Source organism: Gastrolobium bilobum, unplaced genomic scaffold, assembly GCF_033153095.1.
Source record: "Gastrolobium bilobum isolate Gb01-03AN ecotype WA unplaced genomic scaffold, APGP_CSIRO_Gbil_v1 utg7982, whole genome shotgun sequence".
Taxonomy (NCBI): domain Eukaryota; kingdom Viridiplantae; phylum Streptophyta; class Magnoliopsida; order Fabales; family Fabaceae; genus Gastrolobium; species Gastrolobium bilobum.
This window is the reverse complement of record NW_026897007.1, coordinates 205937-278025: the sequence shown is the minus strand read 5'-3', so window position 1 is coordinate 278025 and position 72089 is coordinate 205937. Positions and strand designations below refer to the sequence as shown.

General features: G+C 34.0%; 6 protein-coding genes and 1 long non-coding RNA gene across 8 annotated transcripts in view; 2 read left to right on the top strand and 5 right to left on the bottom strand.

Annotated features, from left to right (window-relative positions):
- The window catches only part of LOC133303339 (26S proteasome regulatory subunit 7-like), a 4721-nt gene extending 2193 nt beyond the window's left edge, over nucleotides 1-2528 (top strand). The window contains exons 6-10 of the mRNA XM_061503233.1: nucleotides 17-161; nucleotides 255-473; nucleotides 562-743; nucleotides 1756-1931; nucleotides 2199-2528. Coding sequence (XP_061359217.1) covers nucleotides 17-161; nucleotides 255-473; nucleotides 562-743; nucleotides 1756-1931; nucleotides 2199-2356 — 880 coding nt within the window. The 3' untranslated portion in view covers nucleotides 2357-2528. The remainder of the gene's footprint in view (nucleotides 1-16; nucleotides 162-254; nucleotides 474-561; nucleotides 744-1755; nucleotides 1932-2198) is intronic.
- Nucleotides 2529-3280: 752 nt separating this feature from the next.
- On the bottom strand, nucleotides 3281-10592 carry LOC133303338 (protein STRUBBELIG-RECEPTOR FAMILY 7-like). Of its 2 annotated transcripts, XM_061503232.1 has the most exons (17): nucleotides 10318-10592; nucleotides 8895-9024; nucleotides 8731-8802; nucleotides 8584-8649; nucleotides 8396-8467; nucleotides 8223-8294; nucleotides 7791-7862; nucleotides 7639-7704; nucleotides 7470-7532; nucleotides 7056-7372; nucleotides 5857-6140; nucleotides 5362-5479; nucleotides 5208-5277; nucleotides 4527-4659; nucleotides 4095-4231; nucleotides 3856-4012; nucleotides 3281-3656 (listed from the first exon to the last, which is right to left on the bottom strand). In XM_061503232.1, the coding sequence occupies exons 1-17, from the start codon at nucleotides 10412-10414 to the stop codon at nucleotides 3498-3500; spliced, it is 2085 nt and encodes a 694-aa protein (XP_061359216.1). In that variant the 5' UTR covers nucleotides 10415-10592; the 3' UTR covers nucleotides 3281-3497. The 2 variants fall into 2 exon arrangements, with proteins under 2 accessions (XP_061359216.1, XP_061359214.1); XM_061503230.1 differs by having other exon boundaries at nucleotides 5208-5479.
- An 11592-nt stretch (nucleotides 10593-22184) lies between these two features.
- LOC133303356 (triacylglycerol lipase OBL1) lies at nucleotides 22185-24811 on the top strand. The gene is made up of 5 exons (XM_061503261.1): nucleotides 22185-22275; nucleotides 22474-22712; nucleotides 22809-22842; nucleotides 23102-23853; nucleotides 24545-24811. Exons 1-5 carry the CDS (start codon nucleotides 22185-22187, stop codon nucleotides 24809-24811), a joined length of 1383 nt encoding a protein of 460 aa, XP_061359245.1.
- Nucleotides 24812-25241: 430 nt separating this feature from the next.
- Nucleotides 25242-38200, bottom strand: LOC133303336 (ATPase 10, plasma membrane-type). The gene is made up of 22 exons (XM_061503227.1): nucleotides 38099-38200; nucleotides 37685-37757; nucleotides 37441-37560; nucleotides 36719-36817; nucleotides 36452-36589; nucleotides 35960-36094; nucleotides 33572-33751; nucleotides 33147-33353; nucleotides 32578-32697; nucleotides 31860-31979; nucleotides 31627-31749; nucleotides 31226-31330; nucleotides 30891-31035; nucleotides 29999-30160; nucleotides 28564-28802; nucleotides 27934-27966; nucleotides 27731-27812; nucleotides 26827-26987; nucleotides 26556-26729; nucleotides 26238-26420; nucleotides 25976-26145; nucleotides 25242-25747 (listed from the first exon to the last, which is right to left on the bottom strand). The coding sequence occupies exons 2-22, from the start codon at nucleotides 37748-37750 to the stop codon at nucleotides 25651-25653; spliced, it is 2859 nt and encodes a 952-aa protein (XP_061359211.1). The 5' UTR covers nucleotides 37751-37757; nucleotides 38099-38200; the 3' UTR covers nucleotides 25242-25650.
- Nucleotides 38201-42529: 4329 nt separating this feature from the next.
- On the bottom strand, nucleotides 42530-44605 carry LOC133303354 (probable RNA-binding protein ARP1). Its single transcript, XM_061503260.1, has 6 exons — nucleotides 44402-44605; nucleotides 44070-44238; nucleotides 43850-43964; nucleotides 43174-43222; nucleotides 42823-43048; nucleotides 42530-42555 (listed from the first exon to the last, which is right to left on the bottom strand). The coding sequence occupies exons 1-6, from the start codon at nucleotides 44603-44605 to the stop codon at nucleotides 42530-42532; spliced, it is 789 nt and encodes a 262-aa protein (XP_061359244.1).
- Nucleotides 44606-53834: 9229 nt separating this feature from the next.
- Nucleotides 53835-55377, bottom strand: LOC133303329 (uncharacterized). Its single transcript, XR_009750454.1, has 3 exons — nucleotides 55103-55377; nucleotides 54745-54818; nucleotides 53835-54025 (listed from the first exon to the last, which is right to left on the bottom strand). It is a non-coding gene; the product is annotated as an uncharacterized LOC133303329 (long non-coding RNA).
- Nucleotides 55378-59397: 4020 nt separating this feature from the next.
- On the bottom strand, nucleotides 59398-63203 carry LOC133303349 (tyrosine-sulfated glycopeptide receptor 1-like). The gene has a single exon (XM_061503254.1). The coding sequence runs from the start codon at nucleotides 62998-63000 to the stop codon at nucleotides 59740-59742; it is 3261 nt and encodes a 1086-aa protein (XP_061359238.1). The 5' UTR covers nucleotides 63001-63203; the 3' UTR covers nucleotides 59398-59739.
- Between the last annotated feature and the right edge of the window lie 8886 nt (nucleotides 63204-72089).

Below are 72089 nucleotides of genomic sequence, written 5' to 3'. Positions count from 1 at the left end.
CATTCCATCATTGCAGGGTTGATAGAAACAAATATCAGATTCAGATTCCTTTGCCTCCAAAAATTGATCCAAGTGTTACCATGATGACTGTTGAAGAGAAGCCTGATGTGACATATAATGATGTTGGTGGTTGTAAGGAGCAGATTGAAAAGATGCGAGAAGTAAGTGATTGAAAATTTCCCTGATTTTCCATTGCAGATATAATTGAGGTCATAAGTCATGTGGCACTAAATCTTTTAATTTATTCCTGCTAGGTTGTTGAACTTCCCATGCTCCACCCAGAGAAATTTGTTAAGCTAGGAATTGATCCTCCAAAGGGTGTTCTTTGTTATGGTCCACCAGGGACTGGTAAAACACTTTTAGCTAGGGCTGTGGCTAATAGGACGGATGCTTGTTTTATAAGGGTTATTGGAAGTGAGTTGGTTCAGAAATATGTTGGTGAAGGTGCTCGGATGGTTCGTGAACTATTTCAGGTGAATGCCTAAGATGCATCTTCTGGTCTTTTTTTGTTACTGTTTCCATTGCATGATGTTATCTGACTAAAATTGTTCTCTCTTTTAGATGGCCCGTTCAAAGAAGGCATGCATTGTGTTTTTTGATGAAGTTGATGCAATTGGAGGTGCACGGTTTGATGATGGTGTTGGTGGTGATAATGAGGTTCAGCGCACAATGCTTGAAATTGTGAATCAGCTTGATGGGTTTGATGCTCGTGGAAACATCAAAGTCTTGATGGCAACTAACAGGTTTTCTGATTTGGCTTTTCTATGGTTTCTTACTTTTATCTCATGCTCTCAGTTTTACTATCGATGTTAAGACAAGAATGTGTCTCTAAGTATACACGGTGCCATTATGGCTGTAATTAAAATGCAGTCAAAATGTTGTAGTTGACACCATTTATGACATACACTAAGGTGCTAAAATTTGTTTACTTTGTGGTGTGATGCTTTGTATAACAAATTATAGCTTTGGAATTCTATGCAAAACATTCTTCTCACCCCTTATTTGCTACTTTGTCATCTTACCATGGGTTGCACTGGCTGTTCTTTTCACCTCTCAAAACAACTAACATGAGGGCATATTTTGAACCAGTAGGAAATGGCTTTTGTGGATTTGTCCTCCCCGTGATATTTGTGGTTAATTAAATTCTAAAAAGTATGTAGGAGTTGAAGCTGACTAAGTTGTACCGATTCTGTTTTTGAGTAATTCTTCTTTGACTTAAAAGGGTCCATTTGATTTGCTAAAACATAAGGGACAACACATCAAAATAAAAAAATTGTACTTTGTTTGATTTTTAAAATAATTTAAGTACTAGACAGAAAAGGAACTCGAGGAACAACACAAAACTCTAAAATTTTGTTACCTACTAAACTGGGTTACAAAATTTTATCTACAAGACAAGAGATAAAGAACAGTAACCCCTACTCTTTCATTTTCCAAGCTGTATTGCATGGGGAAGAAGTGCACAACATAAGGGGTATTTCAATAAATTTTGCATTATTATATGTTGTATTTATGCATATTAAACTGCAAATATAACAAAAATTTTAGTCTTATGTATTGGTCATGAAACAACTGACAACACAAAAAATTATCCTGTGACTCAACCACTTATGTTGTACCATTCTGTTTATGCTGTTGTGTAATGTGCATCAAATGCATCCATTTATTTTTAACGCCATGTTTATGATATTGTTGGACATCTTTGATGTTGGGCTGACTGGATGAATTCTGTTCCCTTTTGTTCACAATTTTTAGGCCTGACACTCTAGATCCAGCACTACTACGGCCTGGACGATTGGACCGAAAAGTTGAATTTGGCCTTCCTGATTTAGAGAGTAGGACGCAAATTTTCAAGATACACACAAGAACCATGAACTGTGAAAGGGATATCCGCTTTGAACTTTTAGCTCGGCTTTGCCCGAATTCCACTGGTAAGAACACCTTCAAAACTTGGTATTTTGCACCCTTTTTTTTTTCTGGTATAATGGCATTTTGTACTTTATTCTATACTTTTTGACCATCAAATTTTTAGTTTTTTTAGTATTTGGGTAGAATGCTTCGTTACTTAAACTTGTTCTTTTTGAAGGGATTTCTGTTACTTCCTTTCCTCCTTTTGTCCTACTATTAAAACTGTGTTTCAGGCTTGGGTACTTTTTAGAGATTGATTTTTTGACCAAGATATTTTTGGTTCTCTGCAGGAGCTGATATAAGGAGTGTTTGCACTGAAGCTGGTATGTATGCTATTCGAGCTCGAAGGAAGACTGTAACAGAGAAAGACTTCCTTGATGCAGTTAATAAAGTCATCAAAGGATACCAGAAGTTCAGTGCAACTCCCAAGTATATGGTCTACAACTGAGTTATTCTTTCCTTTACTTTTCCTGAAACTATATTGGCACTTGCAATATTTTCTCCACTGAAAAATTATTGAAGGGCCTAAGTTTATTTGTTTGTTTTTGAACGTTGACTATGTACCAAACGTTTTCATAATGTTATAGCCAAATCGTTTCGAGTGTCGTTGCTTTTACAAACCTTAAGGGTAATGATTGTCAACTTACCACGAGGTGTGAATAATCAGACATGTTTCTGAAGTTTTATGTTGGGTTGAGTTGATATTACTAGCCTACAAATAAATAAAGAATGAATAACATTACTCGTCCAACGTTACAAGATATAGCAATCGGTTCAATACATAGATGTGAAGTACGAGAGTACCGTTTTTGCAAATTTTTGGAGTGTTGCTTAAACCATCTGAATGTAAGATGAAACGAAACTTGTGAGATCATCTAACACGACCTTGTCCAGACACCAGATGATTTAAACAATCAAAAAAATGAAATTGAATGATGAGGGTAAGTTTCTTTTCCTTTGTTCTACGGTCCTCTCTTGTCATGTCACCAATCGTTTCAAGTGTTGAACAAACGATTGAATTATAAGCAATAAAAAGAATTTCATAAGAAAAAGGAGCGAAACGAAAGTAAGTGTTTTATGATCTGCAATATCACGATTTCAGTTAAGTATCTTCTGATTCTGTTACTATGTATGGCTGTAAACTTATTCATATTTCCATGTCATATATAACCTTTTGCTATGCAATGTACGAAAAATAAAGTAATGATGCCAAAGGCTGGTTAACATTGGTCATGCCAGTATCTATAAAACAGGTAGTTATTTCACCATTACCGTCATCGCACAAAAAAGCTGATTGGAACAAGTTTAGAAACTTGCCTTGCACAAACTAGGAAAAGCCTTCAAATATGGCAACCATATATCTAGACGGAGCTTCAACTTTGCAAGCAGTTAAGTAATTGAATTTATATTACAAACAAAAGCACTAGCTCAAACAAACATACATCGCCCATTGTCTAACTTGGTTAATGAAAAATGCAATCGTTCTAACAAAGACGTATTCAATATTGATTGAGGGGTTAAAAAGAAGTAACGAAAAAAATATAATTACATTTTCTTGGGAGAGTCATTCTAGTGAGTAATAGAGAAATTTAGATGTCTCGTATAGACGGGTCATCACTCCCTCGTTGGGATCCTCCTCCAAGATCATTTCCACTTCCAAATGTTCGCTTGCTCATGTTAGCTCGCTGCACTAATCGTACAAGTGCTTGAACCACCTCTGACATTGGTGGTCGGAACTCAGGCTCCGGCTGCCCCAAAATTCAAAATTCAAATTCAAAAATTAAAATGCATTAACACATGCAAATATTATGGTTAAGGACACCGATTGGGGTGGGCTATACTATATATATATGAGAGAGATAACTTTCCCTTGTTGAAAAACCTAAACAAATAATTTATTGATTTTCTTATTCTCAAAATCAATAAAATTTGTGTGACTGACAATACCTGAACGCAGAGAGCAATAACATCGGCAAAACGAGAAAGAGATTTAACAGGATATAACCCTTTCAGTGCAGGATCAACCATTTTAGCCAATGCATCAATATCATGGAGTTGAGGTGTTGCCCATCGAACCAAAGATTGCTCGGATCTTGGCCTTGAGCTGTTAGAGAATGTTTCAACAATCAGGACCAAAAAAGAGAGAGAGAGTATTAAATTAATGCAATGCATAATTTAAAATTCACCTATCAAATGGTTTCCGTCCACTGAGAAGCTCCAACATGACAACTCCAAAGCTGTAGACATCACTTTTCAGAGTATACTGACCAGACAAGGCAACTTCAGGTGCATCATATCCAGATCCAACATTATGGTTCAATATCTGAACATCACACACAAAGTTCAAACTTCAACAATTTTACAAATTTTAATGTCACTGGGTAAAAGGAAAATTTGAATTCTTTAAGAGCATGATCAATATTCTTAAAATGAAAAACAATTACAAAATTCATCCAATGGAATTTGCCGTACAAAATGCACATCACTGTCCATAGTGGGTTTGAACCCTTGGGCAGAGAGTTTACCTTGTAAGATTTAGAAAGTTGGCCCAACGCAATCAAATCCAATTATAAAAACATTAATTCACAACATAAAGTTCCAAAAACTTGTAAAATCACCTGGTCTGCATTTGGAATATTGCTTGCCAATCCACTGTCTGAAAGATGAGGGTTAAGCTCTGCATCAAGTAATATGTTGGCTGACTTAATATTCTTATGAACAACTGACGGCGAACAAACTTCATGTAGGTACCTAGAAAAAAAATGAGGATATAGTCAGGTCATTGAGTCTCGAGCCAAACATTCAGTTCAATGATAGATGTCCAACAATATATGTTGCCACATATTATAAATCAGTTAAAGACTTCTATTGCAAGTGAAATACCTTAATTACTTCAGTAAAGTGGCACTTTCCAATTTACTGATAGTGTATTCACTTCAAGGAGGTAGTGGATCAAATTTAAACACAAAATTCATATTTTATAGTCCCAAACTATTTCTTCTAGTTTTTACATTTCCAAATTCGAACATTAGATATAGTAATAATCCATACATTTTTTATCAGGAAAACAACAAGCAAGTTACAAAGAGAGATAAATCAGTCAAGCCATACAGGCCAGCATGGAAGCTAAGCAGAATATATACCATGGGAAAAAAAGGGAAAAGAAGGAGATGGACAGAATAAATCAATGGTAAAACTAGGTTCATAAGATTAAAATAATTTATCAAGCAATGATGCAAAAATTCCTCACAAACGCAATATTAGAATCTTCTAATCCCATTAGGCCACAACTAACTTACTCTAAAGAACGTGCAGTCCCCAAAGCAATCTTGACACGGGAATTCCATATCAATGGTTTACTATATTCATCTGATAGGTGAAGGAAGTCATGTAGTGATCCACTTTTATGAAACTCATATACCAAGAGATGTTGTCCATACTCTGAACAATAACCTACAAGCTCTGTCACATTTGGATGATGTAAATGGGAGATGTTTGAAACTATTTCTGTAAAATCTTCCGACAAATCATTGGGAATGACAGATGAATCTATCTTCTTCACTGCCAGAACCTAAAGCATTTTTATAAATAAGAAACAAAGTCAAAACCATTAATAACTTTTAAGCACATACATAGACTCAAGGCTTGGTCCACTTGAGAAAAACTCATGGTATTTAGTGGGATATTAGCTATACCTGCAGTATCTATATCCACATGGATTTTCAGTTTTTGTTTTTTTGGTTAGGAGAGGGGATGTTGGAGATGAAGAGACAGTAAACCTAACACAACCTTATGTGATATCATCAATATGATACATCCATGTTTCTGTGTATGAATACTACTAAGATTTGATCCAGTTCCAGGGAATTTTACATAGTAAAATGACACTATTCTGGAGATACTAATATCTGGCACCAGAATCAGACAGAGTGGACAGCTAAGAAATACCTTTCCATCATCAAATTGAGCACGGTACACACGCCCAAAAGACCCCTCACCAACAAGGTGATCCACACTGAAGCTGCCAGTGGCAATCTGCAGATCAGCTATAGAATATGATTTCACATTTGCAGGAGCTGTTACAGTCTTCTTGACAAGAGTGGGCTTCTTTGAGAATTCATTGTCATCAAATGATTTATGACGATCAATAGGTGGGGGTTTAAGATTTATTGTGGCAGAAGTATCAAACGTCTTCAAGTCAATTACAGAGGAAGTTTGCACAGACTTCACTTCTGCATTATTATGATACACATTAATATGTTAATTTGAATAACAAAGTCGAAAAGCTGAATAACTTAACTGCTAATGTTGAACTGCAAGCATTAATTTGGTTGGTAAGTAACGAGAAAAATACAGACCAGTTATTTGTAACAATGACAAATTCTACATAGTAAAGTTTGGCTTGACTAATTAGAGCAAAGATATTACAATAGACTTCTCTAGTCTAGTAGCCAAATAGATGTCTGCCATGTTGTCAAGCAAGCACCCCTTCCAGGAAAGTAGTGTTGAAGTAATTGCTACTATCTTGTCTAACAGAACAAATTAGGATGTGAAAATATAGATATATGAATTGGTCTGAAAATTACAGATAACTCAGAACAAGTACAAGAAAGAAAATAACCAGAAAAGCATAATCATGGGGTCCCAAAAACCAGGGCACACCCAAACCCACAACCACAAATGCACTCAATCCTTACCTAACCTCTCACCCCACGCCCCAAAAAAAAACAATCACCTTTATCACACACTCTGGTGCAGATCCCCACTCATTCCCTAACCCCTCCTGGACTGCCAACTGACTAACTGCCTCCCTTTTTTTCTTCTTTAGTATACGAGTGGCCCACCCTCATTACTAGGATTCGAATTCAAGCCATGCTTCCTCCTCTTATACACTCCGGCTAAGGGTGTATGATCCACCAAAATGATAGATGAATTGCAAAATTCATTTATGAAATGCGGAATCAAGTATGAGAACAACCAATTGAGTAGGAGGTTTCTGCAAATATAACTAACCTATGAAGTACAAAATTAATACAAGAATAATAAATGCTATGAACATAATAAATATAAGCAATATAATATAAGGATGACCTCATCATGAAAAGAAAAAAAAAATGATCTTTAATTAAATAGTATGCGATGCAGACCATGCACTTCATTTGAAGGAAGAGGGGGAAAGGACTGATTTTCCAGCTTTTCTGGATCTGAAGATGACTTCTTGGATTTTCTCTTCACCAGAAAGAATGCTACTACTGCCCCAACAACAATGACGGAGATCAAAATTCCAGCTATGCCACCACCTCCTATACCAGATTTTTTGCCATCACCAACTGTGCCACTGCCAGCATCTGAGGGGGTAGCACTTCCACCACCAGATTTGTGGTGTTGCTTGCTTTTAGGTGCTGGAGGTGTCCCAGGAGGAAGTGGGGGTGCAGGTCCTGAGCTCCATGCATTACCACCGGTCCTGTCATTAAATTTTTCTCTTTTTTTTAAGTTCTCCAGAAATTTATGATGAAAATCAGATTTCTAGTTACCAAATTGCTCATAATGGCAATGCTTACTGTAGGTTTATCTTTTTCAATTGTTCTGGTATCCAGCCTGTAAAATTATTGTTTTCCACATTCCTGAGAAGAATTTATGAAAATCAATACAATTAGGTTTTAAGTTCTTCGCTATGGAAATATAAGATAGGATATTCCAGCTATGTTATATGATACAACAGAGACGCACAGATTATCCAGAGGCAGATTAGCAAGGACATCGATAGTGCCTGTAAACTGGTTGTTTTGTAGATACCTGCACATATGTAAACAAGTAAACTTAGAATACAATCAATAACAAGTAAAGTATTAATAGAAAACATCAACAGTTCGGATATTTACATAGTGGTTATTCCTGAAAGTGAGCTCAAAGTCTGAGGGAGGTCACCAGTCAGAAAATTGAAAGAGAGATCCCTACAATTTTATTTATTTTTTTAAAAAAAGCCACATGGTCCTGAATTGTTAGCAAAACCCAAAAAAGCCTCAGTTGTGAAGAGTATGTAAATTATGAAATTACCAAAACAATATGACAGAGAGAGTGCAATAGCCTATGTATATGGACCATTTTTCACATGCAGAACATCTTAACATGAAACCTAAAGCAATATTGTAAAAATACTACACTGCGCATACAAAATGGTAATTAATCCAGAATAACATCATCAAATCATACAGAAGATGAAAAGGATCAATATTTTATAGTAAAGGTCACAATAACTTGACAGCCTACTAGACTACTTTTTTACCCAGTTGAAGGGTAGGAGGAAATCTCACAATATAGAGAGTGTAGAAAGATTTTGAAAGTCGACACCCAGTCCTTGCTGGAGCTGATTGTGACCAAGATTCCTACATTATAAAAAACAATTAAAAGAAAATTACTCAAATTGCTTGTGCAAGTGGTTCATACCGTACGACTATGATAAATGTACAAGAAGATAATTACATACAGGTCTGTAAGAGAGGTCAAATTAGAAATAGAGTAGGGGACTGTTCCAGTGAAGTTATTACTAGCAAGATTTCTGCATACAAAGAATTAAGAATGTTAAAAATCATAATATCATAAGTAAAATAAACTGCAGAGTAACAACCATATGTGTGTGAGAGTGTGTGTGTAGAGAGAGAGAGAGAAACATACAAAAGCTGCACATTAGGAGGAAGTTGGTATGGTATGGCTCCTACAAGATTGTTGTCACTCATGTCTCTACAAAAATTTACAAGGTCACAACAATAGTAACAATGTATAGAAAACTGGATATCTGATGAATGAGACTAATAATCTCACAGTTTGGTCACAGATGTCAAGGCTTGTAATCCGTAAGCCAATGTTCCAGTTAGTCCAAGATTAGATAACTCACTGATAAGTAACAAGACAATATTCATCAGAAATTAGCACTAAAAGTAATCATGATGGAGTGATATAAAATGAAGAGGAGAGTGACGCTATACATCTCTGTAACACGGTTGCCTGAGCAAGTAATGCCTTTCCAAGATTGTCCACACGGATCATCACCATTAGCAGGCCAACCTAGCTGAGATGGTGAGTTCATACTTTGAAACATAGCCCTTACAGCAGCAGCTGCATCAAACACTCCGTAAAAAGATAGTTAGCAAACCCAAGACATGCATAATGGAAATTTATTTTTCTAACAGGTTAAGGCCTGTCTGCACCATCATCCATTTTAGATATTTCAGGATAGATATTACTGTACAGAAAAAATGAACCCATTATGATAGTATCCCTAAATATATTATTTCTAAGCAGAACTGAACAAATTGATGCTTAGTCTTGAATAAGAATTCAAAAAATGTTCACTGACATTGATAATTTCATTATTGCTCATTCATGTTATTGACTATAACAGCTTCACATTTATAAACATCAAGGGGTCAAGAGAAAAGAAAAAAACCCAACTTTCACCAAGGATTCTCAAAGGGTACATTATAATGTCATGAATGGAAGTAGTATGGATAGGAGATTATGATTTGTTTTTGTATGCATAGAAGCTCGTAAAAAATAACATTGGTGACTAATAGGGAACATGAAGAAAAGCCATTCACAATCATATCACCTAGCCAGCACCAAAAAGAGTAAAATTTCAACGATTTTAAAGCACCACATACTTAAATTCATATAAGTTCATCTTCGGGGATGAGACTGGGAAATTTAATATCAGATGTTCCCCAAGCAAACATCTTATGATTTCGAAGTGTCATGAAGGCAGAGCAGGTTGCTGGTTGAGGATTTAAAGATATTGATAACACAACAAGAATAAGGATGTGTACAGGATTAAAGTAAATGCAGGATTAAAGATGTCATCAACAATTGAATAATGCGCGGTAAAGTAAAATCAGAAAAAAAGAAGATTTTATGAGAGAACTCTAGTATAAGAAGATTATAATATTTTAGCATTTAGCAGAAGATATACCATGAAAATGATGAAAGGGAAGGTAACTAATGCCCAAATAGTACGAACCTACAACTAAGTACACAGAACATATAGCTCAAACTGGAAAGAAAAAAAAAAATCATTTATTTGTTGAGACCATTGGCATGCAAAGCAATAGGGCACCTCACTGAGAAAGCCAGCAATCGAGCCACTAAATAGATCAGAAAGAAAACATCTCATTGTTTCAGAATGGAAAAGAAAAAAAGTTGGGAGGTCTATAATGTATCAAATTAAACCATACTGGAAACAAAAAGCCAGAACTGTTCAGAGCAGATGAATGGAAAACAAACAAAACCAAGTGAAGTGAAGTGGGGAAGAGAGCAAGTTAACAAGTGTGCTTTTTGAGTAAGACTAGCACAATGCAAAAATGAACAAAGACAGAGACTTGTGAAAAGGAGAGTGAAGTCAAAGAAGACACCAACCATCATTTGGATCTGTGGCAGTGACACCATCGGGCATCAAACGAAGAATGCAGGTGCTGATGAACAGCAGCAGTAGCAGCCTTCGATACTCAACCATCTCACAAAAGTTCTTCCAACCCAGAAAGCTAAAAGGGATTTGGAGTCAGCCCTTTATGCCAAGTTCTGATTTTTCTAAAGATTTTGTGGGTTTATGCAGCTCCCATGGCCAAGTAAAGCTGGCCAGCACGAAATGCCAGAAGAATCCAAAGCCACAGAAATTTCATTTACTTTATCATAGTCACAGACTCACTCACAGTCTCTCTCTCTCTCTCTCTCTCTCTCTATATATATATATATATATATATATATATATATATATTTAGCAAATTTATACTTTAATAATACGTAATTATGAATGATAATAATTTTGCTTTTCGAGTTCTCTTGAATTTTCAAAGAAAGGAAAAAATTGTAAAGCATGGTTGTTTGAGTTGAGGGGGGTGTGGTGTGCCCACCATATGTATCATTGTATGGTATCTGTTTTGGATTTTTGCTTTCTTAATTGAATAAGCCAATTTAAGTAGCTTTCATAAATGAATGACACGCTTTTAATTTTTTCGTATATAATATTGCTTCTTATTTATTTATTTTATTTGTATATATTGGTTAATAAGCGAGAACTGGTATATGTGGCTTTCATGCCAACGGATAGACGAAACCTAAAAGGAAGTCACAAAAAAATCAATTACTTCAACTGGCCGTCAAGAAAAAATAAAGTTAACCTACAAAGGAGAAGCCATACAAAACATTAACTGAATGATGGAATTAGTATTTTTTAATTATAGAAGAATAATGGAAAAAGACTTTTCAACTAATGTCACCTTTTTTAATGGCTTTTCTTGGAGTAATAATGAGGGGTCAATAATTTCAAAGTGTTGTTGGGCTTTAGATTCTGGGATGATAATAATGGAGAGAAGATGTACGTACGTATGCTATGCAATGAAATGGAGCCTACCTTTGCACTAGAAAATGTGGAATTCAGCATTGCAGGTAGTAATTAACTGGATACGGTCAAAAATATATATTCGGACGTTGGTTTCAGCCTTCACAAGTTACACTTTATTTCTTTTTAATCCTTTATTTATTTATTTATTTTTCTAAAATAAGATAACATAATTTTTTATAGAGTTCATGAGCGACATCATGGAACTCGGTAAGCAGCCCAGAGAAGAAGTAACAGCTGGTTATATAAGAATGACAAATTTCACTTCTGCTATTATATTTTTGTTGATACAAAATCCAAGGTCATTATTCCCCAACCCTTTATGCGTTATCATACCTGATCGAATTTTTTGTCGGTATATATATATATATATATATATATTGTGGTTTCAAATTTCCCTTAATGATAGGTGTATCTAATTTCATCATAATTTCTCGATGAAGTTGATGGTTTCCCTGACTTGCCATAAAAATATATGTTATTACTCAACTTCTTAAACATGAATCCTACTCCCTGAATTACAAAATCAAAATTCTTTGGGCAGCTATATACGAATGATGAGTTAATATATGATTTGGTAGTATATGACTTAATCAAATTTTTATATTATCTAGTGTTTAACGAGTCATTATATTACATTTGGTGATATCATGTATTAAGCATTAGATGTAAATTAACATTTTTTGCTCATATATTTCTTTACTTAATTTTCTTTGAACAGAAACGATTTTGAGAACAAGTACTTCACCCATTTTTGGATAAATTATTTAAACTCAGAAGTTAAATCAATTATGATTTTGAATTGATCATTACTCGCTGAAAGTTGATGACTCAACCAAAAATAAAAAATCCAAGACCAAATCAAGTTTCGTTTTTGTATTTACAGTTTTTCCTACCGTCAAACAGCTTTTGCACCTCTAAAAGGAAAACTTAGTAGCGTAGATAAAAAAATCCAACTCCAAATCAAATTTTCTTTATATTTTAACTATGGGATTAACATTTATCATGTTATATGACATAGAATTATCTTATAAATCTGATATTATTTTAAGATTATAGATTAAAATAAAAAATTTAATAAAATTCATAAAACAAAAAATATATAAATTTTTTAAAATATCATTTATTTTTAGTTCTAAACTTAAAAACTGCAGAAAATAACTTCTATCTTGCAGAAATAATTTTTCCTGCGGTTAAACAATGTCTTCATCTTAGAAAGAAGAACTTGTGATAAAGTAGATCAAAACCCAAGGTCCAAAAACACACTCTTCACCGACACCACCCTAACGAAATTACCATTTCTATAACAAATAAATAAATAAATAAAAATAAAAGATCAAACTACCCCTTGAAACTTCGGCTATCGTCTCCAACGATGTAAATCGGATAATGAAATTCAATTGACAGACCTAATGATAACTGCCATCGATCGGGTTTTGGAGATTGATTTCCAGTAGGCAGTGCTGGCCTCGCAAGAGTCTCCTTTGTTAGGGAGATTTTTTGGATTGTAAAAAGAAGCTTTTTGTAAAGCTTCAAGGATGGAGAATGGAAAATGTATGCTGATTTCAACTTATTCTTTAATTTTATTAAAAACAGTATTTTTTAATTTTAATACCTTAAGTTATTATATGAAGATAATAATAATAATAATTTTATATATTATATTTCTAATATAATTTCTTATATGAAAATTTTTTAGGTTTGAAAAATGGACAACATACAATGCCACTTATATGTATTGCGAAATTCTATAATTTAAATTATTTATTATTAGTATTGGGTAATAAAAATTAAACTTGTAACCAATATTATCAAAATGGAGTTTACACGTATAAATGAAATGAGATGATAGAAACGTAAATCATAGAAAAGACACGAAACGTAAAATTTTTACTACTTAAGGTCGGTCAAGATATAAAATTGTATATATATACATGTAAAAAAAAACACATAAATCATTACTCAAAATTCAATGAATAACATCATATTTAAAAAAATAAGTCACATAAAGAGCAAAATTGAGTTTCAAAAAAAAAAATGAGTTTAAGTAAATATTTAAAAACTTGCGTTTTTACCATGTTTTATATTTCTCCGTTGCATTTTTACCCATTTTTACTAAGAAGCATCTTTACTTGCATTTTACACTGCATTTTTTTTATCATTTCTACGTTTTTACACTAGTTTATGATACCATTTCAACCTAATAGTTTAAATTATTGAGATATTCAAGTGTGATGAGTATCACATTGATTGTTATGGGCTAAGTGAAGTATATATAAATAAAAGGATCCATGAATCCCAATGTCTTAAGGTTTTGAGTTGAGACATAGTATTGAACCTACTTGTGGTGGGCTAGCCTTGGCCTATTGGTGGTGGTCCTCCCGCCACATATTTTCCCTAGACTCGCCTGACAATGATATTAAAGTATGGTTGAGCTCAAGCTACCCTAGTGTTAGGCTAGAGATAGGTGGAATACTTCGGTCTTGGGTACTCGGTTAAGGGGGAGGAAATACATATAAGTAAGAGGATCATGAACCCAATGCCTTAAGGTTTTAGTTTGAGACATATTTTCTGACCCACTCGAATGGTCGTATAATCTTAGCTCATTAGTGATGGTTCCCCTCTATGCGCTTCCCCTCAATTCACATACATAAGTTACTAAATGAATGTCATATTAATTATTTGGGTTTTATAAGAGTTATGTTGTAAGAAAAGTGATTGTATAATGTTATAGAGATTCGTTTTGCGTGCCGTAGATTTTTTTTTTTGTTTCTAAAATTGTGGGCCCCACAAAATATTGTGTGTAAGAAACTTTTTTATGTCATGTTAAATGATAAATGCAAACCCCTAATTATTTTCTATATTTTCTATATTTATCTTTAAGACTTTTTACATGAGATTATATCTTAAATTTTAAATAAATATAATTTTACCGCTAAAACTTTATTAAGTTATTCATTATTTTGATATATAAAAATATTTAGTAAATAAACTCATATAATAAAATATTTATACTAAACAAATAACAAAATTATAAACATATTGTATTAACTTATTTTATTACCCACATATTTAATAAAGTTATATGAGATTAGTATTTGTATGAAATGATTTTATTTCTTACACAAACTTAAAAGTATGTAGGGCCTATGTAAAGTGAAAATAAAGAAAAAAAAACATAGATCCTCCACATTTTTATGTAAGTGTAGGAAATAAAATTATTTTATACCACATGAGAAACACTAATCCCAAGTTATATATGTATATGTTAAATTGTGAAATAATCGTCGGTCTAAGACAATTCCCATATTAGTAGAATTGTTCATTAACTTATCCAAATTGATTCAAACCGCCGTGACCGAACCGAAAAATCGATAACCAAAAATCGAAAAATCAGCATATTTTAATTGGATTGGATCGATTTTCTGTATAGTTGGTGAAAACTGATTAAATCCAAATCAATCTAATGTATTATGTATTTATTATTTTTGAAATATGGTGACTTTGAAATGTGTTGTTTTATAGACTTGAAATTTTGGATATTATTGATAACAAACTATATTATTTTAATTTTTTATGGTCTATTAATCTATTTTAACTCTTCATGAGTTTTAAAACTTGCTTTAGTTTGAAGACTTGAAATTTTCAGTTATTTGTAATTTTGAATGACTTCATTTGATATAGCTAGTAAGTTGTATGACTGAAATTTTAGATTTTTTTGAAAAATCAAAAATAAATCAAATTCAAACCAAATAAATTTAGATTGAATTGTATCGGATTTAAAAATAAATCAAACTGAAGAAATTAGATCAAAAGATTTTTATTTTAGAACTGATTCAATCTAGACTGCAAACACTCGTTCTTTCTAGGTATACATGATTTGATACGTGGCGTCGCTGATGATAAAATACAATTCCTTATAAAAAAATTCTTTCGACAAAGTAATCCAAATGACCTAGCAAGCACATAATTAAACAGTTTTTTGAAACGAATCTCTTGCTACCTAATCAAGCACATAGTTAAATGGTTTTTTAAACGAATCTTTTGCTTAAAAGCAAGTTTGTATGACATCTTATTCTTATGTTCTTGATTGGATTATGGACAAGGACAACAAAAGTTAAATAATTGTCTCGTGTACTCTTGATAGTCCACATGGCAGTTGGACCAGAATGGGTTTATTATCAAGAGATTATTAAATGATACTAGAGCGTTATGTCATATTATACTTATTCTATTTATATTATGATATTTCAATATTAATTAATAATAAAATATAGTATTTACTCATATATTTATTATCTTAATATTTTGAAAAGATATATAAATAAGTGATGAGTTTTATCATTAAATAAGACTGAATTATTAAAATATGAATATAATATAGGGAAGAGTATTTATTATTTTAAATGACAAACTTTATATCATTTTTAATGAAACTGTGTTATTTTGGTGTGTTTTTGCATTTTCTCTCATGCACTTTCTTTTTCTTCATAATCTTATAAAAAAGAAAAAATGTAAAAATATACAAAAAATACACACACAAATGACATAATTTCATTAAAAATGACACAAGTTGTATCATTTAAAATTACAAATATTTTTCTCATATAATAAACACAATATTAGGCAGTGGTCCAACATCTTGCAAATTTTTTTTACAGATAATCTATTTATTTATGTATAATATAAAAATTATTCTACAGCTATAATAATCCATTTAATTTCAGGTTCAGTACACTGAGTAAAATTCTAAAATACAAAATTTACACAAAACATCTAAATACTAGAGTTCGCGAATTATTTATTGCCAAAACTATAATAATATTATATTTTCACACTATCATGTAAATGTTGATAAACATTAAACAAAAACAAAAAAAAATTGGTGGATAAAGAAAAGGAATAATTTCACACATATGACATTAATTCTGCTGAAAAGTGAAAACGATCCTCCAATTCTACAAATCTCTGGGTTGTGTAATGTGTCCAACAAAACATGTAAATGGTACCGGATGAATCGCCACGAAGCTCAATTTCAAAGCTATAACAATATTAGGCATCTTTGAAGCACCTGATAAAAAAGATAGGATAGGATAACTTATCCTATCCAATACATGATTTCTTATCTTACGGGGGACTTGGGTTAGGATTTAATAGGATATGATACCAATATTGGATACCCAATATATTTCCACGCTACCCAATATATTCCCACGCTACCCAATATTTATATTTATTGTATTACATTTTGTTTTTTGTTTTTCCTTTCTTCTTTCTCCTTTCTCCTTCTACATAATCTTATCATATTGTTAATCAGGTTCTCATCAAACACATGACATGATATGGACTTATCAGCTCCATATTATATCCTACCCTTATCAGCTCTATATCATATCTTACCCTTATCAGCCTCGTATCATATCTTACCCTTTTTTCATCAAACGAGCCCTTAAGTCAAAAGGCCTAATATTAGCGGGTAACAAAAAGGCCAAAGTGGCGTCTGGGTTATAAGATAAAAGAGGATATATGGCCATCGACTTTGCCTCACAGACAATTTTGTAAATGGGATTTGATATAACCGTGCAGATTTATTGCCTAAATTTGACAAGGAAACAAAATTTATTGATGCATGGTTACCTGAATTCACAAACAGAATTACTTATATTGTCAAATTGTCATTACTGCCTTGCCCATTTTGTATGAAGTTTAAAGTAAGGGTAGCTCGGCCCACATCCAATCATGTGATTCTATTCATGTTCCTTCCGGACTGGGTTATAATCTTGTACCCTTTATTTGTCTCATCTAATTTAAGAATAAACATTATAACGAATCATCGATTTAGTTCATGACATTAATTTAATTTTATACTTACATAAAATAACATGAGTTTAATCCCTTGACAAAAATATTTAGTTCATCAATTAAAGATAGTATCAATAATTTAGTCTCTTTTTTTAAGATATTCTAATCGGTTCATCGCTTCGCGACTAGTCCGATTCAGGATGAATTTCGAAATTAAAGCTTTAAATTCCTTCCAAAGACGGTACTGGGGAGGATCGAATACATACTCTCACTTCACCTACTTAGTTCTCTGGCGCCAACTAAGCTACCATAATTTGGTTTTAGTCTTTAAATTATAAGTTTTTGTTAGGCGGAGCAGGGAAGCTCATGGTGGAGAATAATCATCAATGAGCTCAACTATACTAACCATACCAAGTGGGTTCGACGATATGTTTCAACCCCAAATCTTAAGATATTGAGTTCATGGCTCCTCTTACTTATATGGACTTCACTTAATCCATTATCAACTAATATGAAACTTTATCACACTTGAATATTCTAACAGTCTCCCCTTAAAGTGTGAAACTCACATTAGTGTGCTCCTCCATTCTGAGTACTTCAGGCCCAAGTACTCAGCCAACCTCTAACCGAACACTTGGTTAACTTGAGTCCAACCTGTTTCTAATACCATTGTCAGAAGGACGAGGGAAGCCCATGGCATCCAGAGGTGGCAAAGCAGGCAACTTGCTCCGTTTTTTAAAATGGGTTGAGAAACTCAATCCGACCTGCCAACCTGCCACAATAACAAATATGATAAGCCTTCCATAACTGTATAAAGCCTTATTCCTATAAAATACACTATAATTTAGTTTGGTAAACAATACCTTTCTTTCATCTTCTTCTTGGATTGTCTCCATGTGTGGGTTTGAAGCGGGAAGCACACATACTAATTCTTATCCAACCCAATCCAATTCCACGAAATAAAAAAGAAATCACTATATCATAAAAATTTATTAGTACTGTGAATATGAAAGACTGAATAAATACCATTATCATAACCTTTGGCCTAATTAAGGGTCACAATTTGTATCAAGGAATTTGGTCTTGCGTTAAGATCTGACACAAATACGTTTGACACGATCACAACACAAATTAAGGTTCACATCAAAATCTTAGACATGAAGACGACCCATTTATTTTGTGGATTGATACAACACAATATGAATAACTCATTAACCTTAAAGTTTATGAGTTATTACGCGGGTTAACATGACATGACCCTATACAAACAACCTGTGCACTGAATATTATTTTTACCAATGCTATATTGATATTACACGACACAAATAACTTGAAAGAAGATTAACGAGAATTGATACCATCTTTGCGAGTTGACACACAATACGACACATTTTTTGAGTTAATTTTTGCTAATACAATACAACACGAATTTGGAAGTAGGTTGACTTGAACAAGATATTTTCGTATCGTGTTTATATCATGTCAGTGGATCGTGTTGAAAATTGCTACCCTTAGTTAGGCCTAACACCTAATTAACATAAACCTAATTTGACTTTTACTTAGAGCTCTAAGAGCCTGTTTGATGGGCTTTTTTTCCTCTAAGAGTTGTTTTTTTCAGCAAAAAAAGTCATTCTCACTACAAACAAGTGTTTGTTTATCTTCTTTTAAAAAAATGAGAAGTCACAAAAAAGCCAAAATATGTTTTTTAAAAGCTAAAATTTTTAGCAGAAATCAAAAGCCATTTTTTTAAAAAAAAAAAAAATCAAATGTACTCCAATTCCAACCAATCTCACATCCCTCGTTGTTATCATTATTGCCACTGCCACCATCACCACCACACCACACCAAAACCACCTACACCATCGTCGCCACCACCACAACCACCTCAATCCCAACCAATCTCACATCCCATCGCCACCTCCTATACCATTTTCGTCGTTGCCACCGCTGAGAAACCCTTGGCTTAACATGTTTTTAGGCTAATTTATACAAGAATTACATAAAAAGATTGCATGGAAATTAAGGTTTTACATTATAAAATCATAAAGATTGGATTTTTAGCTAGCATGTTGTAATCTTGCTTATTTTGAAGGTATTTTAACATAAAAGAATGCTTAATGGAGCAAAGGAATGAAAGGAGATGTTTGAATACCAAAGAAAGTCTAAAGAAAGCAAGTTACAAGCAAGTCACAGGCTGATGAAGAGCATTTTAGCGCCCAACAGCGCGCTAAAGAAGCAAAATAGCAAAAATTCACTGGAGGAGCACGTTTTAACGCGCTACAGAGCGCCAAAACGCGCTGGTAACAACAAAAGTTCATCTCGAAGAGAACGTTTTAGCGCCGTGATGAGCGTTAAAACGCTCTAAAGCAGACAGAATTATCCCGTGAGAGCGTTTTAGCGCTCTAATGAGCGCTAAAACGCGTTGATACGTCCAACTTTAGGCCCATATTAGATTTTGTATCCTAATCAAGAGATGAACAAAGATTTCATGGAGATGTGAATATAAATTAAAAGATATGTTTCTCCTCTATAAATAAAGGGCCTTGGGATCAATTGGGGAAGGATTCAACGGAGAAAGTTTGATGAATCAAGAGGAGGAATCCTATTGCGGAGCAGTGGAACGCTGAAGATTCATGACGACATCACACCAATGGAGTCTTGGAGAATTATTTTCTTTCCAATTGTTTTTTATTTCAATATGCTAGGCTAAGTTTTTATGTAGTTAGGGGTAGATGAAACCCAATTGAATATTGTGTTATGAATTAAATTATTTCTGAATTCTTCTCTTTTTATATTTGAATGAATCTATCTGTCTTTAATGTTTTCTATGAGTTTTCTCCTTATAGATTGATTTAGGGGAATTGTATGACAATATGAATGTTGGTGCATGAACCCTGATTTGATAAATTCATCATAATTCTTGTGATCTAGGGATAGATATAGGGCAATTGTGCAATCTTTCAATTCTTGATCTTAATGCATGTTTTCTTAGGGAATAACCGTGGAACTAAAGTTCTTCCAAGATCACATAGATTTAGGGTAACAAGGAATTGAGCCTTAATTAACTTAAAAAGAATTGATTGACATTATATTAGGAGCAGATTCTTGATTATTTAATTCATAGCATAAACAATAAATTGAGGGAAGTCGAAACCCTAACTACGCTTGTTCTTGATCTTTAAACAAATTGTCTTTTCAATTATTTTTAATTCTGAAATTACATGTTATTGATTGTTTTTAATTTAAATTCTCTTCATTTCAATCTTGGTTGTCCAACTAAACTGCGATTAGTGAACTAGTGCTTGAAACCAATTCTTGTGGGAATGATCTCGTACTCCGGTACAGTTTATTACTTAACGACCGGTGCACTTGCCGAGTAGCAACAACCACCATCATCACACCCTATCATGACTACCACCAATCACCATCACCATCACCATCTCGACCACTAACACCACCATCGCGCCCATGATTTATTTTCTCATGTCCTTTTTAATAATTTTATACATGAAAATTACTTTTAATTTTAACATTAAAATAATATGTTTAGTTAAAAGCATTTTTCATATACAACATCTAAAATAAATGATATATAATTTTTTTTTTTTTTTAAAAAGACCATGTCCAAATATAAGAAACCTTCGAGATCATGCTTAAGAAAATCTTTGGAATTTATTAATATTCTTGTTCATGGATAAATATCTTTGGGATTTGATGTTAAGAAACTTTTTCGCTCCGTGACAGGTAGTTTCTGATAATTATTTTAAAATTCCACATTATTTTTTTAATGAATAAAATTCCACATTATATTTTGGTTGATGATAAAATGTTCTATTTTAATAAATTTTTATACAAAATTATTAGGAATATTTGGTAACTTATTATGATTAAAGGGAAAATAAATAAATTAGAAAAAGTAACGAATAAATAAGAAAAAGAAGAAGAAGTTTCTTTTGACTTTATTCTTTCGCAAGACACGGTAACCTTCCGGTAGGTGCTAAATGAATCAGGGGCCTTTGCTCGGCTCTTGAAGGCTTGAGCTTATATGTTCTAAAATATGTTGTCGGTTCAGACTCGAACTTGTATAAAAGCTCGTTTAATAAAAAGGTCGCAAGCTCCAATTCAAAAGCTCGGCCTTAGAGCATCCCAGGCTTGCCTAGTATATTATTATTTTTTTTATTTTATATTTTTTATACTACTTGTAATAGCCCTCTCTTTCTCCTCAATCCATTTCACCCTATTTTATTGGTTAAACAGACTTTTTAAATGATTTTTTTTTATATTATGCTATTTGGATATACATTGAATTTATGAAATTACTTGTGTCGTTGATTGTATATTACTTTTGGATGAATTTTTGTTTTGCTTATTTTTTTTAAACAGGCTAAATTAGACTTTTAGTTTTTGTAAATAAAACAGGCTGACACATTTAATCACAGACTTAACATTTTAAGATCAAAGTTCGGCTCTGCCCGTTAACACCCTACCTTCCTTCGAGTAGGAAGAAATGTGTTTTCATTTTCAACAAGCAAAGGCCAAAGGTTGTTGAAAATCAGACGATCCATATGGAAACTGAAAAGCAGTCGAGTTGAGAGTGGCTCTGTTCCTAAAGAAACGGTAATTAATTTCTTGATTGTGTTACGTAACTTACCAAGTTGCTTTTGCTTGCCACCTACCTGCATATGTTGCGTTGCTCCCTCCCATGAGACTGCCACATGTGAAGCATTGCATGGTTCTAATATATACTAGCACCATCGCCATAACCATGAATAATAGAAACAGCTTCTGATTCTGACTGAAACCATTCAATTCAACAAGCATTGCCATGGCCACAGCCACAGCCACAGACAAGGATTATTATGGTTTGAGGTACCTGATTGTGCGTCCAGAAAAAGCTGGCTTTTGGGACTTGATGCGATATGCCGTCCTGGGAGACCTTCAGAGCTTTTCCAGGTTTGTGGACACCAACACCTATCACTATCAGGAGACAGCCGCCGCGTTGGTGGGTCCCACTCCTGATCACAGATGGATCATCCTCATTTCCATTCTAGCTCGCAAAATCATTGCTTTCTTCGCTATACCTATGGAGTGGACTGGCTCCTTCTTGGATTTTCTGCTCAATCTTTTGTCCCAGAATGGTTACTTCTTTGGTCTACTTCACAACTTGATACATGGTATTATTCTTTTCATCGATTTATCAAACAATTTACTTACGTGCCATAAACATAACTTAATGAATTGGCTTATTTGAAGGGACAAGAGCCCCATTTGTTTTGAATTCAACACATTTCTCATGCTTAGTTGGGAAACTGATTTCCAAGAGCTCATACCCATTGCATGATTGATAGTGGCTAGAATTGCATTTTGAACAGGAAAAGTCGTGGTACCTCAGAGGGGTACAGAAACTTTTATAAGTACAATTGGTCACTTGGACAGGAGGATTGACCTGTATAAGCCCCAAATATTAGCAGAATTTGTAAGGGAGGAGGAGGAGGGAGGCTTCAAACCAGAAATGGGGAACAGGGCTTTAATGGACCTCTGCATGATGGCTTCCAAGTTAGCATACGAGAATGCCCAAGTCATCAAAAATATCGTCAATCACCATTGGAAGGCAAGTTGCTCTAACACTCCTCAAATTTATAGGTTTTTTTAGTGTGTACGTTTAAGAGAAGAAAGTAACATAACATCTGTGTCTTTCGAATTACAGATGCACTTTGTGGGCTTCTACGACTGCTGGAATGGTAAGACCTGATAGGAGAAGTACTATATAGTATTGCATTATCTACATTGAAAACTGTTGAGATATATAAACTCCACGTTAGTTGTATTTAGTTGTATAAAGCCTATTAGGTCAAGTATTAAGTTTTTCATTCATATAAATAGAGACCTCTTTGTACAGATTATTCACACAATTCAATAATATTTCAAATACCCTTTTCTTTCGAGTAAAACTATTGACCTTCTCTACCTTTTCTTACTTCTGGACTCATAAATTTATAGATTTCCAGAAAGAGATGTCCACTCAAGTGTTTATTCTCTGTGACAAGGCCAAAGGTGCAAATTTGATATTGGTCAGCTTCAGGGGCACTGAACCTTTTGACGCTGATGATTGGAGTACTGATTTTGATTATTCCTGGTATGAGATCCCAAAAATAGGAAAAGTTCACATGGGATTCCTAGAAGCCCTTGGTTTGGGAAATAGAGTTGAACCTGCCACCTTCTACTTTCACCTTCGAGGGAAAAATAGAAAATCAGGCTCTCCTAATGATGTCAATAATGGAGCTTACTCTTCAAAACATAACTCTGAATCATTGTTCTCAGGCATTGATTCTGATACGGATGATCAATCTTCCATTTCTGAAACTCTACCGGAGAAAATGGAGATGACTGCGTATTACACTGTAAGGAGCAAACTCAAAAGTTTATTAAAGGAGCATAAGAATGCAAATTTCATCGTTACTGGGCATAGCTTGGGTGGAGCACTCGCCATATTGTTTCCAAGTGTGCTTGTGTTGCATGAGGAGATGGAGATAATGGAAAGGCTGCTTGGTGTATATACTTTTGGGCAACCCAGGATTGGGAATAGGCAGCTTGGAAGATTCATGGAAGCTCATTTGGAACGCCCTGTTCCAAAGTACTTCAGGGTGGTCTACTGTAACGATCTTGTCCCCAGGTTGCCTTACGATGACAAAACCTTCTTGTACAAACATTTTGGAGTGTGCCTTTACTACAACAGCTTTTATACAGAAAAGGTAGGTATTTTTCTGTCTTCACTTTCTTACTTTTTGTTGTTTTTATCATTTGTCATTGTGTATGTAAAAAATCAATTCAACTAAAAAGGTTAAGTTGTTAGGTGAGAGTCTATTTAATGGTCTATATTATATTATAACAGAATCTATTGGGCTAAGAAATTCCATAAGAAAAAGTGAAAGAAAATGAAGATCGAAATTATATTATAACAGAGCCTATTGGGCTAAGAAATTCCACAAAAGCTATTGGACTAAGAAATTCCACAAAAGAAAGTAAGGGGTGATGAGGGCCGAACTCGTGACTACTTGGTTACGGAGACTCTTGATATCATGTAAAAAATCAATTCGACACAAAAACTTAAGTTGTTAAGTGATAGTCTCTTTAATGATTTATATTATACTCTACCACTCCATTTCCATATACCTCTTATTTTACCTAAGAGGCTCATCAAATCATTCTTGCATATATTTATATTCTATGAAGTGGGGTAAAGGTGGAAATTATCTCTCACTGATTCTCTGTTGTGTTTGTACACTCCTTCATTTAATACTAAAAAGCTATGGGATTAATAAATTAAGTTCAGTTCATAAAGAAGTTACTATGTTATTTCATCTCACATTTATCAAATTCAATAATTTATATTCTTTAAAGTATTTACCTTTTTTTGTCTCTCTTTTTTATCCATCATCAAAGAAAGTGATGGAGGAGCCGAATAGAAATTTCTTTGGAATGAGATTCATATTATCAGAACATGTGAATGCTGTTTGGGAGCTAATTAGAGGCTTAACGATAGGGTACGTTGAAGGACCAGAGTATACGGAAGGCTGGTTTCGCATATTGGCAAGGGTAATAGGACTGGCGCTCCCTGGTATGTCGGCACATTGTCCCACAGATTATGTCAATTCTATAAGACTTGGAAAGGAAAGCTCCATTCAAATGTCTTCTATCCAAGAACTCTAAGAATTTTTCTATTCCCAAAGGTTGCTCGGTTTTGTTTTGTCAGGGTTCTAAAGTTCATACATGAACGTCTATGCTTAATGCTTGTGGTTCATTCTTTCATTTGCAAGATTTTTTTTTTTTCCGTGATGTCTTTTATGTTCCTGATGGAGAATCTATTATAATTACCAATAGGTGAAAACTTGAAATCAATGTATATATTGCAAGATTTTGTTTAAAGCAATCGTGGTAGATGAACTGCCCTTTTTCCTCATACTGAGTACAAACATGTATATTCGTGCTAACAAAAATAAATAATAGCTATTAGGAAATATTTCCATGGTCAACAATCAACATCTAAACTACAATTAAAATATAACCGATGATAAAGGTATGTGAAGCTAGTATGAAGTTTTGAATTATCATGTTTGTGACGTGTTATTTCAAGCGACATTATTGAAGTATCAATTTTTACATGCACAGGTGACGATTCAGCAGTCTTCCTGGGCACTTAAATACATATTTCCCGAAGAAAAAATATAGCACGCTTTCAGGGGTGCTTTATTAGTCCGTAACGCAAGACTCTCAACAACAAGAATTTCTGATTCTAAATCTCAAATGGTAATCCTCTTACAAAAAATTCAAAATAAAAAATGTTGTGCAAAGAAAGAGCAAAAGCATGAGAAGGAATCCCGTCCATAGTAGCGTTCAGTGCCCAGTTAACAGTAAAAAGTCCACTACTACCAATGGTCTAAAAACTTATTTAACAGCTCTGTGTCGTGAGATCACTTTCTATTGGCATGACATAATGACCAATTACTGGGTTCGCTGAAATTGGTCTATATTAGGTTTATGCAGTGGCATTAGACTGTATGAGCTGATTGGATTAGATTCAGGTCTAAATTTTTAAGCCTAACAACAGACTCTACATGTCCTCTGAGAGTGTGTATCTCCCCCAGCCTGCAAAGTTTCATGCATTTTGAAAATTTAAATTAGAAAAATGCTTTCCATACCAATGCCTAAGTTTAATATGAATGAATAACACAGCATTGTTTAAGTGGGGGGATCAAGGGTGTTATGGAGAAGGCCTTCCAGAAGCAATAAATGTGAGCCAAATTATAGAGATCCTGAAAGAGAGACTGTTAAGAAGAAAATAAGTAATGAGCAGAAATTAAAACTAAAAAGTACCTGGCTATTTCAGCACGTCGCCTGGCCTGTTCGGCTATCAAAGAAGGCCTCCTTCCACTGACCTCCAAGTCTGTGTCCATCAGATTGAGTCCTTGCAGACTCCTCTGGGAAAGAACCCATTTTGCAGTCCTATCTTCCTTCCCATAGTCTTTCTTAGATGTAAAAGCAGTCTGTTAAAACACACAAGTTACATTTCATCAGTAGACAATAAGCAAAGGCATATCTTAATGGGACAAAACTAAAAAGGCCAAAATGGAAGCACCTTTCTGTCAAACAGGAGATTCCAGGCTTCTCCACTCAAAGCATAGCGCACTGTGAACTTAATGATGTCCAAGGGTACATAGAAGATTAAACTGTATAACCATATAATACCAGCCCATCCCCATCCAATTCCTGTAATTTTAGCAAAACTGATGCTTGCATAAACAGCAATTAAGGTGGCCACCTGACCAATTGATGCATAAAAACAACCCGTTATTCAAAAGCAACAAAATTTTTCTGGATTTCCCTATCAGATTTATGCAATGAACTTGTTAAAGGCTTAAAGCTACTGCTTCTGCATCTATTTGAGCAACCTTACCAGTTGAGCTATTACAAAGGCGCACATCAGTAGAATTCCAGGTCTCTCTAGAAATGACCAACCACGACTACGAGTAACAAAAATTAGAGCCTGGCTAATGATGCTAACTTGCAGATATATAGCAGATGAAACTTTCTCACTGTCGCTGGATAAGGAGCTTACATGGAAGTGAGTCTGCAGCAACACATTATTTAGCTTAAAGATGTTTATTGAACGAAATCAAATTTTCATTGGAGGCTTGAAAAAAAAAGAGAAACATAAAGTTTTGTACCTCGAAGAAAGTTGTCTCGACTATTGCCCAGTAGAACAGGACTGTAACCAAAGCAAGATAAGTGCCAATGACTACTCCTGTTGCAAATATCTCAGGCAGCTTCCAACTGTCAGGTGTCGGGGATGGCTTTACTCTGTCTTTTGATATGGTCATGATAGTACCTAATTAAAAACAGTTATAAGTAATTCACAAAAAAAAAAAAAAAACAGTTATAAGTACAAACCTTACATATCAGTATATCACTTATTTGTCCAAATTGCCTAATTACTGTTATGTCTATGATTTGTTATATCCCAGTCTGCAAAGAGTTTTGTTATTCTTTAGTTGTATAGGGAACAAAGCAAAACTGTTTCTGTTAAAAACTTCTGCTATTTACTCAAATGAAGAAAAGTATAGATAAACAAAATATTGAAATATGGATAATCGTTTATGATCACTAGGAATTTTCTGTTTTTGGCTATACCATAAGCGAATCCCCATGTTAGTATTCGTGCAAACTGAGATTAAGTAGTTAAGATACAGAATACACCTTCTTAATCACTAGGTCAACCCTCTTGGGGTGTATTATCTAAGATTTTATATCCACTCTTTTTTTGAAATACATTTTATATCCACTCTGAAGCTAGAATTGTATATCTTTGCAAAATTTGCTCTGTGAAGGAACAAACAATACAGAGGGGATGCTCTAAAACCAAGGGGAAAATATAGTGTTTTGATTTTCCTCATAACTTTATAATGAATATAATATTCACTTTTATATTCTCAAATAGTCACCCAAAATCGGTGACTATAGTTTTCATCGATCATTTAAGTATGTACTTTCAGAAGAAAAGGAAAACAGAAGCTAGTTTTATTGTTCAAGTTCATATTCCTGGAATGGAAAAATTTATCTATGACGTATTACCATCATTCAATATTGCAATGATCAGGACCATGAAAGGCGGAAAATCATACTCCCAAATCAATGCTAGGAGCGCAAAACCAAGCTGCAAGAGGGTTTAGTTTGACAAGTTATATTGTAGTCCAAAGGCACTTTAAATACAAGTCCAAGATAAGGAAAAACGAAAGCTCTAAAAAATGACATTGAAATAGGAGATAGAAACTTACCACTATCCTTATGGTGATGGAAACTGCATATATCTGCATTTAAGAGAGCTATCAAATTACATCAAATAAATATGAAATCACGAAAGACATTATTTGAGTTATTACTGGTTATTTCACTTACAACCGATGCTGCTTGTTGAGATATATAGTCCCACATTGGTTGAAGAGCAACTAATGTGGAGTTTATAAGGCCTTGGCACTCCCACCCTTTGAGCTAGCTTTTGGGGTGGTGTATCCCAAGGTTCTTTACATGGTATCAGAGCTTGAGGTTCGATTCTCACCGCCCCTCACTTTAAAGTGGAAGCACAAAAGGTAAACCAAAGATTGGGCCTGTTGCATAATCCACGCTTCAAGCCAAGAGGGCTCTTGCGTGAGGGGGCGTGTTGAGATATATAGTCCCACATTGGTTGAAGAGCAACTAATGTGGAGTTTATAAGGCCTTGGCACTCCCACCCTTTGAGCTAGCTTTTGGGGTGGTGTATCCCAAGGTTCTTTACACTGCTTTTCGGTTTGACACTATGACTACGTTCTAGAAGTTACTTTCATATTGAGTAATATAATATATAAAAGCAGAAAGGTGAAGTTCTTCTATGATAATATAGAGGTTAAAAGGAAGATTGCACACTCAACTGTATAATTTTTCATTCTTTGGAATATAGCTCGGCTAGTTAACACAGCACTAATAATCACACTTAAACCGGGCTCCGTTAAGACCAGATCAGCAGCACCTCTTGCGGCATCTGTAGCATCTGACACAGCTATTCCAATATCGGCTTTCTTCAATGCTGGAGCATCATTTACTCCATCTCCAGTCATTCCAACAACATGCTCCTTTTCTTGTAAAATTTTTACTATCTCATATTTATGTTCTGAAAGTATGCATTGATAAAATAATCAGTAAATGGATTTGGTGAAGAGCATCGAAAATGATAGATAACCACATACACAAGAAATTCGTCCAAAAGTTTTGAACTGGACAACATAACTGGTGTTAAGCACTCCAAACTGGGAATTCTTTTCAAACATAGATCACTTCTTATTTTGATGGAAAATATGAATAGTGCAGACTATGGGTTACTTTACATAACTTATATTCGATCAACAAATTATCCATATTATTTGTGTTGGAAATTCAAGTGTGAGTGATAAAAAGTCCCACATTGGAAAGGAATGGGCTAAGCATAGTATATGTAAAGAGCCAATTCAACCAAAAAGCTTAAGTTGTTGGGTGAAGCTACATTAATGGTTTTTTACAGTATATTTAAGTGAAACGACCCATATACCCAATGCCTTAAGGTTTTGGGTTGAGATATGGTGGCAGACCCCGTGTTGTGGATTTGTCACTTAGGCTTATTTGATGTGTGGATGGTAGTCTCCCCTAATTGGGCTCCCCCTGGTCGCTGCCCAACTCTGGTATCAGAGCCAATAGTTGATTGGCCTGGGTGTACCGAGTATTTGGAGATGATGGTTGGTATTCAGGTTTGTAGGCTGCGCAAACCCATATTGTGGACCAAAAGACTCTTGAAGAAGCTTCCGTTTGAGGGAGAGTTGACAATTGTAAGACTTACACTTGAGGGAGAGAATGTGAAGAATTCAAATATGAGTGATAAAAAGTCCCCTGCTGGGAAGGAATGGGCTAAGCATGGTACATATAAGTGAAAAGACACATAAACCCAATGCCTTGAGGTTTTGGGTTGAAATGTGGTGTCGGACCCCCTTGTGTGTTTGTCGCTTAGGCCCATTTGATGTGTGGATGGTAGTCTCCCCAAATTGGGCTCCTCTTGGCTGCTGCCCGACAATCTGGTGTATAGTTTTTGGAAGCTGTAAGGTTGGATAAACATTGGTCAATTGCATAAGATTTTGTACCGACAAGACATAATGTTGACCATCTATTACCCCAATGTTGTAACTTGTATGGTTCTCTTTACTTATTTGCTGAGATACTGTCATGTTGTCTGTAGTTCTTTATTATTCTGACAGAAAGGAAGTGTAAGGAAAGAAGAGAGCGAAATGTATGAATCTGAGAGAAAGAACTCATTTTCTTAAATATCAAATTCATATATACCAGGAAAAACACCAGCAAAGCCGTCTGCCTTTTCAATGAGCTCGTCTACTGGGAGAGCTTCATTCTCATCTTTTTCACGTCCCAACAAAGATGAAGAAGGGTACATGTTTGTCCCCATACCAAGTCTTCGGCCTGTCTCCTTTGCAATTGCCAACTGGTCCCCTGCATTGACATGTAAAGTGGCTCATCTGACCTCCATCATCAAGACTTCAACATTTCAAATGAGCATTCAAACAAAATTTGATGACAGATTTAACCACTTTTATTGGAAGATATTTAAATTTGAGACAAGCATATTTAATTAAATGACATAGTGCTATATTGGGCGTGTTGTAGAAAAGGTTCCAGAAGAGAGAAAATTTATTAGTTAAATTGAAACATGACATGACTTATTATATCAGGTGAAACACATATGGGACTCTCTTAAAGTCATATAGTAACTCTATGTACCGTGTCATTACTCTGCTTTTTCCACTTATATAAACAGTGCCACAGATCCTAGAACATGATTGATGCCCATGTTTGTCTATGTATTTTCAGATGACCCCTTAAGAGAATGAAAAGAGGATCAACTTAACAAGTCCTAATTCCAAATTTTCTTGCACGTAGATAGCTAATGGACCTGAAATTAATCTAAAGAAAAACTATAAAACATTAACTTTTAGGCTGTAAATAAAACACTTCATCCAAACCTTAAGAGAAGTACAAAAGGGTCACCCTAACTAGTCCTAATATCAATTTTATTTGCATATAGACAGCTATTCACTAAGAAATGAAACAAGGAAAAAAATTAAAACATTCTTTCAGTCCAGAAATAAAACATTTTATGCATAATAAGGAACAAACTACCAAACTACAGTCTTATTTTCTATCATTGGAATTTCATATATACCTGTAATCATCTTAACACAGACTCCAAGGTTAAGTGCTCTTCGGATGGTCTCAGCACTATCATGTCTTGGCGGATCAAACAAAGGCAACAAACCACAAAAAGTCCAAGGACCTCCAGGGCTATCCTTGGATTTTTCAGGAACTTCCTGAAAGAGTTATAACTTACCTATGTAAGACAAATTAATAATGGAGATTCTAAATTTGCTCAAGTCATGATCATGTCTTCTAGTTTTGAATTTTTTTATCAGTTAGCAATAAATTGACATATTTTTTCTCCATTAACTGCTCCTTTTAGCAGGAAAGGAAGAGACAGAGAAGGATAACAGGCTGCTATACCTGATAAGCAACTGCAAGAGATCGCAATCCCCTTTCAGCAAATTTGTCTATGATTGCGTGCACTTTTCTGGCAATCTCATCTTTCTCTTGGCACATGTTTAGAATCTGGTATTCAGGAAACAAAAGTGTAAACAACAGCGTGAAGTTCTGATACAAAAATAAAGGACACCTCAAACGTCCTACACCATGATTAAAAATTGTTATATTATATAAAAGAAGATTGCAACTTTAAAATCCATTAACATAGATGTTTCTTTTCTTGACTGCAAAGAATTTTTCACTCTTTTGCTACAGGTCAGGGTCCTTTGAGAAAAACTTTGCATTAGATTTGAAATAAAACGAGGAAACATTGGGCAAAAACAAAATGCTAGACATTTAGCATCTTTCATGAATTTCCATACCTGTTCCGGAGCTCCTTTGCTGGCCCTATAATATTTGCCATCAGAATCAATGTATGTTATTGCTGTACGTTTATCTACAGGATTGAATGGTAGAAAATGAACTTCAGTGATGTTTGCACGTGCCTGCAGAGAAAAAGGAGAAATTGTTTTTCTTTTATTAGAGTGCTTCTATATCATAAAGGAGAGTCAGAAAACTTCAGTATTAAAGTAACACGGGTATCTCTAAATTGTACCTCCTTTGGATCAGCTAACATATTAACTATGGCAGCATCAATGGCATCCTGGTTTTCCAGTCTAGCTGCCCTGGCTGCTAGTAGAACAACCATATCTTTGTCCATATTTCTGTCAAATACCTGTTCAACATGTAAATTAGACAGGTGAAACTCAAAGTAAGGACAATACCTCCCGACTATCCTCTGGGAAGAATTCACAACTAATAGGACACAAGAAATGACAAATTATCAGTTGAACATTGATAGACTTATAAAAGTATAAAAGTGTTCATATGCCTTCAATTCTCTTTTTATTTTTAATCTACATGAAAAGACATTGCTTTTTGAATAGATTATTGAGGGCGGGGAAGAATTTCTTGTTCTCCATAATATGTCGAAGTGTGGCCAAATAGTGTGTTCAAGTGAGCAATGCCAAATGGTAATTAAGATAGAGATTTTTGTATGGTAACCACTAACCACCACAGAAATGCTTGAAATGCTATAAAATGGTTCAATAGTTATGTGATGATGATCAAGTTACTAATTTATTTATTTTAAACGACTCATGCGGACTGCTATGCAGCTGTCCTCATTACGAACTCGTTGAGTCCTATCTTTTCAGCCAATTATTTATGGATTCCATTTTGACATTAAATGCTCATAAATCATATGAAATACAGTGTTTTTCTTGACAATGTGGATAATATACTCTTGTTATATGTTGTATTTAAATACCTACCTCTATAAGGTTTTGATCAACAGTCAGGCGATTCAGGGTAAGAGTTCCAGTCTTGTCACTGCATAGGACATCCATGCCTGCCATTTCTTCAATAGCTGTCATTCTTTTTGTGATAGCTCCCTTGGAAATGAAGTAAGTCAAAATAGAGAAAAAGGATAGTCAGCAGCACAAAGATCTACTAGAATGCTGGAAACTTTAAAAGTGGTAACTATGTTTATAAAGATGTTATTTCCCGTATTCGAATCATGAGAGGAGAATTGATCCCTACATAATAAATTATAGTCTATTTTGTGGAGAGTAACTTAATCTTTCAGTCTACTCTTTCCTGAGAAATATTATGTGTCATTTTTAAAACTTTTTTTAAATTTTAAATACGAATTCTTTTGAATTAATTACACATATATTTATTATAACTTGTTTTAATTTATACCTTTTATTTTTACTTAAATTTTAAAAATATACACGCAATGCTTTAACTTCATCCCATTCTGTTTGAATCCAAGTGCCAAACAAAAGTATTAGGGGAGTGAACTTAGCCTAATTCTAATATATTGTATGGTGAAAGGTACCTGCTGAGAAAGACGGTGAGAGCCAATTGCAAGTGTTACAGATAGTACTGTTGGCATGGCTATGGGTATTCCTCCAATTAGGAGAACAAGAAGGTTATTGATTCCATCCCTGTATGATCGATGCTCCACTGGGAACATTATAATTATTTCAAGAATCATCCCTATTGCTATAGAGCAAATGCAGAAGTTACCAATTGCGGTAAGCACCTGCAGAAACGTAAGCAATAACACTGAGATCACGGTTTGAAATTCTAGTGGGTTTCCGTATACAATAAGTGCTTTAAGCAATTATCCTTAATTAAAGATACTAACTACCCTTTTATGTAATCATTCAAACTTGTTGGCATGCTTATATTTCTAATTAATAAAACCAAACATATTATTGTTACAAAAAAAAAAAAACATATTAAAAGACGTTTGTTTACCTTCTGAAAATGTCCAACAACTATGGTACTGTCAACTAAGTGTGCTGCCTTTCCAAAAAAGGAGTGAACTCCTGTTGCTATCACTATAGCTTCAATCTCTCCAAGCTTACATGTTGAACCTGAGAATACCTCGTCACCAGTTTTCTTTGTCACAGGTAGAGATTCTCCTGTAAGGGAAGACTGTACAAAACAAAACCAACACATCATATGAACTCCGTTTCATGATTGATCAATTATGAACAGTTTATTTCATGAAAATATAAAAAAAAACTTATAAAAAAAAAAAAAAAAAAAAAACCCGCTTTCCGTCTCCTTCGAATTTTGAATCATTTATATTCTTAATTTAAATTTTTTTATCACTTAGGGAAATAAATGATAAAAAAATTTAAATAAAAATATAAATAATTTAAAATTTTGAGGAGAAAGTAAGTGATTCTAGAAAAAACTTATGAACATTGTCAAAAACTAATCTAAAAACGGAGACACAATAGAAATATAGTGTAAAAACATGTTAAAATACAAGTATAAATGGGTAGAAACGTCACGTAAAAACATAAATACGGTAGAAACGTAAGGTTTTGCATTTTTACTTAAAATTAATTTTTTTTTTTTAAAAACGCTATTTTTCATTCTTTTTAAACTCAATTTTCTCTTTTTATGTTTTTAGACTTATGTTTTTTTAGTTACATGACTTATTTCTTTTAAATATGAAGTTATTCATTAAATTTTGAATTGTGACTTATATGATTTATATATATATATATATATATATATATAGTTGTATCTTAATTTTAAGTAATAGAAATTTTACATTTCATATCATTTCTATCGCCCCTTCCCTTTTTACATAAAAACTCGATTTTAATAATATTGCTTATGATTTTTTTTTTTAAGTTTCCCAAATATAAATAATGAAACCATTAAAGAGAAAATAAATTGTCGCACGGTATTACAAGGTGTTTTTTTTTTTTTTTTTTTTTTTTCCGGTTAACAAAGTTTACATAGCAAGAGCCCAAGGTAATGACAGAGATGCTCATTTGTAATCAAAAAGTCATAGACTTGAATTCGAAAAATAGTTTTTTTACAAAATATACAAGGATAAGATTACCTTCACCCCCTGCCTCTCACTAATTGGGATATAAGATTACTGGCAAAAAAAAATTAATATATTATTATTTAAATAAAAAATTATAAAAATATAATAGTTTCAAACCAATTTACGATTTACAGCAGTCAGTCGTGCCTTAGGTAGGTGCGACTCAAGTGCAAGAACGTGTCTCACACAAGCACAATCTATGCAAAGTTATGCCCCTTCAGGCACGACCGGTCGCGTCCCATCCAGGCGCGACTTTGCATCATTCACATGCTGACACATGGCACGGAAGTCAATATTTTGACCATAAAACTTCGAAAGCTGTAACTTTTGACTAGGGTGTCGGAATCAGGTGATTTTTTTTTTTTTGATTCCACATAACTTTTCGAGACTACGCAATGACATCTCATTGAAGGGAATTCGGACAAAACAATTTAAGATATTTTATCAAAAAAATTCGGAAGGCCATAACTTTTAACTCGGGTGTCCAAATCAGGTGCTCTTTTTTTTAATTCCATATAATCAAAAAAATTAGGTGGGAAGATTGAGCTCATGTAATCACTTACATGGATCATTACTCGGGTGTCTGAAATATGTAGTTTTTTAAGAAAACTTCTTGAAAAAATGATAATATAATATAATGTGGTCCCATTTTTTGGAAAATTTATTTGACCAAATCCCCCTTCTCGAATTTGCCATGCGCAGCTCTCGAAAAGTTATGTGTAATAAAAAAAAGTACCTGATTCGCATATCCGAGTCAAACGTTATGGTATTTTGAAGTTTTATGGTAAAATATCTTAAATTCAAAAAAAAATTGGAATTTTTTTTGTCTGAATCCCCTTCAGTGAGATGTCATTGCATAGATCTCAAAGAATTATGCAGAATAAAATCACTTGATTCGGACACCTGAGTCAAAAGTTACGACATTTCGAAATGGTCAAAATATCAATTCTTGTGACAATGTCAGCATGTGAATGGTGTAAAGTCGCGCCCTGATGGGGCGCGATGAGTCACACCTGTGTGAGGTGCGACTTGTTGTGCCTGTGGGGCGCGATTTGTTGTGCCTACCAGGACATGACTTGATACAATAGATTTGTAAATTGGTTCAAAGTGAAAATAATTTTGTAATTTTTTAATAGAGAATGGTTAGTAAGATTGTTGCTTGTAACCCCAAACAAGTTCTTTGCAAAAATACAATTACTTAAGGCTGCATACAATGAATCAGGATTCCTACCCTAAAAAATCGGGATGCACAATTGTGCATAGTAATTTGCCCTAATTTAACGAAGACTTGCCTGATCAATTTTTAGAGGGTCCCCTTCGAGCAGGCGAGCATCAGCAGGAATGATATCTCCCAGCTTTATGCTGATTATATCTCCAGGTACTAATATTGCTGCATCTTGCTCTTGCCACTGCCCATCTCTGAGAACCTGCACAATTATATATGACACAACTTCAACTCATTAACGGTATATGCAAGGAATCTTTAACAAGTTCAGAAAGAATTAATATACACTTAAATATAGTTCTTATATTACCCAAGAACTCTGAAGTCTCAAGCTTTTAAATGGTTTAGAATTGAGGGAAACTTTATTTTAATATTCATTTAAGGAGGAAAAACAAAACAAAAAACACAAGGTATTGTAGCATAATAATTAACAAGCAATCTAGTAATATACTACTGAAACAATTTCAAATCTTTAAGGAGATTTGATCACTCTGAATGGCATAGGCATAGGCATAGGTGATGAATTCCTTAGATGGATGTCATGAACAAAGAGGCATACCTTCGTTTTAGGAGCTAAACGAGCCATTAGTGATGCTGCAGCATTACCAGCATTATTTTCTTCTATAAAACTAATAGTTGAGTTTATTACCAGCAGGCATATAATCCCAACAAAGTCTTGCCAATCAGGTCCCTCCCCCTGAAAAGATATCTCTCCAAATAAGGAATCAAGAAATGGAAGAACAAAATCAAAAGTAAATGCTGAATAATGAAAAGATTGAAGAGAAAATAAGATATATGAAGAACAATGATTATCTTCTTTACTCACTCCACCATTGGCAAGGGCAATCGCCATCAATGCTGCTGCTTCCATAACCCATGACAGAGGATTCCACATAAAGCTAAGAAATTTCAGTAATTTATTCTCCTGCATCAACATTTGAGGACGAAGTTATGTTTAGAATTTCTTCAGTTAGGGGCACAAAGCTAGCCATGGATGGAATACTGAACAGATAAAAACACTTCAAACCAAATTTCAACGGAGAACGAAAACAGCATCATATTTCTGATTATGTAAATCTTAAGTTATTAGATTTCTTGAATTGAAATAAACAAATTGTGAACTGTAATCCCTTGGTCAATGAGGGAAGCAAGGAAGCTAATATTTGAGATGTGTGGGGAGACATTATCTATCACTGGATTGGTATCACAAAGCTTTCCCTTCATATATTAAGCATTTTGAGCATTTGAGGTAAGTAAAGTTCTCAAAAAGGGCTCAAGGCATTATTGTCATAAATCATAATCAACCACAGAATATCTGTTATATTATCCTTGGCTCAGAAGTACTAGATAAATCACTGTCCATGGATAGCAATAAATATCCCAACCCCTTCTATCTTTCGACTGGTTAACTTATAATATTGTTGTAACTCAGAGAACAGGGTACTGCTTTAATATCTTATTGGATATATAGCCAATCTATCTTGCTTCATATAATTCTATGTGATGAACTTATGAAAATCAGATATTTACAAGAAGGCGGGTCCTTACTTTCCTCTCTTCGAGTTTGTTTGGGCCAAATATCTGCAGTCGAGCTTCAGCTTCTTCAGATGAAAGTCCTCTTCGTGATGTTCTCAACTGTTCAAATACTTCTTCTAATGGTATGCGCTCCTGACCAAAATAATAGTGTGTTATTCTACAGTACAGATTAAAATTGAAAATGCAATGACTAACATTTTATTTATTTATTTATTTATTTATTAATACTGGGAGCAGCATTTGTTGGAGAGCTTACCAAATCAACTCCCTCTCGTTTGAAATTCTCAGGATCAAGCAAAGGTTTATCCAGTTCCTCAGCCATGGTATATCTACAGATGATGCAGTTAATTTAGCGTTAATAAGGGGCGGTTGCAATAAGTGGTCTAAATAACATTTAAATCATTGAGAAAATATATACACCATTAAACTATGTGAAAAAAATATTCCAATAAATTTGATGATCGTTCTTTAACTACTTGTTATCATCCCAAAGTTTACAATGAATTTGTTATGTTCCCTACACCACCCATTCTGGTCGGAACAGTGACACATATAATAATTTCACAGACTAAAATCAAATGCCATGATCTAGTATGACTGAAGAAATCATCGCATTAAGTATTGGATAATCTCTGGAACTAAAATGAATTATTTAGCCTTCAATACTTACTTGGAGGGAAAGTGAAAGTACCCAGATGACCAGAAAAGTTGGAAATTAAGAAGATGAGAAGGTTCACTTCCCTTTCCAACAACAAGCAGCAGTAGGCACAGTGGTAGTGAGAAGAAGCATAGAGTTAGTAAGACAATAGCACATTAATAGAAAGGAACAATGTTAGTTCTATACTGGACGGTGATGACTGTTTGTTACAGTCTTGAGTGTTGGGAGCTGCCACCTTCCAACATTTTTTAATTTTTGACAAATAGAACTAAAAAACTGAACTAAGAAAGAAAGACCGTTGGCCTCAACTACCTTTCAAAACTTGCCTCTTCAACCTAACGTTCTCCCCCATTAAACTTACTTGCTTTGAAAAACTATTATTTCTAGTATTGATAAATTCTTGGCGCCATCTACATAAATTCGTTAATTTGTGATCAAAACTTTTTCTTTTTTAGATATTCCAATGGATTCATCGTCTCGGGACTAATTCGATTCGAGATTGATTCGAAATTAAGATTTTAAATCCTTCTTAAAAATGATACTGACAAAAAATTGAATACATGTTCTCACTCTCACTTACTCAACAACATGCCGCCAATTGAGTTACCATTTTTGTGACCAAAACTTAGGAAAGATAACTGTTGAGGATTATGTCGAGTTTGCGAGTATTCACGCGCGAGAATTATAATTCCTTCACTTATCCTCGTTTATTAAATAGGTACCATTTATTCAACAAAAAAACAAAAAAAAAAAGGTACCATTTCACTCAATCTCGAATAATTTTTGTAAACTGTCGCAGGGAAATTCGCATCCTTAAATAAAAGTACAATCCACCTCAGCTTCAACTTCGTATTATCTTTTTATGGAATATTGTTAGGGCAATTGGGCAAATGGTTCCGTCAATAAAACTTTGATGAGTTATGGGTAAACATATATTGAAATATCAAATCAAATGTTTTGCTCTCAACTTATCCAGATAACAATAAATTTTATGTGTAATCTGCCAATCCATAAAAGGAACTAAAGAAGAGGAAACGAAGAAATTGTTAAACTATCACATCTCTCTCTCTCTCTCTCTCTCTCTCTCTCTCTCTATAGAGTTCGTAGGCTGTAATTACTTATTTTTATCATTTTTTCCTATAAACAATTCAGATAACAAGAAGATCAAATTTTTATTATATTCTTTGATTATTTAAGAGTATTTTCTTAAAGAAAGAGAGAAGAAAAAACGCAGTCACATAAGACACTTGATTAAAAAAGGGGTCAATTTTTTTTTCTATTGCTGCAAAAATAAATTTATAATTATATACTCCAAAAAATATACAGTTATAATATAAAAATTATTTTCTCTCTCTCTCCATATCAGTGATAACTTTTAAAGAGAGAGAAAAAAAATAATTTTAATATTATAACTATATACTTTACAAAATACATAATTATAATCAGAAAAAAAAAAAATTGGCAGCAACATAATAAATAGATTTCCCTTGAAAAGATGCCACAAAAACCACTAAGATAATTTGATCATGTTGTTAAAAGAAATTGCTGGCTGGCACCAGATGGGCTAGGCCAAGCTTACATTATTTTGCCCATTCAGTTCACTAAAAATCTACGATGCTTAACGCCTGCACTTGTCCACAAAGTCACAGCAAATGAAATCTGAAGCCAATTTTTTTTAGTGCACTAGATTTTAATAAGGGTGTTCAGATTAAATTGATTTTGGAAGTAAAAATCATTTGATCCAATTCCTTCGGTTTGATCATGTAATCATTCATTTGTTTTGAATTTTTTATAAAATTCAAACCAATCCAATCTAATTTTATTCGGTTTAGATTGGATCGGTTTTCAATTTTTTCAAAAACTTAAAATTTGTATGATGATTTTTATGCAAATAACATATCTTTTGTATGTATCGACCTTGTAAAATTTGTATAATGATTATTGTGCAATTTAGAAATGTCAGTAAACGATTTTCCATAAAAAAAAAAAGAAATATTAGTAAATGATAATATAATTTTCAATATAGTACAACAAAAAGTTGAATTATCATATTGTACCTCCAATAAAAAATTTACAAGGTGGTTTGCCTGAGATAAGGAGTAACCAAAATTTTCATCTTATAGAGGAATTGATGTACAACAATAACTCATGCAATAAATATATATGATGTATCTTACCCAAAAAAAGAAGCATAACATAGATCGAGCACAACTCATTTTCTTCAACATGATGGGTTAATAGGTCTTGGGTTTAGAATTGTACTATATATATGATTTTTAAGTTATGATTAGGGAAATACCTAAGTAGGTAGAAGCAGTGTTATTAAACCCGGACCGACCCTGCCGGGTTGACCCGGGTTCCGGTGACCCGGTGAGGTGACCGGTTGGGGTCACCATTCGGACCGGACATGCATTCAACCCATAAAGACCCGTACGACCCGTACGATTTTTTTTCGGATCCCGTTGACCTGCCGGGTTTTTATCGGGTCCGGGTGACCAAAAAGAAAAAGAAGCAAAAAGGTCTTCCCCTGAAAGGAAACCGACAAGCTCCGTGTAGAAGTTAATAAAAGCTTCGCCGCCTTAGGAAGAGGGGTCGTCGATCGTGAAGAGGAGATGGGAATCGACGAAAAGAAGAAGTGTTGCCTTGGCGAGCTCAATGTGTCTTTAGTAATGGCAGTCACCATCACATGACCTTACAAAAAAGTTGTAAGTTTTGCCTTACAAAGCCTCCCTTGTAAGGGTTTCGTCCCCAAAACAAAAATATATGAGATTTTTCCATATAGATCAAGTGGTTGCCAAATGGGTATACTCCAGATTTAGAATTCCATAGCAACAGTAAGTGAAACAGAAACAACGCTCCTGGTTGTGAGATTTGAGAGAGAGAGAGTAAAAAAAAGGGAGAGTAGAAAAAGTCATTGAAAGTAGAGATTTTTGGCCAATCAAAAAGCATCAATCGGATTTGTGTTTTCTATTCCTCCTAACTCAAGTGAATCGATCAGCACCGTCCCTTCCCAAACCCAAGATGTGATCCAGTCCGTCCATCAATAAATGTTCATATATATATATATATATATATATATATATATATATATATATATATATTATATATATATATATTTATATATATATATTTATATATATTTGTTTATTTATTTATATCCGGGTCAACTGGTCCGACCAGTGACCCAGTAACACAGTATCCTGACCGGGTCAATGCCCAATTCGGGTTTAATAACACTGCGTAGAAGGTAATATTGGAGAATTATTGGATCGGTTTTTATCAACCAAATCAAAAATCGATCCAATCCAATTAAATTTTACGATTTTTTTTCGATTATCGATTTTTCGATTTGATCATCGTATTTGAATCAATTTCAATCGGTTGATGAACCTCCCTAAATTTTAGCACATTGCTGAGGGCGATCAGTCATACGCTAGTGTTTTGGGCCATATTTTCTTTCAGGGTTGATTATTCTTATGGATCTTGGACACAGCACCACCTAGGTCAAGGAAATATTTTTTCTTGTTTAGTAATTTTAGATTTGATTTTCAGTTTTCTCTCCTTTATAGGTGATATATAATTTTACTTTGAATTCTCAATAAGATTGATGGTCTTCCGGACTTTACATGGAGCATTTCTCCCCTATTCTAAACTCTAAAATAATATACATAACTTAGAGTAGTGCATTTACTCTATTGCTTTTTTTATTTTTAACCACGCACGATTGTCACTTATTATTAAAATTAATAATCGAGTATATACTAAATTTACTCCTGGTGCGGATTCCGCATACAATTTACCAATAACAAATTAACAATGTACAACTTATGGAGCTACAGTAAATTTCATAAATTTGAGAGAGCAGTTTCAATAAAAATGAAAACTACTTATTTCAATAATAACAAAAGCTGATTTATCAAATTAAAAAGAATACCAACCAGGACTTTGTCTCCTCGGTTGATTTTGCCGAGATTAATATTAATGCTTAATTATTGAAAAAAAAAAGATTTCATTTTAATATTATTAAAAACATGTAACTTTTGAAGTAATATTTTGAAAGTTAAACTTTCTCAATAACAAGACAATGTGCAATAAAATTAAATTAAAATGTTAAAATTGACCAAGACAACCCATAGGTACGGGTGATTCAACATTACACATGGACATGTTGTTCTTTTCTTGTACCGAACAGTTCACAGCTCATGCTGAGATGTTAGAGAGAGAAAGAGAATGAAAGAATCTCATGAATGAAACGCCTAAGATTAACAATTGAAAACGAAACAAAATGCAAAGAAAAAGAAAAAAAAATAAAGAATTGGAAAGCAGATGCACGACAGATCAGATAATTATGTTGCTGCGTGCAATCACACCACCTTCAGTTATTACTTGCCAACGAAGCTCCTCAGACTATCCTTTTGAAGCATTCACCCGTGCCAACTGGACCTATTCCACAGCCAGACAAACTGTCTCTGTAATATAAGTTTAAAACTACAATGTATAAAATTAACGGACCAATCAATGCGCTTCAAACGCGTATTTCTAACATGTGTAGATTTATGCGTAGATATATATAATACTATTTATTTTCTCCTAGTACTATTACTAATATTGTTAAATTACCGTATAATATCATGTATAGATCTATGACAAAAAGATGTTATGGAGAGGGATGAATAAGTGAGCTGAATCATATCATATTCATATGAAAAAAGATGTTAGGATATGATATGACGCACCTGTGTTAGCAGTGAGGGATGGGGGCGCCACAGAGGCAAAATGGGTTGGTATGGTTGGCTGGAAGATGTGGGCAGGGACACCCATTGTCTCGGTTCTGGGGAAGTGGTAGACAGGGTACATTGGCATCAATGTATTCGCACCCACAATAGCCTGGCTTGGGTACACATGCGACAACTGTCCATTCATGTAGCCCCCACCGTTTCCGTAGCACACCTTCTGCAAACACTAATTTCAATTAAAAACAATTCATATTTCTTACATCAAAAAGTAATTCTTTTCCTCATATTTACATTTAATTAATTTTGGCATAAAATTGTGCAACTGTATTTGTACCCGATTATTATGCCTACCTGATTGTAATTGTAATTCATGTCTGTTCCAATGTACGTCGGTGGGTACCTGAATATAATGTGAACAAAATTAACAACTACGAGATTAAAATAGATGTGAAAAGTGTTTGTCTTTTTAAATGACACAATTTATATTTTTTCACTCTTACAAAGAGGTGAGACTCATATCTTTATTTTTTTGTCAACTCTCTCTCTTCCTTTATCTATCTCTTCCTCTCACTTAAAATGACACAATTTTACATTCTTTAAAATGATATACACTTTTTCCAAAATAGATTCGGAGTACTGAAATACTATATCTGACTGTCCTATTAGTACTAAAAATAAAAGAGAAAAAATAATAAAAGATATAATTATAGTACATTAATACTATTATTTAACTCTGTATTCTTAAATAATTAAAAAAAACCTGTTACACACTACTTCATATCAATACGAGATGAATAATCGAATTGTATGGACATAAAAAAATTTAATGAAGCAAATTATATATAATAGAATGTTGTAAATATAAAATAACACATGCCTAAGCAGATGAATAATATTATTCACAATTAAAAGAATTAAACTTTTACGACATGTTCTTGACAATTGTAACACATATCAACATATCATAATAATATTAAAAAAGGCTTTACACAATACATCAAATTTAAAATAATTAAAAAAAGAATACCCGTAGAAAGCAAGGGCCTGATGATGAAATGGGGAAGCAGCTGGTGTAGGTGTTCCAACCGGATAGTACCACTGGAGGTGATTGGCGTTCCTCATTCCTCCACCATTTGATCCTCCTGACGTACACCAATTCGCTTTACAGTTAGACTCCTCCATCATGTTGATTGATAAATTCGATCAAATTGATTAGAATCACTTCGAGCATATGCATGTTATGTTACCTTGTGGTTGTGGCTGTGGAGGAGTTGGAGTGGGTGGTGAAGTGGCCGAAGAGGATCTTGGACGGCGTGCACCGAGCGAAGCCAGATTGCAGTTGGCTCGGCGCCCGTTGATAATGAGACTTGAGTCCTCGCAAGCCTTCTTGGCAGCCTCAGCTTCCTTGAAGGTTACCTTTATATATATATATATATATATAATTAAGTATATATATTATATCATATTATATTACAACACTATCGAAGAGGATGAAACCAATTAATATTGATTACCAATGAATGGATTATTAATGAATATATATATATATAGAGAGAGAGAGAGAGAGAGAGAGACTTACAAAGCCATAGCCTTTGGATCTGCCGGTGAGCTTATCGGAAATGATGACGGCTTCGAGGATCTCACCGAACTTTTCAAAATGCTCTCTCAAAGTGTCTGTGTGAGTCTCCCAGGCTAGCCCTCCCACGAACACTTTGGTCAGCGTTGTGTTCCCAAACTGTCCAACGTTGTTGTTGTTGTTGTTGCTGCCGCTCATCATTGTCATGATCGATAGAGGATCAATATCTCTACCACTCCGATCTTGTTTTTGTGAATATAGATGGATCCCTTTCACAGTCCACTAATAACTTATTAAGTAGCTGCTGGGGTGGTGCCTGGTCAGGAGTCACTTGTTGTTGTACTTGGTTGCACGTTATCTTTGATTTCTGAGACACATATGGGAATTTTATAACGTAAATGGATGCAAGGAAATTATTAAAATAATAATTGGAGAAGCAAAATAAAATCACACGGGACAGACAGGCAGACAGATAGACTATGGTTAAGCATTAGTCGTCATCAACGTGATCAAACACGAAAAACACACATGATACCCTTTCTCTCTCTCATCCTTCGCTGTTCATTTTGATTTTTGAATATACATATATAATATAAATATATTAGTACTGAATTCTCCATATAATTTTAAAACACAAACATTTAATATCGCAATTACAGGGTAGGAGATAATCTAGCTGTAAATAAAAAAAAGGAGACCATGTAGCTGTAAAAACTCCCCTTGTTTAGGCCTTTTATAAGCAAAAAACTTATGATATTCCCATCGTACCACTGTCGCACGGTGTGACGGGTCAATCAAAATAAGATATTTTTGTGATGTGTATATATACGAAAAAGGAAAAAAAAAATTAATCAAATTGTTAATTTTTTAATGGAAGTTGTAAATATACTGGACATATCAAAAATGTTCTCTTTTGAAAGATGAATAATGATCCGTTTATAAAAATTTTTTATAAATTATTTTATGTACTCCCGGAAGAAACTAGTGTAATCTAGTATTCTCCCGAGAGAATATAGTATAATTTATAAATAAAAAAATTTGTGAATATTACCCTCCTCTTAAAAATTACAGTAAAGTTGATGCGTTTCCATATCTGTGTAAAGGTCCATGCAGAAAGGAGTCAACACGCTTATATTGGCTTATTGACCATCTTGGCTCAAATCTCATTAAAAAAAATTAAATTAACACTATAGTGTACATTTGAACATATTTACTCTATCTAGAGCAAATTTGGTACGTAGTTGATTGAGAGATGTAATTTTGGTTTGCGGCATCTTCCTTTATTTTAAAAGAAGAAGAAGGAAAAAAAAAAAAAAAAAAAATAATTTCAGCATTTATAGAACAAATGCAAAAGTTCACTTAGCATGTAGCAAAACACTACTATTTTTTTTTAAAAATAATCAATCAAATAATTGATTCACATATTTCTTATAATTAATTCATTTTATAACTTTTTATTGATATATTAATCTTAATTTTAAAATTCCATTATAATTTTAATTCGTCACTATTAATTCCATTTTGATTTCAGAAGATGGTCAATCGGTCCGAAATGAAAAGAAAGCAGGACATGAATTGGATTAATATATCCATAAAATAATAATCAGTTAATGTTTAACACTTTTACTTAAAAATAATCACAATATTTCAAGTAACAAGTTATCTATGTATAATTACAAATACTAATGTAAAAAAATAAAAAATAATTAATTAAATATAATATATATATTTAAGAATTTAAAATAGAATATGGTAGACAAATATTTTTGGTTTTAAAAATAGAACTGTTTAATGTAAAAATATTAATTTTAGATGCTAATATTTTAAATACATCAATTTACAAAGGGATTATATATTGCTTTAAAAAAAATTATATTCATATTTGTAATAATGGGACAAAATTAATTTATATACAGTTAGTGTAGTGATACTCTCAATCTTAATTATTAGTCTCACTTATTTATAATAATTCTCATTTATTAATTATGTGAGGATGCCTGATCAACAAATATGATTTGATATAAAAAAAATTATTTTAATACTATAATAATAAATATATAACTTGTTACATAAAATATTAAATAATTTTTAAACAGAAAGTATTAAAATTAATTAATTATTATTTTATAGATTATTACTTCTGTCGTGCTCTCTTACCAAGTGATTGACCATCCTGTGAAATTAAATGAAATTAAAAATGACAGGTTAAAATTAAATTTGAATATTGAAACTAAGATTAGTGGATTAATTAAGAATTAATAGTAGCATTGAATCAATTAATGATTGGAGTTGTCAAATGAACCAATTACAGATAATAGGATGAATTAATTATGTTATTATTTATTTTTTAAATAAAATGAAAGTAGTTTATTTGAGGGTGACACATGGCAACACCAATGCGCTACGTGAATTTGTGCATTTATTTGGGCACAACACTTACAATTTTTGTTTTTCTTTCTTTTCTTTTCTTTTCTAATAAAGGGAGATGCTAGCAAGTAAAATTTGCATCTCCTTCAATTCATCATACGTCAAATTTGATCCAAGAGAATAAATATGTTCAAATTTATACTATATGTATATTATTTTTCTTTATAAATATGTTTAAACTTGCATAATATTCATTTTTGATCTGGCGGGCCATGATAGGAGAACATTATCAATGAACTAAGGTTAAATTAATTACATTAAGTAAGTCCCACATCATGCCATAATTTAAAATCTTATGTTATTGAATTCATAGGTACTCTCACTTGTATTAAATATACTTCACTTAATCCGTTATCAATTAATATTGAATTTATAACACTTAAATTTCCAATAATTTGAGCTCAATCAATTGGTGCATAAATTTCTAAATGCAAACTCGTGTAAGCCACATCACTTTATGTGTTTTATGCGAACGGGAAATAATATGAACCACAATTGAATGTTTCCCATTTTAATCAAATTTTAAGTACTGAATATAATTACTGTTTACGGCAAGTGGCAACAATGATTTTAAGCAACCAAGCATTTCAGTTTACCACATTGCTGGACAGAAATTAAAGCCCCTGCATACCCCAAATATCCATAGTAAGAGGATTTTTTTTTTTTTTTGTATAACTTGGAAGGTATCCTCATTCAACTTCTTTCGATCACTTTGTTCTCGCAATACGGTATGAAGCTACCCCTCATTCGTACAGCGGGTGCATTGAGTTACTAGCCTCCAAAGATTTTTCAAGAATTTGCTTGAGACAAAATTTGAACCATTTATTCAAACAAACCTTAAGTTCAGTTGCCAACTGAGCTATCATTGAAGGTTATTAAGAGCTCATTTTTGATGTTCAAGGAGTAGGCATTTCCTTTCCTAAAAGGAAAAAAAAAAAAATATATAAAAGAAAATAATTATAAAAATAAAAAATAATATAAATATATTTTTTTCATATTTAATAAAAGATATATTGAGTGTTTGGTGGACATGTAATACGGAAAATATTTTCTCATAATAGAGTGTGTATTGGGGCAGCTGTCTTAATTTGCAAATTATGTCCAAATGGAAGAGCAAAAACGAAGCGAATTTTAAAGAAAGAAGATTGATGCATCAGTCACGACTCACTCACGTCCATTCGTGCAGGAATTCCAAATCAGTAGGCGGATGATAGTCTAAAAAAAAACACCACCAAACAAATAATTATGTACCTGGTTGGATATTAATAGCGATGCTGCTTTTAACTAGAAGAGTAGAAGAGAAGTATATATATAGAGTTGTTGCTGAAAGACCTATAATTCAAACATATTCGGACTTGCCGTGACAGCAACAAAGGTGGCCCCTTCTCTGCCTCCAACCTGTATGTCTATTGTCTAATACTCTAATACTCATATATGACCAGACCAACACAAATATTCAGACTCTGCTATAGCAGTTTGTTTCTTAGACCCAACTATCTAAAGATTTTGTTTCTGTCTTCCCACCTTTTTCTTTTTTTGGGTCTTCATCTTCCCCCATCAATTTTTTTTGTTCTCATCTTCTATCCTATTTGACTTACCTTATAATGGTTGGGCCAATCATCCATTGGGTCTTTGTTTTTCCCATTGAATGATGAGTATGTTTTTTATTATTATTAATGGGCCTGAAGGCCCATTAGTCTTGGGAGAATTATAATAAAAGTCTACGAGGGCAAAAATATTTTATAAGAGGAAATTATCACAGACCGTAAATTATATTTTAAGTCTCAAAGTTAATAATATAATTATTTTATAATAGTTATTGGTGACATTAAGAAAGAAAAAGTAGTTCTGATTGTTCGCAGTCATTTAACACTGCAAAGAATTTTGTTTAATTAAAATAGTTTAAATACATTATATTTCCATCCCTAAAAGTAGAGTATATTTTTTTAATAGGAAAAGTATTTCTCTTGTTACCGGAGATAAAGTTATCTTCAGTGAACACAAAACCACATTATTTTGGGTTATAAAATTAAAAAATTATAATGATAAAGACTAATATAGCCCTGCAATATATTATAATTACATAAATATCTTGATTTCCATATCAAACGACATCATTTTGAAATCACCGGAAATAACTTATCCCCGTTGATTGGAGAAATCCTTTACTCTTTTTTTAATAGACTCTCGAGAGAAAAGTGTAAATTTTTGTTTCTATTTTTCATGTTTCAGTCTTCCGAATGAAAATAAACTTGAACATGAAGATTAATATATTAGAAATTTTTCTTTAAGCGAATAATATTAATTAATTAGTATTTTATTTTAAAATTAATCGGATTAATAGATATTTTAATTTTATTATTTCAATTAGTCTATTATGATCATGTTGAGCTAGGATTAGGATGATATCTGTTGGTATCGGGCTTAGTTGGACAGTAATATAAGACTTTGGTTTCCATCATTAATAGACCAAGTGGATACAAACTCTTTTTAAAATATTGAAGTGGATCTCTTCTTTAGCTTATAGTTAAGCCCCATAAACCATAATACTCCCTTTGCAGCGGCTGCTATTTTTTGAAATTGAGAAAAGTCCTAGCGCATCGAAACATCAAGTTGCTTCCTTTCCTTCGGCTTTGTTATAGCCCAACATCATACGCATATTTACACATTTAATTCTATTATTTTTTTGATGTTTTATAACCATTTACATGTATCACAATATCAGTCAAAAGATCAGAAGTTGGATGGAGTGAGATATCTTGGTAGAACACAAAAGACGGAACTTATGCATGATTGGAATTCATTTAGCTTTTTGAAAGTGAATGTAAAAGCATCACTTTTTTCTCATTTTCCATCTATCCGTCATAAAAAATCACATCTCGAGGCCTGCCTGTCTAAACTCAAGAGTCCATTCCAATCAATGAATATCCGTACTGCTTGAATTCTACTCTATAGCTGCTGACTATTGGGCAGCTTGTGACACACTCTTATTAAGTACACTGAATGGAGATTAATGTTATAAATAGATTACGAAATCAGGCCTTGTAAATTGTAATACACGAAAGGCATGTTAGTCTTTATCTTCTCCTTGTATACAGTATACACCATCCGTGCCAGGGGACCAAAGGCAACACTACTCTTCCCTAGTGTTAATTTTCAATACGTCACGTGGACAAGTTTGTTGGGCACTGTAGCGAACTCAGTTTGCTGATGTGTCACGTTTTTAGTGGACACCAAGTTCGCTACATTGGATAGCGAACTTGGTTGCAATTATTGCACATGTACGTTTTCACTTGCCACAATGACACGTGACAGACATACAATGAAATTTGCTAAGGGGGCAGCGAACTTCGTTACATGTCTGCCAAGTGGCGTGACAGGCAGAAGCGTGCAGGTGCAATAATTGCAACCAAGTTCGCTACTCCAGGTAGCGAACTTACTCACATGACATATTGGGAATTAATACTGTTGATGTGACATTTAAGTAAAAAAATTGTGGAACAGTGACCATTTTGGTCACTGGGACTGGGACCAAAGGCGGTTGTCCTTCCACTTGTATGCACAAATTAATGTTGAATTAGGAAAAGATAATCTAGATCCCAGCACCAAATCAAATATATCTATTCTGGGTAAAAATTAGCATCTTAAAAAGATCTTTCTCATTGTACTAAAAGAAAGAAAAAAATCTTTCTCAATATCATGCTTGGAATCCAAACTTTTGAAATTTCATCAAAACTTGGAAGCCAGGCATCAAACCTCCACCAAAACTGAAGAAATATAATTTGACTAGTTATCCACGAGTCCACGTAGCTAGTATCTATTGACTAGTATAACCCCCTCCCCTAATATTCTACCAACTACCATGTAAAGAAGAACTCCTCTAAGAAGGTTAAGCACTCTAGATGAGAAATTTTGGCTTTGCATAACAGAAGCTGAAAATGGGTCATAAATCCATCTCACAAAGGAACAATTATACCAATCAGTTAGCAACTAAAGGAAAGTAAATGCAAACATACTACATCTCCCAACCTAATCAAGATTCACCCAAAGATATTGGGTTAAAAAACGAGATAGTATCTTTGGGATAAGCTTGATTACTAGTGTAGTTCCTAATACATTAAACTTAGAACATGTTATGCATTAACAAAGTGTCATTAAAAGATAAATTTCAATTAGAAAACAGCTGGCCACATTTGGCTTAATAATTTGAAGTAAAAAAGATATTGTTGGGGGACTTGGTAACGTGAGGCAAGGTAGAATCCAACCAACCTCGAATCCACCTCAGAGTTGAGGTAAGCTTGCCGGGTCCATGTTCCCATACATAGCTAAACACTCCATGCTTTGTCTGGATTATAGCAGTGCCCCTCTTTCCATGCTCACCTTTGCCACTTTTCTAATAAACCTTCCTCGTTTTCGTACACCAACCAGTTTGATTTACGTTGGTAAAACAAGTAAGGTCACTATTTTATTGCATTAAGAAAGCCACGTTCATTCCCCCTCTCTCGAAACCCTGCAAATCCCTCAGGCCTCAATTTTCGAGCCTGCCCACGTTCACTTCCCTTTTACTCCATTCAGTCAACCTTTTGTGTATATCTATATATTAGCCCCTCTGCTCCACATACTCCCTCAAGCTCTTGTGCGGGCTTTTTTTGGTGTTACCCTTTGAAGAACACTAGCTATCATATCATCATATCCACAGCAATGGCTGAGGTCCAACACTACAAGCGAGGGGCAAAAATAAAGGGAAATGGCTTTAGCAACAAGTGTGCTTCTTTGGTTAAGGAGCAACGTGCTCGTCTCTACATCCTGCGCCGTTGTGCCACCATGCTCCTTTGTTGGTATATTCAAGGAGATGACTGAAACCCTCTCTTGATTAATTCACCTTCTTTTTGTCCTGTTTACATATATTAAATGTTATTATATATATCCTAAGTTTATTCTCTTCTCCTTTTCTATCCTCCAAAATGGTGACATCTTTGTTTGAAGGAAGCTCCTTCTTGGTCTATAAGCTGCTTGTCCAGTTGGGTTCTATGGGCTTCACTGTGGCACTACCACCTTAGTCTCCTTCCCTGCTTTTCTCTTTTTGACCCTTCTCGGCAAAAGCCTATGGGTTTTTATGGGGACAGGAGAGTTTTATGAACATCCTCAGTGCTGCTTTTTCCACTATCTGGGCATCAAGCTTGAACACTATATATGGAGCTGGTCAACAATAATTGTCTGAATTGTTACTAGAAAGAATATTTGGAATTTAGTCCTTTACGGACTCTACTTTTCTACCTAGTACTCTTTCTACAGTCCACCCCCTCCCTCCCTCCATCCCTCTTCTCCCAAAACCCTTTTTTCTTGTACTAATTAAATAAAGCCTTTTTCACTTTGACAATTGGCATTATAGCTTCAGAACTAGGACTTGATCCCTATGCAAATGAAGGGAAAGCTTAAATGTTGTATGTTATAGCAAACAAGTTGTAAAATTTTCAATTATTATTCATGAAGTTGCTTAATCGTGAGAAAATGTTGTTATAGCTTATTGTTCATATATGTGTGTGGAGAATTTGGGGAAACTCACTTCACAGGCTGGAAAATATCAAGTATTGCTTTTGATTAAATAAAATGACATGGTAATATTGTGGGGAGGGATCATGGAATAATATTAGACCAAAGGTTGATTTGACAACACAAATGTATTGGCCATAGGTAGTCCAAAATTTCATGATATCGCCTGGTATTTCATGAGCAGACATATATCTCGATTCGATCCTATTGTTTGTTTGGCATTGCAACACAAGATCTTCGGGACAAGACAACCGAACCAAGCGTGACCTAGTGGCTGCTAGCAGGCCATAGGCACTTACTTGCACATGTCACATCAAATTATATATGTAAGCAAAGTTGGTCAAAATCCTCTTGCGTTACTGCATCTTTACTAACAAATTTCAGTTTATCATTGTTCGTTGTATCACATTGATACGGATACGATACATTCTGATATATCAATTTTAAAAAATATTAAATTTTAATGTAACACCCCGTTCTAGAACCGGTTTGTTAACATCGCATTATGATATTAAGCGCAGTTACAATCACATGGGTTCAATTAAAATCCGGTTAAATTTTTCATTTTAAAACATGCCAAATTTATAATGCCCAATTGCGTGATCATAACCATATTACTTTGCGAAATCAGATAAACCAAGCTTAACATCATGTTCTTATTCCATTTTTAAACCATTAATTTACTTCTTATTTATTTTCCAACTTCTACTATATTGTAGATTTCTTCGTTAGCTACGCGTGGTTTCAAACCGCTCCTCATTTGGAGCTCTGTAGCTCAAGTTATGACAATTTTACTAACTCAGGTGTATGCTGAAAAACTACGCGGGCAGGGCGCTTAAGCGCGCTCCAGGGCGCTTAAGCGCCCACAGACAGAGGGAATTTACATTTTTTAGCCACCAAGGGCGCTTAAGCTCGCTCCAGGGCGCTTAAGCGTGCTACCTGGGCCCTTAAGCCCCCATTTTGGGCGCTAAAGCCCCAGGCGGCAGAAAGCTTTTGGTCTTCACAGGTGCATCAGGGCGCTTAAGCCCCCTCATGGGCGCTTAAAGCCCCCTGAGCAGGCTTAAGCCTCCATTTGCAGGCTTAAGCCCCCTCTTCTGGGCAATTTCCTATACTCATATTTTTCATCTATCTTCCTTGGGGAATCAATCTTACACATTTTACAACCTATTTAACAAGCTTGCGATATCCTTATATCATTGCTTAACTCTCATCCTCTCATCATTGATTTAACAGAAATTGGGCAGCATAACCTTTGTTTTCTCAACGTTTCCCAACTTAGCACAAGGTACCTAATTGACTTTCCAACTCAACATATCCAATACATAAAAATACATTCATGCATTTAACTTACAGTAAGCATCATACACAAATATCTTCATTACTTACAATATTATATCATGTCTTAATTACAAATCTCATATACATGCCAAAGGACTTAGCTACAAAATGAACATGATCAAAGCAAGTAACCATGTATCAGATACCCATTACTACTACAATGATCATGCACTAAGTCCTCCAAAATACATCATGTGGCATCAAAATATACATATAGCAATGCTAAATGGCATGCAACTCAACATGTCCAGCTATCAGGTACAGTCTACTCACGCTTCTTGCCTCGATCAACCTCACCTCTATCAGTACCTGAAATGATGCCCCACGACACGGGGTGAGATATACGAATATATCACAGTAAACCAGAGGTCCTTGGAGATCACTCCACCCTAAGGTTCACTTTGATGTACACATAATCATAATAGCTTAACACATTCTTATCCACAAGCATCACATGGACTTCCAAGAGAGATCCACTATGGGCTGTTTCTCTTAGGCTCTTACCACATGGAGATCCACATAGGGCTGTTTCCAAGGGAAGTCCTTTCCTCAATCTATTCCAAGAGAGATCCTCAAAGGGCTGTTTCTCTTAGGCTCTTACCACATGGAGATCCACCTAGGGTTGTTTCCAAGGGAAGTCCTTTCCTCAATCTAGGAACCTCCAAGAGGGATCCACATAGGGCTGTTCCTCTTAGGCTCTAACCACATGGAGATCCACATAGGGCTGTTTCCAAGGGAAGTTCCTACCAATCATCCTCATCATAATACTATCACTCATAACCTCAATCACAATCCTCAACCATTACCTCATTCATTATTGCTACTTCTATAATCATTCCTCAATTACTCTTAAACAATCAAACATCAACCAATAATCATCAATCAATCATAACATGTATCAATGCATGAATCAATGCATGAGCATACAATTACAATCATAATTACATATCACATCTCATAAACCATTTCTCCTCAACGGAGTATGGTGGAACACTCAATGGGATCAACCACAAGGTCCAAAGGTTTACCTTGCTCTTGAGCTTTCCTCAATTGCACACAACCCCAAGGGTTGGTCACTCCACTTGGTCCTCTTGCCTCAATCCTATCAACACAAGGAATACAATCAAACAATGCTAACAATGCAAGGAAATCCATAGTTCCAAGCCTAGATTTCTCAAAACATCAAAGCATACTAAAATAACACTATAAACTCATTTCTACCGATTAAATGTCATTCCTAGCATTTTTCACAACATACTCTAAGCCTCATTCTTCCTTGAACATAGCCAATCTACTCAACATTTCATAAAAACCCTAAAACACTATTCATTAAACCCTAACCATGAAATTTTCCAAGAAAACAAGGTTCAAGGGTTAGAATCTTACCACCAATGGTCACACAACCAAGGATTGATGGCACCTCAAGCCCCAATGAAGGTTGAAGCTCTCAAACACCTCAATTTCTCCAAAGGGCCGAATTTTTGAGGGGCAATATCTCACCACACAAAGCTCCCCACTAAGAACTAAGCTAGGATTAATGATGAGGGCGAGATTCTAAGTGATTTAGGCTTTTGAATCGCTCCAATCGGTTGAGAATAGCTCTCTCTCTTCCTCCCTTCCTTCTCCCTCCTTTCTCCTTCTTCTCCTTTCCCCTTCTTTTCTTTCTGTCGACGGTTTCTTGGGGGGGGGGGGTTTGGGTTTCTTTCTTGTTTTATCACTTAACATAAGTTAAGTGGTAACATGTGGGTATTAGTTCATCTATCTATTCAACTCCATTAATTACCAAACTTTACCCAAAAGTCTGGAATATTATTCTAGGAATATTTATATTTATATTTTTATATTTTGGGCATTTTCGCCAGTACCCATTTATACCCCTTAATTTCCACTGAGTACACTTTTTAACTCCAAAGTGACTCAAATTCATTTAATTAAGCCCTATACTTAATTTTACTCACTAAAACATGCTTGATTATTTAATTAAAATTAATCAATTAAATGCTTAAGTTTGGGGTATTATATTTAATATGTTAAAAATAATTTTAATATTAAATAATATTTTAATTTATATAATGTATATTATATTTAATATTTAATAAGTTAATAAAAAATTAAAAATTAAATTAAATTTATAATATTCATCAATTTTACAAATAAACATAAATTGTAAATATTTATTATTATTGTTCAAAAAAAATTTACCGTTATATTTTCAAATTGAAAGTTTTATTATACACTCCGTTAAAATTATTCGGTATTAAATTTTAATTTTTTTGTTGTTAACATTCATTTTTAATTTTTATTATATCAGTTTGGTAAAATATTGTTTAATTTTTTCATTATATATAATGAAATTTTAAATATTATAAATATTAGAACGTATTAAAATGTCGAAAAATGTCTAATACTATACTTTAGATTTTTTGAAATGTCATTATAATATAAATAATACTACTTCAAATATATCGATAGCTAAGAAGGCAAAAAGAAAAGCAGAAAACTTCGGTTTATTTAAACTAGCCGTATACCTTGATTTGTCTTTCTGTGACATTGTTTATAAGTGGTGGTTTATACAGCTGCTAGTCGAGGCACAAATGCTCATAATATTAAGTATCATTTAAATTTTAAAAAATATGAACAAATTGAAGAAATAGAGTTTGAACTTGATGTGTATGCTCTTTCCAAAATGAAAAAATAAAATAAAAAATCCTTTAAATTGAAAGGGAAAAACACTCCAAACTACATGTCAGTATCATACGGTAAGAACAAGTCATTAAGCAGGCAAAATGAATTCCAAAAACCACGGCCAAATAGTTTGATGAAGAAAGAACAAATTCAACTAAAAAATTTAAACTGTTGAATGAGTACTTTTTTAATTATTTATACTGTGTTAAGAAATTCCACAATATTTAATTAATTATCAATTAAATGAAAGCGATGAGGATCATAAAGAATTAATTCAACCCAAAAGGTTAATTAAACTATTGGATGAAGGTATTTTTAATGGTTTATATTATTTTCTAACAATAATAAATCCTTCCCCAAAAGAGGAAAATCTTTGGTGTAGGATCATTTTTTCTCAGGACACGTAGACAGATTTTATACAAATTTCTAGAATCTCAGGATCCTCCTACATATTCCGTTAAGTTTTGTTCCCCCAAAGAAATTACAACAAAAACTTTCAAGTCAGACCTCTCTATGACACTCTTTCATGTAAGAGCCGTTTGATTTTGATTGTTTTACCTTGTGTGCTAACTTAACTCATCATTCCGTGATTACAAAAGCTTTGATATAATAAAAAGAACGAATTCAACTCATCATTCCCACTATTACACTGATTTGATTATATTACAATATTGAAAGGTTTACTGCCCATGAAAGATCTCTCCGTGTTAAACACCATTTTGAAATATAAGCAACAATGATAAATGGAAGTTAAAGAAGAGAAGCTATGTGAAGAGTGTACAATAACCATTATTCACCAAAAAAAAAGTTGTACAAAAACCCAAGTAAATTAAGGTGATTCCTGACACTGAGCAACTCAGCCAGCTTTGTATAACTAGCAATTAAAAGAGGGAATGGAATGGAACCCGATATGCGAACATGTGGCTATATGACCATGAAGCACACGAGCACAGTCACCTCATCACTTTCTGAGCCTGTTCTCTTTTGTTCTGTACGCGTGTTGAGCCACGTTTTGTGTATATATATTTTTTCCTTGTTTTTCATCCTATTTTCACATTTGGCCCATAATATTGCGCTCTCACATACACAGGAACAGGATTCACCGAATAACTATTTCGCTTCATCACCACCACAACTTCATTCCATTTCTTTTCATAAATTGTTTCTCCCTAGTGAAATGTTATTAATTAATTGAAGAAACTCCACATCTTTTTTTTTTATTATTCCCTTATTGGCAGGATTTTATTAGAAAACAAATTTGGAAATAGAGAAACGAAACTGCTAATCATCAAATAACATAATTCCCCTAAATAGTAAATACTACTGTACGCTTCCAAACTAAGCTATTAAACTATCCAGCAAACAGCAGTATATAGGTATATAAGAATTTAATATTTTTATAATATAAAATGAATTATATAGGTTTAGATAAGTTCAGGATATATGATTGCGGGTTTGATATAATTATTTATTTCAACTCCATGTCCATGATATGTTCGTTTTTATGCCCCACTGCCACTGCCACTAACGATAACGATAACGAAACTGTTGATGGGCAACACTCATAGTCTAATGCTATTAGTCAATAAGTTATCATTGCCATGTTTGATTCATGCTACATCTCCAATTAACTTCCGCTATGTTTCTCTGCTGAATCACACCCTTCGCATCCTCTAAATTATACCCAAAGATTCTAAAATGAAAAAATGAAAAAATGAAAACAAAACGTGTGAAAATGGAAAATAAATCCTTTTATGTTTTTGAGTTTTATCATTTTTATTTAAATATTCACAAATTTTGATAGAGAATGATGTGTATAAAAAGGAGATTAGCACAAAACTTTTGTATAACCTTGTCATGTGAAAAACTTAGAAAAGGTCATGTGAAAATCTTACATAAAAAATCCGTTCTCCCGAAAATGTTATTGTTCTGTTATTGGACCTTTCATCTCTTAAGTAATTTTGTGCAGTGATGATATTTATTTATTTTATCAATATATTTTGTGTATTACGTAATCATTAATTGTCAAACTAGAAGGTTGAATTGAGTGTCAGAAGATTTTTGTCATATTTATTTCCTTCCCTGGTAGAACATGGTTTGGTTGCTTCACCACAATTAATTCTTTGTATTAGTTATCAAACTCAGACGAAAAGAAAAAAGTAAAAAACTTATTGATGGTTTTTAATTGAAAGAACATAGACTGGATCCTGTCCAAGTGTCACCAGAATTATTACATATATGAACGGATAAAACCGATACCGTAGACATATTTTTGCAGAAACATTGCAGGATTTTGAAGGCAAAGGGTGCATATACTGTCTTTTTGTTTTAATGTTCAATTTCACTGCTGATTTGTAGAATAAAAACATGAGAAATCATTATGTCTGAGGATTTCATTGATATTTTCATAGCAAATTTGTTCGTCGCATTTCATTTAGTAACAAAAGTAACCCATTTCGAATGTCAAGTTTCAGTATATATTCTCTCTAGTTGAAGCATGCACAAGCATTTTCTGTTGTACTACTACCAGATGTATGCAGAATGGACTTTTTTACAACAGTTACCATTGGGTTCAATTACTCTTGAATATGTAGTGTCAAGTCTCAACTATATAATTTGTCCAAAAGAATCTAAAATATGGTCTTGTACGGGATGACATGAAATATAAATGTTAGATCGTCATGTTTTTCCTCATGAACTGAAACTACACGTGTTCTGTCAAATAAAAAAGGGTATGACATTTAATAAAGTGAATGATAACAATTAAATTCAGTAAGTCGTAGCACGGCAGCATTAAAATTGAGAAGCAAAACAAGAATGACATAACAAATGCTTGCGGAGTTCAGGATGCTGTATTTATTGGAAAGAATTACGAGAAATTGTTGTACTGTGAAGGTATAGTCTCTGCCTAGGCAATGATGCCAATTCCTAGAATAGAAAGTTCTTCAGTGGAATATGGATGATCACATAACACAATTCATAAAATCTTTCTGGCAACAAAGTCTGATAGGTAGAGTCATCATTTACAGTGGTAAAAATGATTCTGTATTTATAGAAATGCAAATTTTTTTGAACGAGTATATATATAGGGTCCGTCGCTTCTCATGTGACTGCTGATGAGAAAAGTTGCAGCAAATTTTTAACACTAGGATACACGTGCGGATCCTAGGATACACGTGCGGATTCTATAAAAAAAAAAACAAAAAAAAAAAAACCAGGATTCGGACGCGTATCCTGTGTTGCTGCAAGTTTTCCCTTCTGCAGTCACATAAGAAGTACTTTCCCCGTGTGTATATATATATATATATATATCTATTGTCAAGGACAAACATTTCTGTCTAGTCTCTATTCATTTGTTGGTTGGATGATCCTACATTCTTCAGCCATTGAACAACTTCTCTAATGCTTGGTCTCTTGAAAGGATTCTGATGGACACACATGCAGGCCACATCAAGTACCTGGAGCATCTCTTCTTCAAAGCCCTTCACTCTCAGAAGAGGATCAAAAACTTGATCTTGTTTTCCTTCACTCCTCATTTGTTGAACCCAGGAAACCAACTCCATTGACATTTTTGGCTTGCTTACATCGATAGGCCTCATCCCAGTGAGCAACTCAAGCATGACAACCCCAAAGCTGTAGATATCTCCTCTCAGAGTCGCCACCCATGCTTGTCCGTACTCTGGGGGAATGTAACCTAATGTACCTACAAGTTCAGTTGTAACATGAGTCTGATAAGGAAGAATCAATCGGGCCAACCCAAAATCAGCAACATGTGCCTCAAACTTATCATCAAGGAGTATATTGCTTGACTTTATATCACGATGTACTATGTGTGGTTCACATATCTGATGCATGTAAGCCAATCCACAACTTGCACCTTGTGCAATCTTCAGTCGAGTAGGCCAATCAAGTTGAGATGGACCATCAACATTTTCATGCAACCAGTAATCCAGACTTCCATTTTCCATGTAAGTATATATAAGAAGCCGAAAGCCCTCATGTACACAATAGCCTTGCAATGCAACTAGATTCTCATGCTGTGCTGTCGACAAAGCCTCTACCTCTGCTTTAAATTCCCTTTCCATTAGACCCAAATCTCCTGAAAGTTTCTTGATTGCCACGGTAGTTCCATCTGGTAATGTTGCTTTATAAACCAAACCAAAACCCCCACATCCTATTATGTTTGCCTGACTGAAATTTTCAGTGGCTTTTAATATTTCAAATATGGTAAGATCCTTTATTTCATTTGTTTTATTAGGGAACAATACCACTACACTAGCCTCCTTGTCAACCTCAGGATGAACTCCACTGCTAGAATAGGCAGAAATTGATTCTAGTTCAATCTTGTCAGAGTCTCCTGGATTGATCCTCCTCTTGGATAGTATCCACACTATCAACACTGAAATGAGGGAAACAGTGCCAAAAGATGCTGCAATGACAAATCCAATTATTAGCTTTTTCTTTAAGCTGTGACCTCCAGCAGTACTACTTTGTTGAGGAAGACAAGAGTGCTGAATAGCTGAACCACACAACTGTGGGTTTCCTTCAAAGCTGGAGGAGGGGAAAGTATCAAATTGACCACCACTTGGTATCTGTCCTTGAAGATCATTGTATGCTACACTGAAAACAGACAAAAAATGCAAACTTTTGAGTGAAGCAGGAATTTGGCCAGACAGTTGGTTCCCTGAGAGATATAGTTTCTCCAAGTTAGTCAAGTTGGAAATTTGAACAGGGATGTTGCCAGAGAATTCGTTATAGCTAAGGTCCAGCTGATGAAGAACTTTCAGTAGGCCAATCTCTGTGGGGATACTGTCATTGAGGCTATTGTGTCCCAGATATATTGCTGGTGGTAGGTTGGAGAGCTGATTATATTGCAGCTGGGAAACATTGTTGGCATTAGCAAAGAGGGGTAACTCCAGGTAAGTCCTTTCTACATTATGATATGCCTCTCCTGATGTTAGTGCTGGAAGCCTTGTGAGCTCCGAAGGAAATATTCCCGTAAGGAGGTTAAAAGATAAGTCTATGTAGAAAAGCTGAGGAAGTGTGCCCAACCAAGGAGGAATTGAACCGCTAATTTGATTATAGGACAGATCCAAGACCTCAAGCTTCTTCAGATTAACAAGCCAGCCAGGTATTTGGCCTGTGAGCTTACAAGCACCCAATGCTAGAACTTGGATCTTTTGGAATCCATCGGGTTGTGTTATGTTTGCATCATCTGGCATCATTTCACCGTGAAAATTCTGGGAGAGCATAAGGGTGCTGAGGTTCTTGAGCCCCATGAGTATCCTCAGAGCCCCGGTGACATTACTCACGTTGTTGGTAGAAATTGATAGGAAAGCCAGAGACTGAAGTCCAAGTATGTCAGGCAAGATCTGTCCCTCAAGCTTATTAGAAGCTAGCCTTACCGCTTTAAGTGACTTGCATGCATAAAGGGTTGGAGGTAGAATACCGCTAAAGGTATTGTTGGCAAGGTCAAGTGTAGTGAGCCTGAGTAGTCCGGAGAAATTGAAAGCTGAGAGATTTCCCCCCAAGGAGTTGACCCTCAAATTCAACATGACAAGATTGACACAGTTTGTCAGAGATGGGGGAAGACTACCAGTTAGATTGTTGGCATGAAGGAGGAGCCTTTCCAATTTGGAGAGCTTGCCAATATCCGGAGGAATGGGACCTGTGAACTGATTGGAGTAGAGCTCCAAAACTGTGAGGTTGGTAAGGCTAACAATGCCATCATCAATGGTTCCAGAGAGTTTATTGAGGGGCAAGGAGATTTCTGTGAGAGCAACAGCATTAAAAATATCACCGGGAAGAGGACCGGATAGGGAATTGAAACCTGCTCGAAATTTCTCGAGCTTGGAACATGCTCCGAGTCCAGTCTCAATCATGCCATCGAAACGGTTGTAGGAATAATCCAAGAATCTGAGGGAGGAGGAGTTATTGATGTTAACGCAGAGGAGAGAAGTGGGAATATGACCCGTGAAGCTATTGTTGCTAACATTAAAAGATGTCAAACTCCCTCCTGTGGCCAGGTTCTGAAGGAGAGAACTTGGGAGCGTTCCATTGAATAAATTACTAGACAAATCCAGCACCCGGATAATACTAGTATTAGTACTGCTACTGCTACTGTGATTAGCAACACCAGAGAGACGATTGTAGCTTAAATCAAGAATCTGCAGGTGATTAAAAAGTGAGAAAAAATGGTTTGGAAGATTACCAGATAACCTGTTATGGGAGAGATTAAGGTGTGAGAGAGCAGTGAGGTTTGTGAGAGATGAGGAGATGAAGCCAGTGAGACCTCTTGATGGTAGGGATAGATGGATGACTCTGTGTTTGTCCTCATCACAAAGAATTCCTTCCCAAAGACAGCAATCAACAGAAGCAGACCAATTGAGAGGGGAAGACGCCGATGATGATATGTTCCTGGCGAAGGCCAAGAGCGACTCTTTATCCACTTGGTTACAAGAGGAGCCTTGAACAATAACAACCACCCATGACACAACTAACAGTATTATCGTCAACTTAGAAACCATGTACACGGAAGAGGGTCGTGTTGATGTTGATGTTGATGATGATGATGATGGGAATGGAGTTTCCCGAGTCATCGGAACAGATACCAAGAAGTAGGAAAAAAATGGAGTCTTTAGGATCCTTGTTCTTCAAAGAATAGAAAGCAGAAAAAATAAGGAAAAAAGGGGTGTTGGGGGAGCGACCATCCATTGACCATGTCCCAGCGACTGGGGATAGAATAGATAATTAGATATGCAAAATGCAAAGAGAGAAGAAGCAAACAACACGAGTATCTGTATTGTAATATGTATCCTTTCTTTTTCCTTCCCATTAAATAAAAATAATAATAAATTTATCATTGAGCGTTTACTTTTGTTATGAGACTGAGAGGAGAGGAGGGGAGGGGCGGCCCCAGTGGAATTTCTTCATGATCGACGAGTATGCCAAACATAACGTGTGGATCAAACTATAATCAACTCGCAAAAAAAGAAAGATAGATAGATACATTGCTTTTTGTTTTCTTGCCAAGTTTTGATGAGGGGATGGATATTCTTTTACTTTCTAGGGTGGGAAGGTGCGTTTTCCGTAAGTGGGTCTTGCACTTGCGTTCACAGTCTCTATGCCGTGCCCCACTGGCCACTCCTCATGACTAGACTAATTTACTCATTTTTAAAACATTGTGGATTTTCTATTCAAATCTACAAGGAAATATGACAATTATGTTACTTTCACATTTGTTGTGGAGGTGTGAAAGATTAAGATACTGTAAAACAATATATTAACTAAATACCACTAGCTCATGTCACTTTACAAATTGCAATAGTTGCTGTCTCCTCCTGTGCCTAGCACGAAACTTCCCGAGACGACCCCTAAAAAAAATTACATAGGAGTTTAGTTAAAATTTAAATAAATATAATCACACTTATGCATCATAATGTGTACCGGTGGAAGGAATTATATACATTCATAGCATAGGAATGCAAATACTACTAAAATAATATTAAATATTGGACTTTGCTTCTTCTTCTTTTGTTGAGGCTGTACTTTGCTTTCTAATTCACAGTGCGGGTGACATCTTACTTTTGGATCACAACTTGTTATTGTAATAATCAAAATTTTAGCTCTAACATTAAAAGTCTAATTGAGCGCATCATTTTTAACTCCTAACTCAATATAAATCAAAAGTAATAGTAAAATTATTATTTCATACATTGAATTTTTTAATAAAATAAAATAATAATATATATAGAAAAAATATTTCTCCAATATCCTCAAAACGATATAATTTTGAAATTTAATAAAAAAAATAGGAATATTTTGAAATTTTTACTTTTCCATTGTATAATGAATTTTATTAAAGGAAAATCATATTCTTCAGCAACAGGCAAATTGATCTCTCATGCAATAGATACATTTTTTTGAAGTGGATCCTATTATTTAATAAAATAAAAAGAAAAAAATGGTTGACACGGCTCTCTATGGGTGTGCAGGAAGAACTGATATCTTCTGCTGTCGGAGAAAATATAGCCCCTTTATTAAATTACCCTATTTTTTTTCAAATACCAAAATATGTCGTTATGGAGATTGTAGTAACTTTATGTCCTATTGCATGAGAAACATGAATCTCAATATATATATATATATATATATGCAGAAAAATATTTCTGCAGTTAATGCAGATAAGTTATCTGCATTTATTTTCAAAACGACGTCGTTTTGGAATTGAAAGTTAGAAAATTATAATTATAAAGATGATAATAACTCTGAAATAAATTAAAATTACAAAAATACAATGTTTTTCGTCCCAAAACGACGTCGTATTGAGCTTACTTAAGATAACTTATCTGCAATAACTGCAGAAATATATATATATATATATATATATATATAGAAAAATATTTCTGCATTTAACGCAGATTTGTTATCTGCACTTACTTCCAAAATGATGTCGTTTTAGGATTGAAAGATTAGAAAATTATAATTATAAAGACTATAATAACCCTGAAATAAATTAAAATTACAAAAATACCATAATTTCCGTCCCAAAATGACGTCGTATTGGGCTCACTGCAGATAACTTATCTGCAGTAACTGCAGAAAAAGCGAACCCATATATATATGGGAAAAAAGTATCCAATGTTACTTTAGATAACTTTATCTAATGTTCATCAAAACGAAGTTATTTTGGAGTTGAAAAATTAAAAAATTAGAATGATAAAGACTATTATAACCCTGAAATAAATTAAAATTACAAAAACACCATGATTTCTGCCTCAAAACGATGTTGTTTTGATGAACATTAGATAAAGTTATCTAAAGTAACTTTAGAAAACACAAACCCTATATATATATATATATATATATATATATATATATATATATATATATATAGGGTTTGATGTTTGTTATTTTAAATGACATAAGTATGTCATTTTAAGAGAAAGATAGACACAAGAAATGAAAATCATGGGAGAGAAAGTGAATGGTTATTTTAATTTAAATTTTAAATAAAAAATAATATTTTGTGTCTATCTCTATCTTAAAATGACATAACTTTATATTATTTAAAATAAAAAATACTTTTCCCATATATATATATATATATGTATGATATTTTAGTAAAATTCATTATATAAGGAGAAAATAAAATTTTTAAAATAGCTTTAATTTTTTTCCTAAACCCCAAAACGTTATTTTGGAATTGCAGGAAATAATTTTATTTATGTTATAGGAGACATATTTTTCTTGTAAAACAATTTTGATGCGAAAGAGAAAATTAATAATTATAATAATTAATTTAAATTTAAAAAGTATTAAAATTAATTTTATTTAATTTATTTTCATTAACGAAATATTAAAAACATTTTTGTTTAGTTGATAAGATTAAGGGATTTGATGCCTCTCTTATGATGTTTACTTAATAATATAGAGATTTGCAATTATATATTATTTATAGAAAAAATTATTATAATAATTTAAATTTATATAGTTTACCAAAAAAAAAGTATATAAATTATTTTTACCAAATAGTTTATTTTTTTATAACTGGAGCTTTTAAATTTATAAAGTTATATAATCGCCAAACAATACATTAAGTAATGTGTTATAATATCTTATTGTTTAATAAGTTTAACAATACATAAAATCTCTAACTCATTAAGTAATGTGTTAACATATTTTTTTTTTTTTACTTTTTTTGGGTAAATAGAACATTTTTTTACTTAAAAAATATATAAAGAGAATAATACTTTTTTATATCACCGAATAAGAAATTTTTCTTCTGCTCACATATGAAATAGGTGGAGTTCACTGAAAATATGTGGACATTAGACTCCACTTGTTTCATTACATTGAGATAAAGAAAATGGCGAAAATTTAAAACTAGTGATTTGATTGATTGGATATTTTATTGCAACATAGATGACTCGATTATATTAAGTATAGGCTGTTTACCAAAAAAAAAAATTAAGTATAGGCTTGCGTGCCTTAATTAAAAGATGCGAGGAGCATTGCTTATACACCGTCCATAGTATACCCATATAGGCAGTAAAGTTAAAATCTAAAAAATAAATTGTTAGCTATTCTACCCAAAAAGTGACTATATGCATGAAATATAAAAGGGAAATTATTATCTTATATTAAAAATTGTTTCATCATTTTTATTTTTTTAATAGATTGTGGACTCCATCACATCATGTGTCTATAGTAGGAGATAATTATTTCTAACAATATAAAAAAATAGAATCCCAATATAAAAACATAAACCAAGCAAATTAATGTAACGAGTGTATGGCGTACAGTCAGTGTTCTAACCTTTTTATTTTTTGGTAGACTGTTCTAACCTTTGTATTAGTTTGAGAAACATATTGTCGAATCATTTTATTCCAAAGGACAAAACAAATGGTTGTATTATTTCACGAATATAAAATATAAGGTTTGAAAACTCTTGTTGACTCGTTAACAACACATTTTATACGCTTAAGGGATACGTGAAAGCAACTTGTTATTATAAAATTGAGTGTTATTTTCAATGTCCACACCCAATTCAAAATCAGTTTCTGCGGAGCGTTATATTTATAAATTTTTTATTTACAAATTATGTTATGTCTGACCGATAAAACATTAATTCTTGAGTAGAGTATTACTGGTCAGATATAATATAATTTATAACTTTATAAAAAAAAAGTTTATCAATATAACTCTACTCCATATGAATTAGCTTAAAGAAAAAAAAAGTTCTTTCGAAAAGGCCAAAAGTTTAAAATTCTGATGATCTATACAAAAATGGGCTATATTTCTCTTATATAATAGAAGAGAAATTATCTTATATTGAGAAATAAATAAAATAGAGTCTATCGATTTTATTTTATTTTTTTTAAAAAAAGATAGGCACATCTCTTTATGTGAGTATAACATGAAAGATGATTTTCATGCAATATGAGAGCATAATTTTCCTACAAATATAAAAAAAAATTATTTGTCTTTTTAAATGATATAAAGCTTATGTCCTGTCATCCTTTTATAATTCTGTATTTTGAGAAATATATAGTTATAATATTAAAGTTATTTTTTTCTCTTCGAAAGCTTTTCAAGAATTTATCGACTGACGTGTAGAGAGAAAAAAAAATTAACTTTCATATTATAACTATAAATTCTCCAAAAACATAATTATAAAGAGTGAAATGATATAAGCTTATATTCTTTAAAATGACGCATACTAAACCCATAAATATAATATAAAAAATAAATATGTCAATTACATATGGTACGAGTTGTGTTATGATAATCGACGTAGAAGCATGTTAATTAGCGAAATTCTATGATTGGTGAATCAAGTGGAGAACCAAGACCAGTATTTAACTTCACAAAAATAGCTATCTAGAAGTCTAGAACTACATCTGCATTCAGTACATTATTTATCAAAGTAAGTATAGCTATCTACATATCTACTTATACATCCAATCAAATTATCTATTAATTTTTATTTAATCTACTTGTGTATTAATCTGAAATTGCGTTCCTATATTATGCTATATTCTATCAAGATAAATATATTTTGTAATTAGTTTTTCTATTTATTAAGTTTTGTTTCGTGTACATAGCATTATGGTTATGATACATAGATGGTAGCTGTCATAGATACATACATGGGAAAGTTTGTTATTGATGTGTAAGCATTGGCACAATACGTGCATTAGTTTTACTTTTCTGTTATGAGAGCATCTGTATATAGCTCTCCTCCTTTTGTATTTATGTGATGATGAATTAATGAGAATTATTTTTTCTTGTAAAATGGTATCACGAGCTCTCTGGTGTTCTTCATTCTTCCTCTGAGTTTTCTTTACCATGGCTAAGGGTCAAGCCAACAAATCCTCTGCTCTATCTCAGTCTCCCATTGAGGACACGTCAAGTCCTTATTACTTACATAGTGCCGATCATCCCGGCTTAGTTCCTGTTACTCATCTTCTCAATGGGACGAATTATCACACCTGGAGCAGAGCAATGTATATGGCCCTCACTGCCAAAAACAAGGTTCAATTCATCGATGGCACTCTTCCTCCACCAGACCCAGATGATTTACTTTTTTCTTTTTGGACTCGATGCAACAGTATGGTCACTTCTTGGTTGCTAAATTCAGTGGTCAGAGAGATTGCTGATAGTCTTCTTTACTCACCTTCGCAGCTAGCCTCTGGACTGATCTTAAGGATCGCTTTCAACAGGGGAATGGTCCACGCGTTTTTCAACTCAAATCTCAGGTTTCAACATTAGTTCAAGGTTCTCTTGATGTTAATTCATATTATACTCGGCTGAAAATCCTCTGGATGAATTGAAGGAATTTGAACTGATTCCTACTTGCATTTGTGGAGGAATGAAATCATGGATTCTTTTTCGTGAACAGGAACGTGCCTTACAATTTCTGATGGGATTGAATGATTCTTTTTCTTCAACCCGTGCTCAGATCCTTCTGATGGAGCCTTTGCCTTCCCTTGCAAAAGTATTTTCTCTGGTAATCCAAGAGGAACGTCAACGTAACATTCAATGTGGCTTCCCTTCTGCTGAACCACTCATACATGCCATCCCTACTTCATCTGAAAATGCTACCATGGCTTCTTAGGTTTTGGGTAAACGAAGACCATTTTGCACACATTACAATCAAAATGGCCATACGATTGAGAAATGCTTTCGCATTCATGGGTACCCACCTGGGTGAAAAGGAAAACGATATCCTGTAGCACCCAGTTCAGCCCCAAACTCTACTGCCTCTCTGATGGGTAATGGGCTTTTGCCTTCTGTTGGGCCTCTCAGTCCAACTCCCACTCTCAGCCCACATCAGATATCTCAACTTCTTGCTCTTCTCCATTCTCCATCATCTGTGTCTCATCCTCCACTTGCCACCACCACTGTGTCAGATTCTAATCATACAGCCTCAGTTTCATCTGTTGCCCACGTTTCTGGTGAGATTTCCACTCTTTCTTCTTCTTCTTCTTGGATCCTTGACACCGGCGCTACTCATCATGTCTGTTGTGACCTCAAATTTTTTATTTCTTCTTCTCCTATTAAAGATTTTTGTGTCAATCTTCCGAATGGTACTTCCATTCCTGTTTGTCGTATTGGTTCTGTTCGTTTTTCTTCTCATCTCATTCTAACTTATGTTCTTTTTGTTCCAGATTTTAGATATAATTTGTTGTCAGTCAGTGCTTTAACATCTTTGTTTCCTCTCATTTTGTCCTTCACTGATTCTTCTTGCAATTTACAGGATCACTCTACGGGACAGAAGATTGGGACTGCTAATCGATTTGGCAATCTCTATATCTTAGAAGCTTCACCTCTTCATTCGTCTGCTTTAGCTTCTTCAAACACTCTTTCTTCACTCTGGCATAGTCGTCTTGGTCACCCATCTATATCTTGTTTACAGATATTGCAAAATGTTTGAGGAATATCATCTATTTCAGTTTTGTCTCATTTATGTCATGTTTGTCCCATGTCAAAACAGAGGCTTTTTCCTTTTACTTCCAATAATAATGTTGCTGCTTTACCTTTTGATTTACTTCACTTAGATGTTTGGGGTCCTTTCTTTGTTATTTCTGCTAATGGATATCATTTTATCCTAACCATTGTGGATGATTGTAGCACGCATACTTGGGTTTATTTCCTTCATGCAAAATCAGATGTGTTGCGTATATTTCCTGATTTCTGTAATATGGTTGCTAATCAGTTTCGTAGTGCTATTAAAGCTGTGAGGTCAGACAATGCTCCTGAGTTTAATTTCACCTCCTACTTCAAGGATAAGGGTATTCATCATCAGCATTCCTGTGTGGATCGACCCCAACAAAATGCTGTTGTTGAGAGAAAACATCAACATTTGCTTAATGTGGCTCGTTCATTACAAATTCAATCCAATATTCCACTTGCTTATTGAACTGGTTGTTTGCTTACTGCATGTTATTTGATCAACAGGTTGCCCACTCCCTTGCTGAATAACAAGACTCCTTTTAAAGTTCTAATGGGTAAACCACCATCCTATACTCATCTCAGAACTTTTGGCTGTCTTTGTTTTGCTTCAACATTGCCTCGTGATCATCACAAGTTTTCTGCCAGAGCTATTCTAGTTGTCTTCATAGGATATCCTCTAGGCTACAAAGCTTACAAAGTGCTTGATATGTCCTCTAATTGCATTTTTATAACCAGAGATATTGTGTTTCATGAAATTGAGTTCCCTTTTAAACATTTACCTCCTCCATCCACTGATATATTTTATGATCTTGTCTTACCTATTCATGATCCTCTACCTACACAAACATCCACCCGTACTATCAAACCTCCTTCTTACCTCAAAGACTATATCTGTTCTATTTCCAATTCCACCACCACCTACCCTTTGGCTGCTGTTTTAAGCACTTCTCGTTTATCACCTACTTACGCTGCCCTTGTAAATTCAGTTACCCTTCATCCTGAGCCTTCTTCTTTTTTCGAAGCTGTTAAGGTTCCTGCTTGGCGTGCGGCAATGCAACTTGAAATTGATGCTTTGGAAGCTAATCATATATGGTCCCTGGTTTCTTTACCTTCTGGCAAACGCCCCAGTGGCTGTAAATGGATTTACAAGGTCAAACTTAAGGCTGATGGCTCTTTAGAAAGGTATAAAGCAAGGCTGGTTGCTCAAGGTTTTACTCAACAAGAGAGGATTGATTTTTTTGATACATTTTCTCTTGTAGCAAAGATTACTTCGGTTCGTTTACTTCTTGCTTTGGCTACTATTCATGGCTAGTCTCTCACTCACCTAGATGTCAACAATGCTTTTTTGCATGGTGACCTTTCTGAAGAAGTTTACATGCTTCCTCCTCCGGGATATCACCATGAAGGGGAGCCTCTATCTTCTAACATGGTGTGCAAACTTCATAAATCATTATATGGCCTTAAGCAAGCATCAAGACAATGGTTTTTAAAATTTTCCAGTTTTCTCATTGCAAATGGATTTCGACAGTCAAGGTCTGATTCTTCTTTATTTGTCAAGTCTCAAGATCATTCTTTCCTTGCACTCTTAGTATATGTAGATGATATTGTGATTGCAAGTAATAATGATACACAAGTTCAGGATTTAAAAGGGCTTCTGCACAGTCAATTCAAGCTTAAAGACCTTGGTGATTTAAAATATTTTCTTGGGATTGAGGTTGCTAGATCATCAAAAGGAATTAGCATTTGTTAAAGGGGTTATGCCTTGCAAATCTTGTCTGACACGGGTATGACAGCTTGTAAACCCAAATCCATACCAATGGAGCCTAATTCGAAACTGTCTCAAGAAGAAGGGGATCTTCTTGATGATCCTCTGGTTTATAGAAGATTGATAGGCAGATTGTTGTACTTGACTATAACAAGACCTGATTTATCTTATGTAGTGAATAAGCTCAGCCAGTTTTTAGCACATCCTCGTATTCCTCATCTTCAAGCAGTTCATAGACTGCTTCATTATCTTAAGAGAACCATTGGTCAAGGTCTCTTTTATCCCAGAACTAGTGAACTGAAACTGAAAGCCTTTTCAGATTCAGACTCTTGCATAGATACCAGAAGATCAGTAACTGGATTTTGTGTCTTCTTAGGAGAATCTCTTATCAGTTGGAAATCAAAGAAGCACCAAACTGTCTCAGATCTTCGGCAGAGGCTGAATATAGAGCCCTTGCAAATGTTA

Coding starts and splice junctions, on each gene's coding strand:
- LOC133303338 (XM_061503230.1), bottom strand. CDS start 10,414: ATGGTTGAGTATCGAAGGCTGCTACTGCTGCTGTTCATCAGCACCTGC. Junction 9,025..10,317: donor TGCCACAGATCCAAATGATG/GTTGGTGTCTTC, acceptor TGTTTGATGCAG/CTGCTGCTGTAAGGGCTATG. Junction 7,373..7,469: donor TTGAAAAAGATAAACCTACA/GTAAGCATTGCC, acceptor ATTTAATGACAG/GACCGGTGGTAATGCATGGA.
- LOC133303356 (XM_061503261.1), top strand. CDS start 22,185: ATGGAGTGGACTGGCTCCTTCTTGGATTTTCTGCTCAATCTTTTGTCC. Junction 22,713..22,808: donor TCGTCAATCACCATTGGAAG/GCAAGTTGCTCT, acceptor TTCGAATTACAG/ATGCACTTTGTGGGCTTCTA. Junction 22,843..23,101: donor CTTCTACGACTGCTGGAATG/GTAAGACCTGAT, acceptor ATAAATTTATAG/ATTTCCAGAAAGAGATGTCC.
- LOC133303336 (XM_061503227.1), bottom strand. CDS start 37,750: ATGGCTGAGGAACTGGATAAACCTTTGCTTGATCCTGAGAATTTCAAA. Junction 36,818..37,440: donor ACAAACTCGAAGAGAGGAAA/GTAAGGACCCGC, acceptor ATGTTGATGCAG/GAGAATAAATTACTGAAATT. Junction 26,730..26,826: donor TCGAGACAACTTTCTTCGAG/GTACAAAACTTT, acceptor GTGTTGCTGCAG/ACTCACTTCCATGTAAGCTC.
- LOC133303354 (XM_061503260.1), bottom strand. CDS start 44,605: ATGACAATGATGAGCGGCAGCAACAACAACAACAACAACGTTGGACAG. Junction 44,239..44,401: donor GATCCAAAGGCTATGGCTTT/GTAAGTCTCTCT, acceptor ATATATATAAAG/GTAACCTTCAAGGAAGCTGA. Junction 43,965..44,069: donor TCCACAGCCACAACCACAAG/GTAACATAACAT, acceptor GGTGTACGTCAG/GAGGATCAAATGGTGGAGGA.
- LOC133303349 (XM_061503254.1), bottom strand. CDS start 63,000: ATGACTCGGGAAACTCCATTCCCATCATCATCATCATCAACATCAACA.